This window comes from Eulemur rufifrons, chromosome 21 (assembly GCF_041146395.1).
Source record: "Eulemur rufifrons isolate Redbay chromosome 21, OSU_ERuf_1, whole genome shotgun sequence".
Classification (NCBI taxonomy): domain Eukaryota; kingdom Metazoa; phylum Chordata; class Mammalia; order Primates; family Lemuridae; genus Eulemur; species Eulemur rufifrons.
In genome coordinates this window covers 173,394-245,129 of record NC_091003.1, presented here as the reverse complement: position 1 = coordinate 245,129, position 71,736 = coordinate 173,394, and the positions used below count along the sequence as shown (strand labels likewise).

Sequence of the window (71,736 nt, the reverse complement as noted above, 5' to 3'; positions counted from 1 at the left end):
TGGCCCCGCGGCTCGCAGCCACTCTGCCTTCTTCAGTGTTCCTCTCCCACACACAGCTTGGCGCTTCCTAATCCCTGATGAAAATGCTCCGCCCTCCGGAGCTTTGTGGCTGACACCCTTAAACCCTTGCCTGTGTTTCCCTCACTGATGCCTTCCCTGAACACCTTATTTAAATTAACATCTCCATTTCTCCCACATTCTCTATCTTCCTTGTTTTTATTTCATTTCAGAATACTACAGGGGTACAGACGTTTTGGTTACATGGATGCTTTTGTCATTCTCTATCTTCTTTTTCCACAGAGCAGTTATCATCCCCTGATATCATATACACATTTGTACAGTAAACATCTTCTCCACTAGAGTGAGAGCCACGAGGGGAGAAATGATGTCTGTTTTATTATTTCATCAGTACCTGGCTCATTATAGAAATACCAGAGTGTTACTAATTGTACAGATGCCTGGTAACTGCATATGTGTCTAAAATGATACATTTCAGAGACAAGCAGTATCACAAAATATCAGTGCCATGTGGGAAAACATTAGATGGGAAGGCAGATAATATAAACAGAAAAGTGGCATTTTTTCCCCTGTAAATCAGTGTTCATTGTTTTTAAGCTCACCTTAGAAGTTCACCAGCACTGTGATGCACAACAGTAAGTGGGTAAAGAATCCACTACAGTTCTGTAAACAGCTAACAGATCTTTCTCTTTTGTTTTAAACTAAATTGCAAGGCAGCAACCACCCAATTTAAAATCCATAACCTTTGCTGTATCTAGCAACAGCAACTCCAGCACTTACAGTCAGTTAAAAAGTTTCAGATTACCATGGCTCGAAACATTGGGACCTTATTATACTCTGTATTGTACTGTATTAAAATGAAGGAGTAGGAAGAGAAAAATGATTCTTATGCTACTACTGAGAAAAATGCATTCTATTTTCTTCCCAATATCGGGTTGCTCCTTTTTCACACATGGAATGTGCAAGAGCAGGGTGATAAAAGAACAAGTGGGAGAACTGGCACGCAGCACTTTATTTCAGTAAATACTTTAGAAAAGATAATTTCAGAGATGACCAAGCAGCTTTCAGATAAGGCAGTCTTGCTACAGTCCAGTAGAACATTAAGGATATTTTTGCAGAATGTAAAGAGACATAAAATTATTAACGCTTTCTTTAAATCTGTTTCCTGATGCCAACAAGCAAGCTATTATTCCACTATGATGACCACAGGCCCTGCAGGCCAAAAGGTTAAGAAATCAGATGACCATGGAGTTTATGTGGAATATTTCACATAAACATGTATTTATTAAACAATAACACAATGCTGACATGTTAAATATTATATGCAAAAAAAAAAAAACAAGTTGCAAATCCTCAGCAGAAAATGTATTTTGGATGTTTCATTCTTGCAACTCTAAGGCTTTATGTTCCTGCTACTTAAATTTCTAATCTGTGCCTTTCTACTTTGGCTATTGATAAGTATACCTTTATAACATGCCTGAATAGAAGTCACTTTATTACAATGTGAATACTGGCAATCAATCAATCAATCTTGAAAAACTATGGCAATTTGACTTCTGGTTTCCGATCTGTAAGGAGCTTAGAAGTCATCATTCCCATCCACAGAACAAGAAAAAGGCTGAACAAATGGAAAACCCAACATCTCAGATCCACTGGAGAAATGAGGGTACACAGAAAACTGCTGCTCCCCAAACGAGAGAGACAGGCAGGCAGACACAGAGAACCACAACTCAGCCAGAACAGAAACCCACATGCAGAAACTGTGCAGGACCCAGTACCAGGGCAGGAAAATCTAAACTGTAATTTGTGACTAGCTGGAGGCTCAGCGTAGACAAGTTTAAGAGTTAGGGACTCCAGGGGTGCCTGGTCTTAGGCAGGCCCCCACACGTCTGTGGGTTTCACCTCCAGGAACCGTCCTACCAGGTTCCCACAGTGAAGGTCAGAGAAAGTCTCCTGTGCCCCAGCAAAGGGAGGGGAAGGCAGCCATGGTGCAACACACCAGCGCATTCTGTTCTCCTAGTAAGGCTGGCCCTCGAGAGAAACTTTCACCGGAGCCTAACCAACCGGGTTTCACCAAAAACTAACCTAGTTGGGGGAGGGGAAATAAATATCCCACTCCAGTCTGCTCCAGCCTTTTTGTCTCACTTGGGGGTAGAAACAAAACAAAACTGAGAAGCACTTTTGTGTAGGTCACAGCCAGGGGCACAGACTCACTGAAAACCTGAGAACTAACCACAGCACTGTCTAATGTCTCCCCTCCCCCCACACCTTGTCACACACCTACAGGGCTCCCACATAACAGGATGACAAAAGAAACAAGCGCCTTCTTAGTCTCAAACTCAAAGACAAGAGAGGACAGACATAAGGGCACAAGAGGAAACTTTATCCTCCAACACCTAAAGCTAGTAAATAGTAAATAGTGAAAGTAAATAGTAAAACGGCCTAAACCCAACCAGATAAACATAAAACCTCACAACAAATGCCTATCGACCATGGCGCCTTTTACCCAGTATATCATCATGTTCAACAAAAAATTACAAGGCATACTTAATATGGCAATAGGACGCAAGTGTTCCACAATCTTTTAAAACACTGTTGAAAATGTAATCTTTGATAACATCGTCGATTATAAAAAGTCAGGATAAGCAGGGATATTCAGCCAACACTAGCACTATTCAACATTATACTAGAGGTCTTAGTTAATTCACTTAAGATTCCAAAAGGATAAACAGTATAAATATCAGAAAACAACTAAAAAATGCCACTATTTGGAGATATTTGGAAGACAATAAGCATTTCAACTATGAAACTAATTGAAAACCAGGCCCAGCAGTGCATGCCTGTAGTCCCAGCTACTAGGGAGGCTGAGGACGGAGGATCACCTGCATCCAGGTGTTTGAAGACCAGCCTGGGCAACATAGCAAAATCCCATCAGAAAAAAGAAAATGATAATAATAACAAAAATAAAATTTAAAAAACTAATTCAAGTGTTCAGTATGGTGTTTGGATTAAAAATTAGCATATAAAAATTACTAGGTTCCTATATACTAATCAGTTAGGAAAATATAAAAATAGGACTTCAAATAGAAAAAAAAAATCCATAAAATACCTACAACATATCTAACAAGAAATATGCAAACTTACAAAATAAAATTTTACAACTTTACGAAAAGAATATGAGACTGGGCGTTGTGGCTCATGCCTATAAACCTAGCACTTTGGAAGGCTAAGGCAAGAGGATTGCTTGCGCTCAGAAGTTCAAGACCAGCCTGAGCATGAGTGGGACCCTGTCTCTAGAAAATAATAGAAAAATTAGCTGGGCATGGTGGTGCATGCCTGTAGTCTCAGCTACTCGGGAGGCTGAGGCAGGAGGATCACTTGAGCCCAAGAGTTTGAGGTTGCTGTGAGCTAGGCTGATGCCACGACACTCTAGCCCAGGCAACACAGTGAGACTCTATCTCAAAAAAAATAAATAAATAAAAGAAGAAGTGCCAATACCTGCCCAAATTCCTGACCTTCAAAAATGAGAGGTAAATTATTAATAAAAGAATTGCTCGTTAAAACCACTAAGTTCTAAGATAGTTTGTTATATGGCAATAGATAACAGGAACCCGTACATCATTATTTTCATTTAGTTTGTATATATTTTGTTTGCATACACTTTTTAACTAAAGATTTTCATGTTTTTGAGGAAATCTTGGTGTAACTAACCTTATTGGCCCAAATGAGGTCATCCAATTCCTATCAAGATTGCAAACTGTCACAGGCTTCTGGTCCCAACAGAATCAACCCTGGGAAGGAAAAAACATGGAAGTAAATCCAGATTCCAGGAACAGTAACAGCAGCAGCAACAAAAACAAACAGAAACTGCTGGAGATACCAGAAGCTGTACTGAACTTATCTGAGAGGAAACTGGTGACCAGAAGCAAAGGGCAGCAGAGGTCAGAGTTAAAAGACAGATTAGCTAAAAGCTTTTTTGAATTCTGCCCTTGCCCCTCCTTGATTGTCCCTTCACCACAGAAATTAGCAGCAACAGCCTAGGTGTCTTTGGCAGCAAGATAAAATGCAGACAACACGAAAGCCCTGTGGGGAAAGCTGTGGAAACAGGTACAGCCGCTTGGCGCTCACCCTTCCTGCCCCCACTCGGGCTCCCACAGCAAGGGCCAGGGGTACGGAGCCGAGAGGGAGTTATGATCTAAGGACACTGCCTCTTCCCGATATTACTCATTCTGAGAGTGCAAGAAGCAAACCCTCATCAGAAGTTGCCTGATGCAGCATCAGCCAAGAGGAGACTCAACAGCACTTCAGCGGCTGGCTGACCTGAGACTCAGGCCCTTCCTCTCCTTAAACTCACCTGGACTGACACAAATTCCAATAAACATTAGAGTAAGTAACTAATACCCACCCCCAAGGGACATAGACAAACAGATACATCTGGAGCATAAAACTACTGTAAAAGAAACACAACACACTAAACAATTTATGCCATCTGAAGTAGAATTATTGGAATGGAGGATCCAAGAATACAGCCCTAAGAAGTCAATGAGAGATGTAAGCACTATGAAATGAAAACAAGAAACAATGAAAAAGAATCAGGTAGAAATATTGAGCATGAAAAAGAGACAATATCCAGATAATCGGAGTTTCAGAAGGACGGAAGAAATAAAGCATTTCAAGAAATAATGAGGGTAACTTTCCCAGAATTAAAGATAAAAGAAGTCAATATTATAAGGGCTCAAAGAGCCAAATAACAGAGGAAACTATTCCTAGAAAATTTAAGTTCACCACAGAAAAAATTCGAAAACACTGAAAGAAAAGAATAGACCAACGCCAAAGCAAAAGAATAAGATTAATATATATCGCAGTAGGTAACACTGGATACAAGATGGAGTAACCCAAATTCACAATCCATACTTCTTGAGGCAAGGGTTTTTTCAGAATTTAAAATTGCTATAGCTTGAATGTATCCTCCAAAAAGCATGTGTTGGAAACTCAATATCCAATGCAACAGTATTGGGACTAAGGATCAGCCCTCACGGACGGATTCATGCTGGCCCTGCACTGAGAGTGCGTCCATCAGGAGGGGTTCATTATAAAGGGGCGAGTTCCCCCGCTGCCTCGCTTTCTCTGCCCAGCGAGATACCAGCCTCTCGCTCTTGGACTTCCTATCCTCCAGAACTGTGAGCCAATAAACTTCTGATTCATTATAAATTGCCCAGTCTGTGGTGTTCTGTTACAGACAGACAAAACAGACTAAAACAAGAATTTTTCAGGTTTTACAAAAGTAATATGGTATATATCATATATTATAGAACATCCAGAGCAGTGTCTAAGGCACTAACCCATAATTGAACTCATTAATATTTTGAAGCAAAATCTGTAAATACTCACTAAATGAGCTGAATAAAAGCCATAAATACCCTCATGTCAGTTCAGGTTGGGTTCTTCTGCCAAATAAGCCATAAATAGCCTCATGTCAGCTTGTTGGGTTTTGTTGCCAAATGAGTTACAAAAAGTCCTTTGGTTTTCAGATCTTTTTTTGATTTTGGAATTCCAGGTAAGGGATTGTTACTTCTATTTTAAAAGTCTTGAATTAAAAGAACTTTACATTTAGAATTTTACATCCAGACGAAATATCATTCCAATATGTTAGGCAAAAATATTCCCAAGAACACAAAGCCTCGGAATGTCATATAAAGCCCACTAAGCACAATCTTGGAGGAATATTGAAAAGAAAAAGAAAAAGGGAGAGACAAAGTAAAAGTAGTCAAATGCCTTGATATCGAACAAAACTCTGACCTAAAATACTAGCAATACATTCATTGGGGACGGGGAGTCACGACACACACCCAGAGAACATATGGGTGCGCCAGAGTATTTGTCATTTGTGGGGGAAGAAAAAGCTACTTTAAGTGTAACCAATATGCAGAAACAAACAGGAATGGGTCTAAAGGACAACCAGCATAAGAACAATAATAGGAAAAGAAAACTCAACCTATCCAATGAAAGGCAGGAAAGGGGGAAAGGACCAAAAGTAAGCCCAATTAGAGTAATTACAACAGGGGCCGAGGCAGGAGGATCATTTCAGGCCAGGAGTTCATGACCAGATTGAGCTAGAACGAGACCCCATCTCTACAAAAAATAGAAAAATTAGCTGTGCATGGTGGCATGAATCTATAGTCCCAGCTACTCCAGAGGCTGAAGCAGGAGGATCCCTTGAGCCCAGGAGTTGGAGGTTGCTGTGAGCTATGATGACGCCACGGCACTCTAGCCTGGGAGACAGAGCAAGACCCTATCTCAAAAAAAAAAAAAAAAAAGAATTACAATAATGTAAATGCGTTGAACTTGCCAATTTAAAAACAAAGTAGGCCAAAGATTTTATGGTGAGGTAAAAAATGATAAAGCAATATAGTCCCTACAAGAGACATATTTAAGAAAGGATACATCAGGCCGGACGCGGTGGCTCATGCCTGTAATCCTAGCACTCTGGGAGGCCGAGGTGGGCGGATCGTTTGAGCTCAGCAGTTCGAGACCAGCCTGAGCAAGAGCGAGACCCCATCTCTACTAAAAATAGAAAGAAATTATATGGACGGCTAAAAATATATATAGAAAAAATTAGCCGGGCATGGTGGTGCATGCCTGTAGTCCCAGCTACTCGGGAGGCTGAGACAGGAGGATCACTTGAGCTCAGGAGTTTGAGGTTGCTGTGAGCTAGGCTAACGCCACGGCACTCACTCTAGCCTGGGCAACAGAGTGAGACTCTGTCTCAAAAAAAAAAAAAAAAAGAAAGGATACATCAGATGAGTATGAACCAAAATAAAGCTACGGTAGCAATCATAATAAAATTTAAGGCAAAAAATATCATAAAGGACAAATTCAGATATTATATACTGATATAACAAAAATGTATCATCATCATGAACACATCCACAGCAAACAAGAAAGCTTCAATATACGTCAGGAATAAATACCACAAATACAGGTGTAAAACTTCAAGTGTAGTTGAGAATTTTAACATCAATTCATCAAGAAGAGAACAATATAAGTAGAGATATTAAAGATCCAAGCAAAAAAAACTACAGAATACCTATTATTTTCATGAGCATACAGCATGTACACACACTGGTCGTATAATAGAAAAAGTGTGCCTCAAAACACTTGAGAGGATCAATACCAGACAGACTGTATTCTCTTACAAAAATGGGATAAAATTAGAAATTAACGACAAAAAGATGGTTTTTAAAATCTCATGTTTGGGCCGGGCGCGGTGGCTCACGCCTGTAATCCTAGCACTCTGGGAGGCCGAGGCGGGTGGATTGCTCAAGGTCAGGAGTTCGAGACCAGCCTGAGCGAGACCCCGTCTCTACTAAAAATAGAAACACATTATATGGACACCTAAAAATCTATATAGAAAAAATTAGCCGGGCATAGTGGCGCATGCCTGTAGTCCCAGCTACTCGGGAGGCTGAGGCAGTAGGATCGCTTGAGCCCAGGAGTTTGAGGTTGCTGTGAGCTAAGCTGACGCCACGGCACTCACTCTAGCCTGGGCAACAAAGTGAGACTCTGTCTCAACAAAAAAAAAAAAAAAAAATCTCATGTTTGGAAACTATATAACTAGATAATTCAAATTAAAAGGTAAAAACAGGCCGGGCACGGTGGCTCACGCCTGTAATCCTAGCACTCTGGGAGGCCGAGGTGGGCGGATCGTTTGAGCTCAGGAGTTCGAGACCAGCCTGAGCAAGAGCGAGACCCCGTCTCTACTAAAAATAGAAAGAAATTATATGGACAGCTAAAAATATATATAGAAAAAATTAGCCGGGCATGGTGGTGCATGCCTGTAGTCCCAGCTACTCGGGAGGCTGAGACAGGAGGATCGCTTGAGCTCAGGAGTTTGAGGTTGCTGTGAGCTAGACTGACGCCACGGCACTCACTCTAGCCTGGGCAACAGAGTGAGACTCTGTCTCAAAAAAAAAAAAAAAAGGTAAAAACATGTAAACATTTTTAAAAATACTTATTAGCACTTAATGGTCATGAAAATTCAAGGCTACCCTCTAACTGGATCAACTTGGCTGACTTCTCATTCCCAAACCAATCACTGCGGCCAAAGGAATGGTAAAAACCAGTGGGTTCTTTAAACCAGGAGACTAGGATTAGGCTGATTTGCTTAGGCCACAGGAATCCACAGTATAGCAGAAGCAGCAGGGGCAGTGGGAAGAAATCTGGTATCGTATCTGGAAGAGCAAAGAGGAGATACATGGAAGAGTATGGAGGCAACGATGCCTACAGAGCTTTAATTCCAGTTTGGCCACAATTCCCTAAGGTTAATTACTGATCATGTAATTTGGGATGGGATCTCAATTTTCTTAGGTGAAAAATGAAAACACTATCTAGGAGTCCTTTTAGCTCAAGGAGTTTGTAATTACATCATGATGTTTTGTTCAAGCTATAACAGGGTCTGGTACATATTGGTATGTATGTACAGAATGAATGAGAAGTTTACCACATTCAATTTGAGAGATTCTTAGGGCTAGTACCTAAAACAACTAATGGATTTCCAATAGATAAATGGGAAAAGGACGTAAAATTTACAATCCACAGAGGAAAAGCTGGCAGGCTTCTTCTAAAATGTTCAAAGTTCCTAATTAAAGAAATTAAAATTAAAAACAAACAATGCAACTACCATTTCACATCTATTCAATGCATTTTAAAATGTGGTAATCAATAAAGGGAAAGAAGTAGAGAAACTACTAATTGCATACACACTGTCAGAAATTATTGAAAATGTTCACATTTAATGCATTAGTAACACTTCTGCAAATACAGAAATAATCCTGAGTGATCCAAAAGAAAGCAAAATATCTATATGGACAAAAATGTTTTATTGTAGTATTTCCTATTATAATAGGAGGGAAAACCCAGATGCAACATAATTGTATAAAAACCAGGTAATAATGAAATTATGGTTTAATGATAGATTAGTCACTGTCACAGTATTAGGAGAATATATTTAATAAATTGTATTATTTAAGGGAATCTATTGCGTCCAATAACCATGTGACATTCACATTAAAACTGCTATGACCACTTAATTTTTAAAATTATTAAAACCTCAAAGCTTGTGTTTAAAAATCTGACAAATTTGGTACCCTGTGTTTTGAAAACATCTAGACTTCACCAAGAATGGGCCAGTAATCACATTTTAGATATAATTCACAGAAATATTAACTTCCAAGAGTATTTTATTTTTATACTAAAAGAGAATATGATATAGCTACTCTTATTGAATGTGCAACTTATGACAGCTTTAGACTTTTTAAATAATAAAATGTGTGGAAAATTTTCAACATCCACTGTGCCAAAGAAAGTATTGGTCTTATTTCTACCAAATGCTTTATATTTTATCTGTTTCATTGGCTCAGCTCCACATGAGACCAGGGCCTGCCTTGATTTCTGGAATGCTGCCCCCATGCTTTTCTCCTAGGCTTTGTTGCCAGGGTTGCAGCTGCACAACCAATTCTCATTAAAATGTGAGTCTTTGAAATGCAGGTCTATGGAAATGGATATAAAGGATTTCATCATCTTCTCAAAATTCACAATGAGGACTGAACTCCCACTCTTTCCAAGCCATACAACTACTTGAGCCCTCCTCTACCAACTCACACACCAGAAATAATAAATGCAGCAGTTCAGTCTTAAATAATCCAAATAAAAATAGTCATAAAGGAGAAAATGGCACAGTAATGAAACTTAAAGTCTGGTAAAAGTTATTTCAAAAATGACTTCTAATACTCATGATGTAGTCATAGGTTATAATAGCTGGATACTCATACAGTGATGTGATTTTAGAAATAATACTTTTCAAGAATAAATACCTGCCAGAAAGAATGGGCACTCTGCAATAACAGTTCCAGAATAATAATTTCAGAAACTTCAAGTCAGGAAAACAAAAACCGCAAGGAATTTACTCAAAATGCAAAATACTCCATAAGCTATTGATTTTGTTGCAGAACACTCACACCCTAAAATTTTCTTGGAAATGGAGGGAAAAAATTTAAGGACAATTTATACTTCTTTTCCCTTTTTTACTAGGATCTTAGTATTTTCAATTAAAACTAAGCAGCTCAAATTCTCTCATGCCAAGTAAAAAGGACAGTCAGTTTTTTATTAAAACATAATATTTTGAATGTTGGTATACCACTGGAATTCTTATAACATGTAGAACCTTAGAATTTTAACTATATTGGAGAAAAGAATTAAGGTGAGCAAAACATCTTGGGGTTAAGTACACACAGCTGAGTCTGTTCCCCGGGCAATTCCTTTACAGCTAACTAAATAAAAGAAAAAAATGGGGGGGAGTGAAGGGTATTATCCCTAGACAATCTGATTATACAACATGTACTTTAAATTACAGAAACAAAGCACACAGATAACAGTTCTAAAAAGTGACTAACAGTTGCATTTTTTAGGTAATCAAACTATAAAATCTTTAAGTGTATGTCATAACTTCATAAAGCTTTTTAAAGTATATGAGAAATACATGATTTTTCTTTTAAGAGACGTGGTCTTCCTCTGGCACCCAGGCTGGAGTGCAACGGTGCCATCATAGCTCACTGAGAAATACATCAAAATGCTTGTTAAAAATATAGATCAGGATCCCCTCATACCCCTTACGATGACTATTATCAAAAAAAAACAAAAAATAAGTGTTGGTGAGGATGTGAAGAAATCGGAAACCCTGTGCACTGTTGGTGAGACCGTAAAATGGTGCAGGTGCTACGGAAAACATGATTACAGGTCCTCAAAAAATTAAAAATAGAAATACCACATGATCCAGCAATCCCATTTCTGGGATACAGTCAAAAGAATTGAAGGCAGGGTCTTGAAGAGATGTCCGTACGCCCATGATAATACCAGCACTATTCACAATAGCCAACCCAAACGTCCATCAAGGGATAAAGAGATAAACCAAATATGGTACATACACAATGGAGTATAATTCAGCCTTAAAAAGGAATGGAATTCTGTCATATGCTATAACATGAATGAGCCTTGTGGACATCATGTCCAGTGAAATAAGCCAGTCACAAATACTGCATGATTCCACTTAAATGAGGTCTCTAAAGTAGTCAAGTTCATAGAAACATAAAGTAGGTGGGTACCAGGGGATGGTGGTAGGGGGAAAAGGAAAGTTACTGTTTAATGAGTATAGAGTTTTAGTTTTACAAGATCTGTTTCACAGCAATGTAAATATGCTTAACGCTACTAAACCATACACTTAGAAATGATTACCATGATAAATTTCATGCTATGTGGAGTTTTTAAAAATTTATTCTTCAACTACACCAATGTTATGTGGTTTTTACCAGTACTATGGAAAAAATTTTTCCAATGGAGATTCGGGGTAATTTCACCCTTGGAGATTCTCATAAGTTGATAAAGATGAAAATTTCGTGGAATTTTTTTTTGCTTTAACCAACTATCACTTTTTTTCCCCCAGATAGGTCTTATATCACCATGGCACAAAACCCAAGATTCAAGATATTAATTATGAAAACTAAATCTCCTTCCCACCTTACCCCTAGCCACCCAGTTCTCCTCTAACACAGCCACTAATATTAGCTTCTTCTGTAGCCTTTCACAGGTATTCAGTATATGTAAAAATATTTTTACATAGTATCATATATCATTGGCACCCTACCTTTTCACTTCATACTACATCTTGAAAATCAGGCAAAAGCAATAACTTTTTAAAAACTACCTCCCTCGATTTTTTTTTTTTTTTTTTTTTTTTTTGAGACAAAGACTCTCTCTGCTGCCCAGGCTAGAGTGGCATGGTGTCAGCCTCGCTCACAGCAACCTCAAACTCCTGGGCTCAAGCGATCCTCCTGCCTCAGCCTCCCGAGTAGCTAGGACTACAGGCATGCGCCATGATGCCCAGCTAATTTTTTCTATATATATTTTTAGTTGTGTGGCTAATTTCTTTCTATTTTTTAGTAGAGACAGGGTCTCGTTCTTGCTCAGGCTGGTCTCGAACTCCTCAAACGATCCGCCACCTTGGCCTCCCAGAGCGCTAGGATTACAGGCATGAGCCACCGCGCCTGGCCCTCCCTCAGTTTTTAAAGGATGCATTTTTAGATCAGTATAAATAGTCTCTGACAGATGGAAAAGTAAGTTGTTTCTAATATTTTACTATTTAAGAAATGCTGCGAACAATAACCTGTATATTCACACATGTGGAAATATGAAGTAAATCCAAACCTAAAGGATTTATCTGCAGGATAAATATCAAGAAGTAAAAATGATTAATCAGAGGACACATACATTTAACCTTTGGTAGGCATTTTTAAACTTTGGCAGATATTTCCCAAATCTCCTAAGAGAATGTACCAACCTCTACTTCCTCTAACAATGCATCAGAGTACCTGTATTTTCTATCTTTCAAAAAATATTTTCTTAAAAGGCTTCCCTAATTTCAAATATAAAAAAGGAAAAAAATCTGTATTCTTTCTCTCAAGGATCTGATTTTTTTCCTGATGACTACCCAGCTATATATACTGCCAAAAAAAAAAAAAAAAAAATCCTTATCTCCTTTTCACACTGAAATGTGTCTTCATTATATTCTAAATTTCCATATGAATTTGGGACTGCTTTTATTCTGTACTACTAATCTATCTAATCATATACCTGAATCATGATGTTTTGACTACAGTAACTTTAAAATATACTTTTAATGTCTGGAAGAACTAGTTCCTTTTTAAAGGTTCCTTTTTTTAAGAATTTTTCTGGAGAATCTTATTTTTTCCTTACAAAATTTTAGATTCAGCTGGTCTAATCCTTAATAATCCTGCTGGTATTTTTATTGGCATCATGCTATATTATTGATTAAAGAAGAATAACATTTTTCACATGCTGAATCATGATGGTGACTCTCTATATCATCTTTTAGGTTTTAGATGATTCTGCTATAGGGGACCTGCATTTTGAGAAACAGCCCTGCCCGTCCAACTGTAGAACAGTGGTGCCTGACACAGGGCGAGGGAAGCTACTGCACACAGTGCAGGCCGCGTCTAGCAGCGGGCTGCAGCCTACCAGTGCTATGTATCAGTGCAAAGTTATCCTTGTTAGGGAGATCAATAGTTCTTCCCAGCGGCAGAAACTGCACTCCAAACCACTTTCTATGGCCCTAGGGTAGAGAACAACTGCAGCTGAAGTAAGTGGTTCAGAATTCCATCCTATATAGGAACTTAAAAATCAGTGGTTTATTATACGTTTAAGAGAACCAGAATGACATGAGACCCTGGGTGTGGGGAGGAAAAATTAACACTGTGACTTGAAAAGATCATTCTCCCACCTTCCACTCCTAATTCACTTAAAAGATCAGCATTTCAGGTAAATATACTAAGTTGCATAAAATTAAAACCTATGTGACTAAGTCCCAGCTGAAAGGAATGGGCTCAAAAAGGCTTTTCTAGGCCAGGCGCAGTGGCTCATGCCTGTAATCCTAGCACTCTGGGAGGCCAAGGTGGGTGGATCACTCGAGGTGAGGAGTTCAAGACCAGCCTGAGCAAGAGCGAGACCCCCATCTCTACTAAAAATAGAGAGAAATTATCTGGCCAACTAAAAACATATAGAAAAATATTAGCTGGGCATGGTGGTGCATGCCTGTAGTCCCAGCTACTTGGGAGGCTGAGGCAGGAGGATCACTTGAGCCCAGGAGTCTGAGGTTGCTGTGAGTGAGGCTGATGCCATGGCACCCTAGCCCGGGCAACAGAATGAGACTCTGTCTCACAAAGGAAAAAAAAAAAAAAAAAAGGCTTTTCTTTTTTTAAGAGACAGGGTCTTGCTTTGTTGCCCAGGCTGGATTGCAGTGGCACAATCATAGCTCACTGCACTCTCAAACTCCTGGGTTCAAGCAATCCTCTTAGCTCAGCTGGGACTATAGGCATGCGCCATGATCCCAGCCAATTTTTTTTTTTTTTTAAAGAAACAGGGTCTTGCTGTTGTCCAGGCTGTTGTTCTCAAACTCCTGGGCTCAAGCAATCTTCCCACCTCCACCTCCCAAAGTGCTAAGATTACAGGTGTGAGCTACCATGTGTTGCCCCAAAAAGGCTTGTTGAAGTGACAGGCAGAGCTTTAGTGTACGAAAAGCACTCACCCTAACAATGGCCAGGTAATTAATTAAGGTCACCCACTCTATTTACATAAGCATATCCCCTTAGATGGCAATTATTTCCAGATACTTCTAACCTGGACCATTAACTAAAAAACTGGAAATTTAATATCAGTTTCCATTCCCTGCACTTTAAACTAGTATCAGACTTTAAAATATTTTCTATCTATAGGCCAGATATAGTGGCTCATGCCTATAATCCCAGCACTTTGGGAATCCAAGGCAGGAAGATTGCTTCGAGACCAGCCTGGGCTAAATAGTGAGACCTCATGTCCACAAAAAAATTTAAAAATTAGTTGGGAATGGTGGTGCATGCCTGTAGTCCTAGCTACTTGGAAGGCTGAGGTTGGGGGATAGCTTGAACCCAGGAGTTCAAAGTTACAGTGCGTTATGATTGTACCACTATACTCCAGCCTGGATGACAGAGCAAGACCTTGTCTCTTAAAAATATATATATTTATATACATTTTTTTCTAGCTATAGGTGAAGATTTTCACATTGGATCAAATTCCCAAATCTGAAGAGCTAATACCAATTATTCTATTCCCTGAAAGTTTCCCAAACTCCTTCTTTATAGATATTAACATTTAGAAAGGGAGAAACTCAGAGCCATTAAGGCTGATGTGTGAAAAAATATCCCATTGTATTTCTGGGTTTCAAAAAATTTCAATTTCTACAATGTGTACATTCTCTCACATTTGGTGAACAGATTATTCCTTTTGCCTCTGTGGGGGGTGGAGGACTCAATACCTAAACCCAACAGATTGCTTCTAGTAGACTGGTACGCATAGCAAGATGCTATCAAGTCAGAATGCAAAATCAGGATCAGATGTCAGCCAAATGACCATGAAACCAGGATACTAAAGCTGTTAATACTGCATAAATATTTTCTGAGTTTTTTCCATCTCTAAAATTGCTATAATCTTTTCCTATCACCAGTGAAAACATAAGCTATCAAGATAACTCACTCATCAGATAATTACAAAAATTAACTTATTCAACAAATATTCACTGAGCTCCTACATATTAGGACCACATAGATATTTTAATAAGACATATATAAATTAAATATAAGTCAATATATTATAAAACTATAGTTTTAAAAGCACAAAAATAAAATAAGCACTATATTCTTTTTTTTTTTTTTTTTTTTTTTTTGTTGAGACAGAGTCTCACTTTGTTGCCCAGGCTAGAGTGAGTGCCGTGGCGTCAGCTTAGCTCACAGCAACCTCAGACTCCTGGGCTTAAGCGATCCTACTGCCTCAGCCTCCCAAGTAGCTGGGACTACAGGCATGCGCCACTATGCCCGGCTAATTTTTTCTATATAGATTTTTAGTTGTCCATATAATGTCTTTCTATTTTTAGTAGAGACGGGGTCTCGCTCAGGCTGGTCTCGAACTCCTGACCTTGAGCAATCCACCCGCCTCGGCCTCCCAGAGTGCTAGGATTACAGGCAGCACTATATTCTTGAAACCATCATAGAAGCAAAATATTTGTAGACTACCAGAGATTAACTACAGTGCAGTTTAACTAGATAAAAATAACTTTATTTTTAGTTTGTAGCAACTGCAACACGGTGACAATTAAACACTTTTTAAGATCATTTTAAACACATTTTAAAATCTGGCCTATACAGATGTCAAAACTGAATTGACAACATTCAACATATACTTCTGATTTTAAACAGTCTTAACCAGCAAAGTGATCTCTTTCACATGTATAAAGCACACTCAAAGGCAGACATAATGCTTAATCGTTCCTAGGACATAGGTGCATCTGAAAAAAGAAAAAAATGCTCTATGTCAAAATATTATAAACATTCCAAAAATGTAAGCATTTAATGGAACATCAGAAGCATTAATTATTGAACAAGACAAGATGCTCCTTATAATCACAATGTTCTAGAAGTTCTAGCCAATGCAATAAACAATCTGGCTCCAGAGTCCATTCCTTTTCATTTTCTACATCTCTCTTCCAAAAGAATAATAGATTTGTGAAGACCACTTAAAATCTTTTAAAATCCTGAAGGAAAAATGAAAACAGGTAAAAAAAAAAAAAAAATACATCAAAAATGTTAAATCTCAATACCAATTAAAGAAATAAAAATGAAGAAAATAACAAATATTTTCTGCTCAAATGGGCAGACTTAAAAAATATTATAATTCTAAAGATTTCATGAGTTCAGTGAATAGTCCTAGGATTACAGACCAGAACTTCATAATTAAAGTTTAAAAGACTAACTAATGTGCCGTTATCCTTACCCCTAGAATCCCAATCCCAGGAATCAAGTTTCAGAAAATACTCACGGATGTGCCCAGAATGAACCTGGGAGTGGACACTGGGCTGCGATTACCCTTCCCGTGTTTCTGACAGACAACACTGATAGAATTTTATTTTAGAAAATGTGGCATCAGAGATATGTTTCAATTTTTTTAGCCCATCATGTAGCTGTGATATGTGATGGGTTAAAAGTGCATTTTAAAAATTTTCTTTCCTTTTCCCTGTACAGTAAGATTTCAAGGCAGTCCCTTCTGCCCCCTTCCCTTCCTCTCTCACCATGTCCTCAAGAAAGTCCCTGCTGAAAAGAACAGTAACCCAGTGGGCAAGACATGACGCCTTCCGCACTGGCCCTGAGCAGCACAGCACAATCCACAGTCTCAACAGCGGTTAAGGGCACAGACCTCAGAGCCAAAAGCTCTAGGTTACAAACTCAATTCTCCTATCTCCTAGCTGAATGAACCTTGATAAAGTCACTTAATCTCTCTGAATATTCTCAAGTATATAAATGAATACAATTTATTAAACAGGTAAGTTAAGATAATACAGAAAAGTACTTTACACAGAGCCTGGCATTTATTTAGTAGTTCAAGTAATGTTAAGATATTATCTGTAGGCCCGGCGCGGTGGCTCACACCTGTAATCCTAGCACTCTGGGAGGCCAAGGCGGGTGGATCGCTCGAGGTCAGGAGTTCGAGACCAGCCTGAACAAGAGCAAGACCCCGTCTCTACTAAAAATAGAAAGAAATTATCTGGCCAACTAAAATATATACAGAAAAAATTAGCCAGGCATGGTGGCGCATGCCTGTAGTCCCAGCTACTAGGGAGGCTGAGACAGGAGGATCGCTTGAGTCCAGGAGTCTGAGGTTGCTGTGAGCTAGGCTGACGCCACGGCACTCACTCTAGCCAGGGCAACAAGGAGACACTCTGTCTCAAAAAAAAAAAAAAGATATTATCTGTATCATTAGTAAAAAAAAAAAAAAAAAAGCCACCTGTCCATTCCTTAAAAAAAAAAAGATTGTCTTACCTGTTTGTGCTGTTATAACAGAATATTTGAGGCTGGGTAATTTATAAATAAAAGAAGTTTATTTGGCTCATAATTCTGGTGGCTATAAAGACCAAAAGCATGGCACCAGCATCAGCTCGGCTGCCGGTAAAGGCCTCAGCTGCACTAGCACATGGAGAAACGGAAAGGCAAGCAGGCCTGTGTGAAGGGGGACCACACAGGAGAGGACCCTCACTTTACAGCACCCACTCTCGGGGAACTGACCCATTCCTTCCCACAAGGGAGAGAACATGCTCCCTGGGGAGGGCATTAGTCCCCTCAGGAGGGATCCACCCCCCTGACCAAACACCTGCCACCAGGCGTTTGGTGCCTCACTAATTGTTTCGGCAGGGACAAATCACATCCAAACCACAGCAGAGAAGTCACATTAAATACACAGTATGTACAGTCCACCCTCAGGATCCAGGGGTTCTGCATCCAGGGATTCAACCAAGCATGGATAGAAAACATCTCGGGGAAGAAAATTCCACAAAGTTCCAAAAAGCAAAACTTGAATTTGTCACATGAATAAAGTGATATACAGGCATCATAATGGGTATCAGAAGTAAGGATTTAAAGTATATGGGAGGATGTGTGTAAGTTATATGTAATTACAATGCCATTTTATATAAGGAACTTAGCATCTGGGGTCCTGGAACCAATTTCTCACAGATAATGAGGGATGTCTACCAAATTAAACTTTCTAAAATACAAAAAGTTCTGAAATTTAAAAACACATGTGGCTCCCAATATTTTGAATAAGTGATTATGGTCCTGCACCTTTATAAACTCTTCTTATAAAAAAATAATTAATAATGACTTATTGTATTTATTTTTTTAAGTCAGCCAGATTCGAAGTTGCCCATAATTGTTTATTTTACAGTTCTAGAGGTGCCAAGGGTTCAGCAGGAGTCCCTGCCAAAGGGCCAATCACTGTAGATGAACACATGCTCCTTTTTTCTAGAACCCTAACTTCCGTTGATAAGAATACATTCATAGTAAGACTGTTCACATAACGTCAGTCTTGTTTTAACAACAAACTCCATTTGCAATGGCATGGACTACATATTTGTTTACCACCTTAGTCCTTGCATTTGGCACTGAAAAAAAATCAGTGAGTAGATTGCATTATCTGCTACCCGGCATAACTGTATTACAGGTTTACCTGCCTAATTCACAATTCAAGATTTAGTGAGTTGCTTGAGCTCTTATTATAAAGGTATGGAATGAGAGATGAGAAGGATGTATCAGGACATTTTCACATACATGTAAAAGAAACAAATCCAAAACAAATTGGATTAAACAAGGTGTTTACTGACTCGTATAACTGACAGTGTAAAGGCATAGCACCTTCACGGAAGGCTTGAGCTAGCAGCTCAACTGAGGTGACCAGGGCATGGTTTTTCTCCACTCTGTTCCTTCAGTGTTGACTTCCTATTCAACTAGCTTTCTTTTGATGGTCAGAAGATAACTGCCAGGAGTACAGTGACTACGTTTTCAGGTTGAAATTCAGAAAAAAAAGTGCCTTCATCCCAGCATTCCTAGCAAATGTCCTAAGATTCATTCTGACTGATCAGGCTTAAGTCACATGCCTGCCGTGATTGGCTTAGGTAAGACACATGATCCATTCCTACAAATCCATCAAAACTTATATGAAACAAAGCACATTAAAGTTGACCTTAGTGATTTAAATTTCTTATATTACTAAACAATGATATTACTGCATTTAAACTGATGGGTAAAGCACATCATATAACTTTCCCTATCTTCTTAAAAAGTTACTCTCCCAGATTTTCATCACAACCTATCAAGAAAAAAAAATTAAAATTTTCCCTTAATGTAAATCACTTTTTGAAGGATTCAAAATGTACTACTAGATTACCTGGTAAAATCAAAACCACAAGTTCATGATTGTTCTTGTTAACATAACTGAAAGCAACACCATAGATTTTCAAGAAGAAAAAGAGCTCCTTACCCCATACTTTTTTGAGATAATAATAACAACTTAAAAGATAAAAGAGTACAGGAATATCTTGACTGTGGCAAAAAAGAAAGAAAGAAAAAAAAAAAGAAGAAGAAGTGGTTTGCTTCATACAGCCTTAAAATATAAGCAACTAGATAATCCATCCTGTGGCTCAAGACCCCTCTTACCATACTCACCACCACACCTCTTCTCTTGCCCCGCCCAAAACACAGGTCCTAGGAACACAGTGGGGGATGCACACTTTAGGGAATCTTACTGTGAATGCGCACTCCAAAGCCAAATACAAATCATTCCTGAACTATGTTTCCTACTGTTCACGTCCCTCATTCTTACAATTAGCACAGAAAACACAAAGTTTATTCTCAGGTTTTATAATGGAGAAGAAAGCAAAATTCCATTTATTAGACTGCAAGCCAATACTCAAACATGTACGCGTATTCTGGTTCTGATGGTAAAGTTGCACAAAAACAAAAGGCAAAATCCAAGCAATATGTTTTAGACTAGAACTAACCACCTGAACATATATTACACACTAGTCATCTTAAATAAAAAGTCAAACGTCATTAGTAATCCTAGAGGGAAGTAGTGTGGTTAAAGAAAAGGACGTGAATTAGAAGAAAATCTCTATTCAATTCCATGGACTGGTTTTTCAAATACTCCACCATTCAAATAATTCAGTTCAACAACTATGTACTTAGGAATTCACTAAGAAGAGCGCACTAATGTCAGACACGATACGGATATAAACATAGCCTTTGACTTCAAACATTCCTGAACAGCATAAAACATAATCAAGTAGAAATGCCTGAGACACTAAAAGATAGGGCTTTGGGTAATCAGAAAAGGAAGAAATCAAACGAATGTGGATGATTTCTATAGCAAATAACAGAAAATCTCAAGGCAAAACTACTTAAACAATAAAGCAATTCAGGTAGGGTGGCTGTAGGCACAGTAAACGGGGCTCCAGTTCTACTTTTCTGCAATCCTGTTGGTGCTGCCCTCCGTCATGGAGGCATCGCCTTCGAGCTACTAGAAAAATGGCTACAGCAGTCCCAGATGTCACATCCAGATAAAACCAGCCCCGGAGAGAAGAGGGACCATCTTTTTTCTTCCTTTTCTCAAATGCAAGGAAACCTTCCCCAGAAGCCTCTTGCAGAGTTCTCTTTTATCTCCCATCAGCCAGAACTGTCTCTCGTATCCATTACTAGAACAGTCACTTCCAGAGGGAATGAGATCCACTACAACTAAGATTACCATGGATACCGGTAACCATCATGACCATCACTTCAGTGTTGGCTGCATATTTCAAGAATATTTCCGGCCTTGGAATGAAGAAGAAATAAAAAAGAAAAATACATAAGCAAAGGAAGAGATGTGCCTAACTGGAAGAAGAAAGCCAAATTCTGAAATCATACATTAAATACATTGTAGGGATAAAGAATTCTCTTAAACTGCACTGTTGTCTTTCCCAGTGACAAAAATTAACTTACTGTTCATCAGTAAATGCTAAGAATGCAGAAGTCGTCCTATTTTTATGGAAAGGATTGAGGTTATTTAATTATCAGTGGGGACAATCAGACTTACCACTCCTCATCAGTGGAGCCACCCATTCAGCTCCATCTGGGCTTAGAACATTCCACATTACGCATCCAGATGACTCTGCAGACTCACTGCCAGTAGCTCTTCCTTGAAGGCTTCTTCTCATCTGGGGAAGAGGTTTCACTCAAAAATCCACACATTCCAAACCGGCCCTATCTGCAAATGAAAGCATGCAATTAGGAGGCAAAAAGCTGCAGGGAGCAATTCCCCCTCCCCCATCTATAATTAACTGATCCATATGAAAACTGAACTCAAACATCAGACTAAGCACCATGTTTAAACTAAGCAACCTACACTTCAACACTAGTAATGAGCTTATTATATGCGGTTACCACCCTTTTCCCATCATGCAAATCTGTTGTTGCTTCCACAGTATACGGGTACAACCCTACCAAACATTGCCAGTAAGCAGAATTCAGCAGACAGATATTTTTGTTGGACCCACGCAAGGTTGGTCTCCACAGTGTGTTAAAGGATAGCTACCTACATTTATAAATCAGAAGACTTCATGTGAAAAATCAACACTTCTAGCTCTCTTGAAAAATCAGAAAATCTGGCAATACTGCACCCTTTTCCCACATGGTAATAATCTGCTGGAGCTGATTAACAGTGAACCCTCTAGGTGGGCATGGACTTCGCAGTTCTCCAAAGACAACGCCGCTCTTCCATGTTACAACCTGGCTCACGGTTACCTGCCTGGACTCCACAGGCAGCTGAGCTTCCAAACTCTGCTACGTATTTCTAGTAGCTCCCAGGGAACATTTTATTATTGCCAAAGCCAGGCATGTTTTTCTGCCTTGGGGATATAATATAGCATAAGGGAATAACAACATGGGCTTAGTCAGAGCACCCAAGACCTGAGTTCTAATTCTGTAAATGACTAGCTATGGGATCTCGAGCCTGTTTTTAACCTAAAATATATTTCTTCATTTACAAGCACCCAAATAAACCTACAAGCATTTAACACAGTAGGCAAACAGGCCTAAAATCTAACCCATCCAAGCTGAATTGATAATCTTAAATCCACTGCTTCCTCATTCTTCCTCATCTCAATAAGTCATACCATGATCCACACAGTTCTGCTCAAGCCACAAACATGAAAGTCCTTACCATACACTCTCCTTGTCCCCCAAAATCATCAGCAAGGCAATTGATTCGCCCCCCAAAATATATAATTTGAACAGATGGTTAGAATTCCAACCATGAAAACAAACAGCAATTCCTCCCTCAGAATCAAATACTTTGCTGAAATTGCCTATAAATTCAACTACTTAAATAATAGTAGCTTGAAATGTCCAGGTTCCATATTATGAGGAATATTATATTTCATTAAAAGGAAAATGAAGACAAATAATGGGGTTGCTGCACATCACTCCTTGCCAGGTATTGACATTACAATTCATAAGCTTACGCAATTCTTCAACTCTAAGCTGACAAGGAACTCAGAGGCTATGCTAAATCTTATAATGAAATTGGGAAAACCAAAAGACTACTGTTAGCAGAACTAACAGTAGGAACATTTAGGAACATTGCAGGATACATGATCAATACTCAAAAACAAACTCTATTTCTATAAAACAACTGTTCAAAGAACAATCAGAAACTGACACTGTAAAAAAAGTTCATTTATAATATAAAAAATATGAATTATTAATCAATTATCAAATGATGTGCAAAGACAAATAGAGAGAGATACTATGTTCATAGATCAGTGCAGTCAATGGTGTTAACATGGCAATTCTCCCCAATTTAAGCAATAGAGTCAGCGCAATTCTAGTTAAAATCCCAGCAGACTTTTTGTAGAAATTGACACGTTGATTCTAAAATCACATAGAAATGCAAAAAAGATAGAATAGTGAAAATAACTTTGAAAAAGAATACCATTAGAAACCTTATACTATGTGAATTCAAGGTTTATTATAAAGCTATAAAAAGAAAGTACTGATACATACAACATGGATAAACCTTGAACATACTAAGTGAAAGAAGACAGTTACAAAAGGCCACATATTACCTACTGTGCTGACAGAAATGTAAAATTGTACAGCTACTCCGGAAAACAGTCTAGTAGCTCCTCAAAATGTTAAACGTAGAATTACCATATGATCCAGCAATTCCACTCCTAGGTATATATCCAAGATAAATTAAAACATATCCACACAAAAAAACCTGTACGTGAATTTTCATAGCAGCGTTGTTCATCATAGTTGTTTGGGTTCACTCACTCACTATCTATTCATTAGTGAATAGATAAGTCAAATGTTGTACATCCTACAATGGAATAATATTTAGCCATAAAAGAGAATGATGTACTGATATACACTGTCCAGATCAAACTTGAAACATTATGCTAAATGAAGAAAGCCAGTTGGCCACACAGCATATAATTCCATTTACATTACATGTCCAAAGAGGCAAATCTAGAAAGACAAAATATGTCAGTGGTTGCCAGGGGCTGAGGAGAGGGAAGAACGGGGAATGACTGCTAATTTCTTTTTTTGGGGGGGGGGGGATGAAAATATTGTAAAATTAGACAGTGGCAAGGGCTGTATAACACTGACGTATGTACTTTAAAAAGGTGTTTATGTTATATGAATAATCTCAATAAGGCTGTTACAATAAAAAAATAATTTCTCCCCTCACTCCTGCAAAACAGAAAAATGGGTTATTTCCTTGGGATGTACTCTCGGAAGTACTAAGTTCCGCTCTGTGACATGTGCCAAAGTGCCTCTGAAACAGGTTCCACAGATTGTACTCCCTCCAGCACTGCATTCAGCACCTGTGTCACTGTGCGCATGTCCGAATCAGCATCTCTTAAATCTGATAAAAATTTTATTTTCAGTTGAACACTTTCCCCTCCTATTTTCGTCATATATTTCTTTCCAAAGGGTCAGTTCTTAGCCTTTAAAATTTACCATCTTTATGCATACAGCACAAATGCTTCAATTTCTCAGGAAATGTAGAAATAGTTACTTTCTTGCCATTTTGGTCAGCAATAATTAACTCATCCCAATGGGTTCCATTTCGGCTTTTAACAATAAAACCTGCCTTGAAGTCAAATATTTTGAACAGTTATAAGAACCACTCTGCTTCTCAGACAGGGAAATTAAGAAGGTCACTACAGTACGAGTCCACCTGGGTTACGTCTATTTCCAGTTTCCTGACTGCAATTCACTTTCAAGTGAAATGTCCAAGTGGCTCCCAAGATATTTTAAAACCATAAGTTGTAGCAGAAAGGAAATGAAACATTTATTAGCATCTTCTATAAGCCAAGTGCTTTATGTGTATTACTTCATTTAATCTTTTTTTTTTTTTTTTTTTTTTGAGACAGAGTCTCACTCTGTTGCCCAGGCTAGAGTGAGTGCCGTGGCGTCAGCCTAGCTCACAGCAACCTCAAACTCCTGAGCTCAAGTGATCCTCCTGTCTCAGCCTCCCGAGTAGCTGGGACTACAGGCATGCGCCACCATGCCCGGCTAATTTTTTTCTATATATATTTTTTAGCTGTCCATATAATTTCTTTCTATTTTTAGTAGAGGTGGGGTCTCGCTCTTGCTCAGGCTGGTCTCGAACTCCTGAGCTCAAACGATCCGCCCACCTCGGCCTCCCAGAGTGCTAGGATTACAGGCGTGAGCCACCGCACCCGGCCTACTTCATTTAATCTTAATAAGCCTATTACCCTCACTTAAATGAAAAGGAAAATAAAAAATCACCAAGGGTAAGAACTTGCCATGCAGCAAATATGTGCCAGAGTTAGGGATCAAACTGAGGTGTGTCTACCTCCAAAGTCCATATTCTTTCTGCCACTTTACAGCGCTTCCCAAGCTTACTGACTCTGAAAAATCAGAAAGGACTTCAAACGTGAGTTCTGCCACTTACTGTGTGACTAGTTTCTAAGCTTCTTTAAAACAGTTTACAAAAACAAAATACATGTAAAAAGAGGAGGCTAAAAACTCACTGTGGAATGAAACATTTTAAAAAATAACATTTTTTTAAAACGGCAAAATGTATGGAATAATTCTAAACACTTTTCTCGAATTTATCTCAAGATTCACTTTACCTTCCAACAAACAGAGACACCTTCATGTCCTTCACAAACATATAATGTGGATGAAAAACATTTTTTAGTGACTACACTGCCAGTCTCTAAACAAGAAATACATCATTTCTCAGTAAAAAAGTCCACATTGACTACACTGCTTTTTGTTTTTCTTTACCCTGTGAGAAGCGCTTTCCGCAACACACGCACCGTCCAGGATGTGGCATTGCGGGGTAAGAGAAATGGCCACTGAACAGAAAAAGACTGCAAGAGCTTGCGAGCAAGCAGTAATACAACACAGAAAAGGACATAGCTAAAAACGAGGCAAAACAGCAACAGCCTACTCTACCCTAGGTAACAGGTACCTTTCCTGTGGCAAAGGAAAAAACAGTTAAATTATAAAACCCTTAAAGGATCTTTGATTGGCTTTAAAAATTGCTACTTTAAGGCCCAGCACAGTGGCTGGCGCCTGTAATCCTAGCACTCTGGGAGGCTGAAGGAGGAGGATCCCTTCAGCTCAGGAGTTCAAGACCAGCTTGAGCAAGGGTGAGACCCTGTCTCTACCACAAACAGAAAAAATTACCAGGCATGGCGGCGCATGCCTGTCGTCCCAGCTACTCGGGAGGCTGAGGCAGGAGGATCGCTTGAGCCGAGCAGTAGGAGGTTGCAGTGAGATATGACGACTCCACTGGCACTCTAGCCCCAGCAACTGAGTAAGACCTGTCTCAAAAAAAAATTGCTACCGTAAGACCCAAACAATTACTTGACAAGATTGGGACCGGTAATTTCCAAGGATGCAATACACCAATGCATCTCAGCAATTCTTCCACAAGGATTTTCACAGTCATAAAACAAAAGTCAAATCAAACATTAACATAAGAATTCTTACATGCTAAATTTTCTTTTTCTAAGAACTCCCTCACTCTGACACATAACAAGGGCAGCAATATCTAATAAAACTCTCATACTACACATAGATGAAGGCTGTCAAAAAAACACATTTTTCTTCTAGAAGTATTTTAATATTAAGACATCAGTAGGACTTGGGCAGTCTAAAAAATATGAACGTATTTACAGGCCCATATTTCACCATAGGGCTACTTAAAATAATTCTACTTTACATAGATAAAGTCAGGAACGGTTTTTGTTAGCTAGTATAAAACAATCAGGCTATTGTACAATGGTGAGAGAGCTCCTGAGAAAAAAATTACTGCTTAAGTAATTCTTGTCTCCAGTTGACTCTGCCACATTCTGCTCTCCATAAACACCATTGTTTTTAATCACAACTTTATTGACAGCTTTGCCCTTGTCAAAATTTTCACTTTCCAATAAGACCCTTTCAAACTGAAGTAATAAAAAGCAATGCTTATATGATCATTAATATTTGCTAAGGAAAAATGTTATAGAATAGTATGTATAGTAAGATCTTACTTTTGTGAAAAAGCATATATTCACTGATTTATCTGGAAGGACATTCATCAAAATATTACCAGTGGTTGGTTATCCTGCGGTGGTAGGAGTAAAGGTTTCTTCTTTACCTTATATGTACTTTTTGATGCTCTACATTAAACACTTTTTTTTATATGTACATAAGAGAGAGAACAATTTGAGTTAGAGGATAGGAAATGTAGCTGTCATATTTTATAATAATTCAATACCACCAATTCAAATCCACTTATTCAGAATTAACATAAAGCAAATGTTGCTCAAGATATACCAATAAATTCCCCTGAGCCAACAAAGTTCAATTTTTAAACAATAAACTTCCTCAGATAAGAAAATGATGCCTGTAATTTCATGTCTCTTTACTGGAGAGTAGGGGGAGGGTTGGAAATGGGCTGGAATGTCCAGGTACCATAGGAAAGATAACAGGAAAAAACTCGAGAAACAAGACAAAATCATTTCATTGATTTAGTGACATTTATTTGGAGAAGAAATCACGGAGTAGCAGAAGTAAATGATCAGAAAATGTAAGAAAGCACTTCAAGAGTAATAATGGGGCCGGGTGAGGTGGCTCACGCCTGTAATCCTAGCACTCTGGGAGGCCGAGGCGGGTGGATCGCTCGAGGTCAGGAGTTCGAGACCAGCCTGAGCAAGAGTGAGACCCCGTCTCTACTAAAAATAGAAAGAAATTATATGGACAACTAAAATATATATAGAAAAAATTAGCCGGGCATGGTGGCGCATGCCTGTAGTCCCAGCTACTCGGGAGGCTGAGGCAGTAGGATCGCTTAAGCCCAGGAGTTTGAGGTTGCTGTGAGCTAGGCTGACGCCACGGCACTCACTCTAGCCCGGGCAACAGAGTGAGACTCTGTCTCAAAAAAAAAAAAAAAAAAAAAAAAAAAGAGTAATAATGGGCAAAAGAAGAAAAAAGCCAGAAAAGAAAAACCCAAAGAACTGAACTCAGACATATTTATGTAAATCATTCTGGGGGAAAAAAGGGTAGATAATGCTATATCACTAACTGAATCAGATCTGTTTTCTTGACGAGAAAAGGGACACCTTCCAAAAGGCTTATTTACTGCTCAGTAGCGAAACCAAGAACACTCTCAGAGGAATCTGAAGATCTTTTGTGCCTGCTTTGGAATAAGCTAAACTATTAGATACACAGTTAAATAATTAACATAAAAACATATAAATAGCTAATTTTATGCATTAAATGAATCTCAAAGTAATCATCAGATGTGAAGGGAACATAATTTTGAAAAAGAAAGAAGGTAAAGCACTGTGGTAATTTCAGTAACTCCTATGAAGAAATTATCTTTAAACCAAAACAGGTAACTCTACTAGGTTAAAACATAAGAAATTGCCAATATTCAAGCAAAAACCAGCAATTTCACATGGGCCCACCCAGTGGTCTCCTGATGAATATTGAACCACCATCTCTTTTGAAAAAGAGCCCTGATTTGTAGCTTTTGCCCATTCCCATGTTGGAACTGTCCCACCACGGCCAGTTTCAAGCTGCCAGACGATGGCACCGAGCGCGGAGTCGGAGCGAGAGGCACAGGCACCTCCCCAACTCCAGCACACCATGGCTCCACGGAACACGCTGAGGATCAGAGCAGACCCCAAACTGTCCCACCCTGTTCTAAAACCAGGCTTTTGTCTGACTGATCCTGTTTCTGTCTTCCCTAGGTTAGAAGAAATATGTTGTTGACAGTTTAAAATACTAGTACACTAAAATCATTCATAACAAAGAACAGATGAGACTGGTACCTGGTTTCATCCATTCAACACTTTACTGCACACCTGTTTGGTGCCAGGTAGCGTTCTGGGCATTGTGGACAGCAGGGAACAAGACAAAGGAGCTCCCTGCTCTCATAAGAAATATATATAAAAATACATAATTTCAAGAACTGAGAAATGCCATGAAGAAATTAAAACAGTAATGGGGAAGCTATTTTAAACTGAGTGGTGAGTTAGGTGGTATTTAAGCTGAGACCTTAAAGTTAAGGGGCCAGGCTCAAGATCTGGGAAAGACCATTCAGACAAAGGAAACGACTAGTGTAAAAGTCCTAAGGCAAGACCAAGCATGGCATGTTTGAAAAAGTGAACAGACTAACTTGGATAGAGTCTAATGAGCAAAGGTGAGATTGTCTGAGAGGTCGTCAGAGGCAAGAAGATCTCCTGAGCCCAGGAATTTGAGACCAGCCTGGGCAACACAGCAAGACCCCATCTCTAAAAAAAATTCTGCTCAGCTGGGCACGGTGGTACACGCCTGTAGTCCCAGCTACTCAAGAAGCAATGGTAGGAGATTGCCAATGTACAAACCTCCAAGAGAAGTCTCCTAGATTTAGGGAGGGATTTGCAGTGTACAAAAAGGTATTGGTATGCCTGTCCTCTTGGTACTATGCCGCCTATTTAGTCCCCCCTTAAAAAAGGAGAGGAGTATAAGTACATTTATTGTTTTGCATGGTCAACTAGCAGCTAGCCACAGCAACCCCAGGAGTTATGATCACACCACTACACTCCAGCCTGGGCAACAGAGCAAAACCGTGTCTCTTTAAAAAAAAGAAAAAACAGAAAACTGTGACTATAGCTGAAATAAACTTAGTGGTAGGACTACACACCAGCTCAGAAATAAGGATCTTATTAACCCAAGATGGTTACTTCATACGTGAAATGCTAACATATGAATCCAGTACGTCAATGTTGAATTCTAATGAAGATGACCTAATTAGTCTATAAAATTGATTCACTATGTTGTTCAGGCTAGGACCATTTCAAAACCATAGGAAAACACTTCTTGTGTGTCATCCAAAATCATTTTATTTGGTATGTAAATAGACTTTTTAAGAATTATAAAAATGATGTTTATGTTAACGTGAAAGAAAAATATAATACCAAATCTGATTTTTGTTCAAATTAGTGCTTAGGAGTTAAAGTAAAATATCAGCATATCAGTCTAAATTACATGTTCATATTACAAAAACTGTAAAGAAATATACACACACATACACACCCACACTCCCTATAGCCGTGAAAACCAAGTCCATATTATGGCCACATAAAAGTCCCACAAGTCAACAAAGACAAATTTTTGCATATTACACAAAAAAAGGAAACTGTGTAGACAGGTTTGAGGAGAATTTATACTTGCACATAAAATTATTTATTCATTCAGGAACTACTAACCTCATTTCAACAATTTATCTAAAAGATTTTTTTTTTTTAATCAACCAACAGGAAATGAGACCTACAGCTCAGGGAAAAAAGGTTAAAAGAAAAAAAAAAAATCTTGTCTCAGCAGAATGAAATACTAAAAATCTGCATATCATTAATTCCCCTTGCACTCTCATTTCCCAACTAAATATCAGTTTAACTCCATTTTTAGACTATTCATTTAAGTCTGTACAAGCATTTTTCTTTTTTTTTTTTTCATTTAAGAGCACAAAAAAGTATATGCATTTAATACTACGCAATAAACTTGTGATTATTGTAGCTAGCTGCTAGTTTACCATGCAAAACAATAAATGTACTTATATTCTTCTCCTTTTTTAAGGGGGGACTAAATAGGCGGCACGGTACCAAGAGGACAGGCATTCCAATACATTTTTGTACACTGAAAATCCCTCCCTAAAACTATGAGACTTCTATTGGAGGCTTCTACAAAAAAAATAAAAACTGCTAAGAATACCATTAGGCTTTCTCAGTAATTTCTCCTTTTCTTTAACAAAAAGAGTTGAGCAAAACACAGAAGAACAATGAAGTTTTGGCTCCTGATCTCACCTGAGCCTACATCCCTGATAAAAACAAGGGTATAATATAGTCCAGCTTGAAGTGTCTAGTCCATGAAAATCACCAACACTCAGAACTCAAGAAACGTAACTGAAAAGAAATATGGGACAAGCCCAGAATAAATTTTGTACATGTTGTCACCCTATTTCCAAACCAGGTTTTTCTCTATTTCATTTGCCTTAGCTCTCTTCATTCCTTTCCTACCTCCTCTGTCCCTTACCATTTCACTGTGTATTTTCACTTCCCATACACAAAAATTGACTTGAAACTTACTTTATATTCTTGTATCTAAATTTGTTTCTACTTAATTCTTACAGGACTATACGGTTTTAGGTGAAGTTCAAATACTTTTGTTATAGAAACATGCACATAGGCTGTAACCAGAATCAGGAGAAACAAGACAAGCAGCCATTCATTCAGGAACTGTGAGTGCCCATCATGATCCAGCCTCGGTCCTGGGGATTCTGCAGTGAATAAAACAATGCTCCATCCCTGAGGGCAGGAAAGCAAGACCGCACCTGGAGGATGCCTGGGGGCCAGAGTAGAGGAAGCCAAGGAGAAACCTGATTGTGTAGGACACAAAACCAGAGAGGCAGGAGGTACAGATCAACGGAGGCTCTTATTCACACAGTAAATATTCTGGCTTTTACTCTCAAGGACATAGAAAGCCACTGAACGGTTTGAACACAGGAGTGAAATAACCAGACTTTCATGTTAAAAGGATCACCCTGGTTGCTGGGTTGAGAATAGAAAAGTGCAGAAACAGCGGGGAGACTAGTGACTATGAAAATAACACAAGCAAGAGGTTACGGTTGCTTACAGGGGTGGCAGCAAATTGTGGTTCCATTTATAGTTAAGGCAGCATTTAAAGTATATAAAGAAGGTACTTTCGTGATAATTATTTGAATTAGACGTGGGAGTATGAGAAGGAAAGGAATCAAGACGTCTATGTGGTTTGGGGCCAGAGAAACTGAAAGAGGGAGTGGACATTTAAAAGATGAGGAAGAATGGAATGGAAACAATTATTGGAGGGGGTGGGAGAGAAGAAGGAGGTGACGAGTTGTTCAGTTGTGACATGTTAAATTTGGGATCTAGATGTCTAGTTAAATTAGACATCTAGCTGAAAATGTTGAGTGCGCAGATGAACATACAAGTCTGGAGATTAGGAAAGAAATTCAGACCAAAGGTAAAATTTTTAGTTAGAAATATATAATTCTGGCTAGATGAGATGAGATCACAAGGGACTAAATATAAATACAGAAGAGGTCTAAACATATATCCCTGGAACACTGCCTCATTTTTTAGAAGTTGGAGTGATGAAAAGGAACCAGCAAAAGAAACTGAAAATAAGCAGTAATATCCCAGAAGCAAAGGGAAGAAGGTTTCAAACAAGAGAACATTATCAACCACATCAAATGCTGTGACTGCTGCTATATTCACTGACATTAGAATTCACCAAAGAGGTCACTAGTAACCTCAAGAAAGAGCTGCTATGGTAGAATGGAAGAGAAAAAAACCTCACTGTAGTGGATCCGAGAGAGAGAGGGAGTACTGAAGACCACAAATATCAACTTTTCTGGAGAGTAGTAACGAAAGAAAGATGTGGTGTGGAACAAGGTTTTTTAAAGATGGGAGATATCAGTATCTATATGCTGCATATGTATCTATATGCTGACAGGAATGATCCGGTAAAAACAGGCCACTGACGCATCTTGTTGGCATGCCCGAGGGGATGGACATGGAAGCCAGGCAGTGTCCTTGACAGGAGGAAGGGAGAGAACCCAGGGCAGCTATGGAGACCGGGGGGGGGGGGGGGGGGGGGGGGGGGGGAAGACCAGCAGGAAATGCAAAGAGCATGGGCAGAGACCTGAGGGACATGGAAACACTTTCTGATCGCTTTCATTTTTCACACACGGGAAACACATTATCAGATGAAAATGGAGAAAAGGGTAGAGGTTTGAGGAGAGAGATGTAAAATAGTCATTTAGGGGAATGCTAAAGTGATTCAACCAGGGAAATGTCCTGGGATTACACCACTGTCAGCAACACAAAGGGCCTTCCTGAGGTCGGCGGTCAGGCACTGAACGGGAGACCCGGGTCAGCACGGCTGTGTTTTCCTCAGGGCACGGTCTACTGCCCAGGTGCAGGCTGAACTGGACGGAGAACGGCATGTAAACGGTGTGGGGTGGAGGGCTGGCCAGGGGAGTGCAACGGAGGAGCGCCCTACATGGAACTGAGGGCGCATGAAAGGGAGACATTATAATAGTGGACCATGGATTCAAGGCAGGGAAAATATTCAAGTAAGGATGTGCAGGAAGGGGGACAGTACAGAGGTGGCAGAAGCAATGGACTGCAGGTCCCAAACAGACAGAAGTGCTGTCAAGGGGGGGTTACAGTTGTCCCACGGGGGTTTGGTTCACGGAACCCCACCATACCAAAATCCCCAGATGCTCAAGTACCAGATATAAAATGGGTAGGTATTTGCATATAACCTATACATATCCATAGACTTTAAAGCATCTCTAGATTACTTATATGTAAATGCCATTAAGTAGCTGTTATACTGTAGTTTTTAAATTTGTATTTTTTTTTAGAGACAGGGTTTAGTATTTTTGATCCACAGTTGGTTGAATCCTCACATGTGGAACCCACAGACACAGAGGGTCTACTGTATTTGACAGAAGTTGGAAATAGAGGATGCGGAAGCCCCAGTGGAATTATGCCAAATGAAACATCCTTAGTAAAGTATGGGCAGTTCTGGTTAAAATGTTATAGAACTACCTTAAACACTAAAGCAAAACGTCACCCTGGGCAAAGTGGGCCTGCAGATGAGGAAAGCTGGGAAGCGAAATTAAAGATAGAGAATTATATCACAGGAATTGTAGCTGGGGGTCCCAGACATAGAATTCTCAAGAAAACTATTTCCAGCAGTCCTAGGGCGTCAGCTTTGAACAACCTGTCCAACCCAGAAGGCAAAAATGCCAGATCACAATCAGATGAGCTAAAATAAACCATACCTTTCCCCTCGATCCCTTTTCCGCACGGAGCTGGACCCTGAGCAGGTGAGGATGTCATACTGAAGAGAATCTGGCAAAGTAACAAGAGAAATCAAGTAGGAATCTTCCTCCAAAGCAGGCTTCTAGGTCTGAAACAGTGGGAACCAAAGAAGAGTTCAGAATTGTGTGAGAGTCTCAACACTGATTATACTGAACTGCACCTTCTAATGACTAAAATAAGATTATGAATGACAAGTAACCACAAGAGTTTTTATTACCTGAAAGTTACTGAAAAAGTTATCTGATCTTACTAAGAGCTCATCCAGAGGTAGAGGCGGAATCTATAGAGGGTCTGAAGGCACAGTGAAAACTGTTTTCTGCTTAACCTTACCAAGTCCCATCCACTGACCATACTAGTTCCACAGATACCCATAAATTCCCACTACATGTAAGGTATAAAATATACACAATGCTAGATGCAGTAAAAATTCATTTTTGCTTTACTAAGCAAAAAGTGAAAGCAAATTATTAAGTCAAATAAAACAAAAGTCATTTTATATTTGAGTACAAGTACAAAATTTGATCATGGAAGATGTCATAAGACATCTTAGCATGAGTTTCTAAGCGGGCAAGCAACAAAACAGAAATATCAGGGCTCACCATTTAGTCATTTTCAAAGTCACCTCTATTTAACGAAGACTTATCTAATGCATTCTAGGAAAAAGAGTATGTGTTACTATAATTTTGACTGAAATACATTTGCAGGTATTTTATAGTGTCAAGATAAAGACAATAAAGACAATTTATTACCAAGTCTTTTTGGCATTTCAATTCAGAAACCACATTTGGATGCAGTCACAGAGCAGTTTTAACTAAATTCTAGTCCATTCATAATTTGGTAGTATTACAGAAAGATTCAAGCATACTTAAACTTTGAACTGAGGCAGCAAGTCAATATTTAATATGCTAAATTCCAAGTTTTTCCAGGAAGTATGAAAAAAAATCAGAAAAAATGCTATCACCTAACTAGCAAGCAAGCATTAGGGATAAGCACGTTTTACTCAGTTCCTCTCAAGAATACACAGGGAACCTACCGTGTCCCATTCTGACACAGACCTAAAACATTACTAACATTTAACATTGAATAAAATGTTAAAATACTTGTTTCATAATAACTGAGCCAAAAATAAACACTAAAACAGGCCAGGTGGGGTGGCTAGTACCTGTAATCCCAGCAGTTTGGGACGCAGAGGCCAGGAGTTCCAGACCAGCCTGGGCAACATAGCAACACCTTGTCTCTACAAAAAAATTTGAAAATTACCCGGGCATGGCAGTGCAAGCTTATTATCCCAGCTACTCGGGAGACTGAGGTAGGAGGATCGCTTGAGCCCAGGTGTCTGAGGTTGCAGTGAGTGATAGTCATGCCACTGCACTCCAGCATGGGTGACACAGACCCTGTCTCTAAAATTAAACAAACAAACAAACAAACAAAAACACTACAATAAATCAAAACCAATAAGCATGTTTCATTGTGAGTGAAAAATCTCATAAAACCTTAAAAAAATCCCAGATTCATCCTAAAACAGATGAGAAACCTAAACATTTTCATGTTTTTTAAAAAGACAACTGGGAATTAAAAACATAATAGCAACCTATACTGGACAATAAACATCAGAGATTTGTTATATAGCATTTAAATAAAAATTTTAAAATTCAAAAATGTTTTCTACAAATGCTAATTAATAAACTCTCACAATCTACACAGGCAAACATGGGCACAGCTGCAAATGCCTTGTTAGCATCATTCTTAATCACTTGATTAATTACATCTGAGAGAAAAATTCCTTGTAGATCACTCTGAAGGGCCTTACAAAAAAAATGAACCCTCCCCCCCAGCAGACACATCTACCTCGATGAAGAAAACACCAACATTTCAAATATTCCAACAATTACAAAATAGGATAATCCTGGAATTTACTCAGCCTCAAAACATTATGAACTACTCCAACACAGGAATAATACTTTAAAAACATTTACAGTGTTTTCTAAAGTACAAAAAATATTCATTATAAATCCTGATTTCTTGAAAAAATTATTTTAACATGTCTCAGTGCTGTTGATTGTCAAGAATTGTGATGATGTGCTTATCCAAAAAAAATGCCAGGCACTTTTTATTTAACATATCACAGCCCGCTTACATTGTTTTTTATCATCACTATTAGATTTCTTATCAACACCAGACTGATGGTGGTAAATTGTCAAGAAATACACATTTCTTCCTCCAAGAAATACACATTTAAAGAAAAACTATCACAACTCTCTACCACTAAAATTTGAGGGATTCCTTCCCTTACTATTCCTAGGAACAACAATCATAAAAAGCTAATGGCCAGTAAGTCTAAAATCTAAAACTTCTCTTTGACTGTATATATTATTTTCAACAATGTATAAACTATTATAAGCATTGACAAGTCAAAAGGGTCCACCAAAATTCAAAAGCTAACTGCAAAAAAGTTAGTAATCTACATTATTTTGTAAAGATCAAGATTGGCTTTGGAGTACATTAACTCAGACTTCTGAAGAGGCCAAATGTTGTTTTTAAACATTTATAAACAAGATAAAAATAGGCAATGCAACCTTAGAATAAATGCAATACTAAAAATTTCATCTTCTTTTTAATAAGCACTTTTATCAGTTGTAAAACTACAGGTAAAGTCCATATATGGAACCACAAATTATTACTAATAAACCTTCCAATTTCAGCACTATCAAGGTAATACTGTATTTGTTTGTAAATAGTAAAGAAAAGGACAAAATAAAATTCCTGAAATGGTGCTTTACTTAAAAACGTTTCTTATGGAAAAGGAATCCAATGTTTATCATCAGTGATTTTTAAAAATAGAAAATATTGTTGTTGCAAAGATTTACAGAACACAGAACCAGAAGTCCATGACTTTTCAATAAATACACTGTACTAAAATCTTCTTGTAAAAGATAATAAAAACACCAGTCTGTTAAATCTCTTTCTCCCTTCTTTTTAAAATGTAGATAGATTTTACTAAACTGACCATATGAACGTGGAACCCAATAATCTTAGCCCTCTTAAGTTGCTTATTAACTTTTAAATAGACTGTTACGAATTTACAGTTCCCGCAGTTCATCTGCCACCTTTCCCAACTTAAAGCAGACACTAGGGGTTTAAGACAGTCTCCACTGGCAACATCGATTATAAGAAAGAACTTTATGCTTGTTTTAAAAAAGGATTATTGTGAGTTTTGTTCGTCCCCAGAAACATCACTCAACACAGATCTCAGCACATAACAGATGTTTAATAAATATCTGTTGAGTAAATGGTAACGTTTAATTGTATTAGTGCAACATTAGTTTTTTTTCCTGCTTCAATTTACAGTTCTCCCTTGTTGGAAAAGACACTCAAGACCATAGCAGTCCCTCAAAAACACATAAACAACTTTATTCACAATGAAAAATAAAGCTGGGTCTCAAAATACAATCCCAGCGCCATCTTTATGTTCTCCATTATTTTTAAAGAAAATGAGAAATAAAGCCTGTTTTTGAGAAATAGATCATGTATACCAACTTTTCTCAAAATAAAAAATTCACATTTCAAACTTATTTTCTATGTTAGTAGTACTGAGAGTAACAACTGATGGTTCCAAAGTATGCATATATTGGGTAAAAATCAAAAACAAGCATATAAACAAAACTACATGTTTTTTGCCAACGTTTTTTCCTTAATCTTAGTCAAAAGGGTACGTGCCTAAATTTTACTAGATGTGAGACCAGCTTTGTCTGATGCTTCCAGATTCATTCAACAAATATTTTAATGAGCACCTACTGTATTCCAAGCCCTTTAACGTTGGCGTTTGCAAACTGCACACCACCACCGAATTCCTCTACGAAGCCTTATCATTTAAAAGAATGGCAAGGTAATAAGGAATCTCAACACCGTTTCTTGCACGCATGAAGTCAGTGGATTGGGGCGCTTTTTCAGCCGTTAAAGCGGCAGCAGCGAGCCGCTACCGACCACACCTGGGACCAAAATCCCAACCAGCAGCCACAGCCGGTGAAACCACCTGTGAGAGTCGCCCGCGCTCCTCCTCCGAGGAGGCGGCCGGGACTTCCGCTCCGAGCCCAGCGAGCTCCGCTGCGGGACCGCGGGCGGGACGCGCCGGACTCCTCCGCCCCGGAGCCGGGTCCCCGCCCCGCCCATTCTCACCTGGAGACCCCGGCCGTCCCCGCCCGCCCCTCGCGCCACCCTCGCGACCGCCTGACCCGCCGAGTTGGGGGGAGGGGTCTGCGTTTCCGCTTTACCGCGGCGGGCGGTGGGCGCCTCGGTCGCCCGCCTGCCTGAATTCCGAGCTGAGCTCGGGTCCCTTCCTCAGAGGGAAGGGACGAAGCCCAAAGGGCGGGTCCTCGGGGAAGGGACCTCGCCCGAAGCTGGAAACGGAGCCACCGGCTCAGCCCGCAGCCCGCAGCCCGCAGCGCGCGGCTGACAGGGCCCGGCCGCGCTCACCGCGGAGCCCTCGGGGACCGGGCTTCGGAGCCTCAGGCCGCCACGCAAGGGCCAGAGAGGGCGAGGCGCGGGGCCGGCGCTGCACTCACCGTCGCCTTTGTCTGGGCCGCCCGCTCCGGCAGCACCGCTCTAAGGCCAGCTCCACGGCTCCTGCCGCCCCGACGCCCGCAGCTGCGCTCCCGGCGCGCTCGCCGCTTTCTGGCTCCCTCCGCCCCGCCCAGACTCGTACGCAGGCGCAGCCAGAGGCATCGCGCGCTCCGAGAGCGGCGGGGGGCGGGGCTTCATCAGGCAACCGCCGCGGCCGCCACGCTGGCCCCGCCCCCGGGCCCGCCCCAGACAGGCCCCGCCCCCGGGCCCGCCCCAGACAGGCCCCGCCCCGGGATGGGCGGGCGGCGCCACCCCCACCTTGGAGCCGCGCAGGTTGGGCGGCCGCTGCTGTGGGGAACCGACCGCCCACAGCAGGGGGTGGAGCCTGCGCGGGAGCGCGCGCGGAAGATGGCGACCGAGCCTGCGCGGGAGCGCGCGGGAGCCTCTTCCCAGCCCGGCCCGCAGGCGGCTGCGGCTCGCGCCCGCCCGGCCGCGGAGGGGCGGTTTCTGCGCGCGGTGTGGGCCGCGGCCGCGCCCTGAGGAGGAAGCGGGGTGCCGAGCTGGCGGGGGACGAGGTGTCTGTGGGTCGCAGTTGCGACCTCGAGGTCCTGAAACCCTCGGACCATTGTTGTTTTCTATGTCACCGTCAGAATCGTTTGTCATTCACTGGCTTCAGGCCCGGCACATCCAGCTGGCGTTTGCAATGCGAAAACTGTTCGTGCCCCAGACCCCTGTGACTCCTCCCCGGGATCGCATACGTCCCAGAAGTCGGGACACGTGACAGTGTCCCAGTCTAGCGGCCAGTACTCCACCAAAGGACCCGCCAAACTCTGCCTGTGGTCAGAGGGACAGAGAGAGCCAGGTGCTGGTGTCAGGGCATCCTTCCAGCTGCTCAGGCCACAGACTTTGGCGTCATCCTTGGTGCCTCTCACACTCTCATTTTCACTTCCAATCTGCCAAGAAAGCTCGTTGGTTCCACTTCCAAAATAAATCAGACTAGTTCTCACCTGCGTCACTTCCAGCATCTCAATTATACCTCAGTGACCTACTAAACCACAGGGCCTCCCTGCCCATCATCTACTCCGTTTACTGTCAAAACAGCCAGAATATCCTCTCACAAGGAAATGTCACTTAGCGTTGATACTTAGCCTGAGCCAGGTATTTAAAATTGCAACCGCCAGACACCAATTCTCGATCCTTCCTACTTCATTCTTTTTCTTTTCTTCCCATGACACTTCACACCTGGTAGCGATCTCTATGGTCAGCTTTCCGGATCTATGGTTAGGCATTCACAGATTCAACTAACCGCAGATCAAAAATATTCAGGAAAAAAAATTAAATAACACAAAAAATACAGTATAACAACTATTTATATAGCATTTACATTGTATTTGGTATTGGAAGTAATCTAGAGATCATTTAAAGTATACAGGAGGATATATATAAGTTATGCGCAAATATTATGCCATTTTATATTAGGGACTTGAGCATCCACGGATTTTGGTATTGGTGGGGATCCTGGAACCAATCCCCTAAAGATACTGAGATATGACAGTATTTATTTTACATGTTTATCTTTTAGTGTCTCTCTGGTCTTCACCGGTAGAAGCTAGGATTTTTGTCTGTTTTGTTCAACTGATGTACCCAAGTGCCTAGAATAAATGAAAAATTTTTAAATTCCCTGAGATAATAAGTGTAAAGCAACAAAAAAAATGACCCGTTTTGTATTTTAAATTTCCTCTTGGTTTCAATTTCTATTAGTTAATTTGGTCAATATTATATTCATAACACTCTCTTTACATATTTAATTTAGCCTTTAAGATTTAAAACAAAAACAATTTAAAGCCACAGATTATACAGTACAGTTTGGATTTTTTTTGTTTGTTTGTTTGTTTCTTTCTTTGAGACAGGGCCTTGCTCTGTCACCTGGGCTAGAGTGCAGTGGCGTCATAATAGCTCTCTATAACTCCTGGGCTCCGGGGATCCTCCTGCCTCAGCCTCCTGAGTAGCTGGGACTACAGGCACACGCCACCACACCTGGATAGGTTGGTCTCCAACTCCTGACCTCAAGCGATCCTCCTGCCTCAGCCTCCTAGACCGCTAAGATTACAGGCATGAGCCACCATACCATGCCCCGCCCCTCCCCCTCCCCGTCCGCCCCCCGCCAGCCCCGCGCTGCGGCTCCGCTCGTCCCCCCGCGGCCACACGGGGGCGCAGCCGGACAGCGGGCGAGGGCGGGGCGGGAGGACCGGGATGGGGAGAGGACGGAGAGGGGCGGGAAGGGGGCGCCGGGGAGGCGGGGGTCTGGCGTGGAGGGGCAGGTGGGGGATGGGAGGGGTGGGGGGTGGGCGGTCAGGTGGAGGACTGGGCGGGAGGACCGGGATGGGGAGAGGACGAGGAGGGGCGGGGAAGGGGGCGCCGGGGAGGCGGGGGTCTGGCGTGGAGGGACAGGTGGGGGATGGGAGGGGTGGGGGGTGGGCGGGCAGGTGGAGGACTGGGCGGGAGGCGGGCCCAGGAGGTCGGGCCTCGCGCGAAACTTGGGGGGAAGCCCTGACGGGTCCCCGGGAGCGGAGCCTTCAGCCCGCGGCCTTACCCTCCCAGGGCTGGGGGTGCGCTGGGCCCCACGGCCCCCTGGAAGGGGTGCGGGTCTCGGGAGCTCCTGCCAAGGCTGCTCCGCCCCGGGCCGGGGGCAGAGGGTCCCAGAGCCGGGCGTGCAGCTGGGGGCGCCGGGCCCACCTGGGAAAGCCCAGGCAGCGCTGGGAAGCGGGAGGCGGGGCCTTTCCCTCCTCCGTGTTTAAGGCTTCAGGTGGCCCTGTGGCCTGGCGGGCCGCGGAAGGCGGAGGCGGCGGGTGTTGTGGCCCCTGCCGGGCACCAGGAGCTCCTCCCAGGCCCAGTGCACGCCAGGTCCCCACCCCAGCGCCTGGCCAGGTGCAGATGGTGCGCTGCTGTCTGCCCAGCCGCATCCCGCTGGGTCCGTGGCTCAGGGCAGATTCCCGAACCTACCCCAGGATGAGGGCAGCTGCTGCCACACTGCACTGGCTGGTGAGAGGGCGGGGACGTAGGCTCCTTCCTGGGGACCGTCTCCAGCCCGTCTGCCCAGTGCACGCCCGGTGAGGGATGCAACCCGGTGTCTCCCTCAGTGCTCCCGTAAGCAGGGCCGGCCCCGTTGGGCTGGCACGGCGTCTCCGTCTGAGCCACCCCCTCCGCGCTACGACTCAGCACACACACCTGTGCGGTTCAGGCCAGCCCAACAGGGAGAATCTTCTCTGCTCTTGACAAAGGATGAAGGTTTCCCTCTGCAGAGCGAGGCTTCCCAAGTCCCTCAGCAGACCTCAAGGTCACCCACATCTCGGACCCAAGGTCTGAGCCTTGGGGCCGGCCCTGCCCCGGGAGAGAAGGGACAGGGTGGCAGGCCACGGCTGTGGCTCCGGTCAGGTCCCTGCCTGGCTGAGACAGTATGTTTCCCCACAGCTCCCTGCTCCTTGGAGATGGAAACTGGGCTCTTATAAATGTGTCCTCTGCACTGTGTGGCATTTCTGAAACCCAGATGTCTCTGGGCCCTCCTGCGGCTCCTTCCCCGAAAGCTGGAGGGAGCAGGGAAAGGCTTCCCAACCACATCTCGGCTCGGGACGTTAATCATTCCCAGAGCGGGGCAGGTGGCCTGTCTCGGATAACCGCATGGGTCAACACAGAAAGGATGTTAACTTGCACCTGCCAGCCAGAGCGTCGTGTCCCGTCCCAGGACGTACACGTGACCAGGAATTCAGAACTCCCCAAGGGGAAGCGCTCTTGGGGGGAAGCAGTGCTGGGCACGAGGGGCTCCCTGCAAGGACTGAGGGAAGATGCACCAGAGACGGGGAGGATGAGCCCATGACGCTCCTCCCAGCTCAGGCGGCGGCCGCAGTCCCCTTGGATGGAGAGCTACGCACTTGGTTCTGTTTTGTTTTATTGGGGTTACACACACAGAAAAGCTCTCCGAACACACACGTGCAGCTCAAAGAACAATCACAACAGACACTCACAAAACCACCATAAGGCAAGAGGTGGGAGGAGGGGGCTGGGGCCCGGGCTTGCTGGCGGGGTGGGGGCGCTCAGAGGTGGCTTTGCTCAGCAGCACCTGCTGGGGGGCAGAGGGCAGGCACAGCTGGAGGTGTCACACCTGCCGGGAGAAGATGCCGGGATTCAGTCTGCACATGCGCAGCAGCCAGAGGATACAGAGGGTCATGGAAACCCAGATCCACACGTCTTCGTAGGGCTCAGCACGTGGCCTTCGGCAGGCGCGGCCAGAGCGGAGGTCTGCCTCTCTGCGGCTGCCAAGGCTGGACTTGCCGAGCCTGGACCTCAGCCATCCCTTCCAGTAATAGCCGTAGGTGACCAAGCCATTGTTTGGGGGGCCGTGGCCCTTGCGAATTACGTCCAGGACTGAGAAGGGGATGGTGATGGAGCCCTCACTGACGCGGACGGGGCCGTGGGCACTGGCTGGCGGGCGGGACTCGTGGCCCACAGGGCTCTGGCTGCCATCTTCCTTCTCTCTGCCTTCGGGGACATCAGTGAAAGAGTCTCTGGCTCTGATGTCATCAGGAAAGGACCAGGCGGCCAGGGAGCCATTATCCTTGGAAGTGAGGCCACTGGCGTTGGTCTCTGTACAGGGGTCATGACCAGCAGTGACGAGGCCCTGGTGGCCACCCTCCTTCCCGTTGCTTTGGGCAACACCAGCAACGGCATCTGCGTCCTCAGTAAAGGTGGAGGGGAGTGTGACCGAGTGCTCCCCGCTGGCCGTGGGGCTGTCCACAGCAGTCTCCGGGAGGGGGGTTGTTTCCTCCGCTGGCAGGGCCCTGGCAGCCACCCTCCTGCCCTTCGCCCTTCACAGCAGGTGAAGGCATCCTTGTCCCCAGTGGCCCTGGCAAAGGACAGGGGGAGGGTGAGGGAGCTCTCCCCATCCGGCCCAAGGCTGACAACGTAGGACCCTGTCGGCAGGGCTGTCGGCAGGACCCCGAGGCCGTGGCTGCAGGAGACGGGGCCATGGCCTCTGGCCACACCAACAGGACGGGAGGAGGTGCCCCCGGCTTTGAAGAGGAAGCCCCGGAGCTCGAAGGTCGTCTTGACTTCACTGAGGCGGCCTCTGCCCCGGAAGATGGGGTCTCTGACATCCACCGCGATGCCTTTGCCCTCGGGGGCGGCTGTGGAACCCCCAGACAGACAGACGGAACCCTTGCCAAGGACGCGCCCCCCCCCCCCCCCCCCGCTGCCAGCTGCAGGGAGGGAGCTGCCCCCAGGGGAGGCACAGCCGTGGGCGACCGGCCCCTGGCCCATGTCCGTGTCCACCAGGGAGAAGGGGACAGCCACGATGCCGTCGCCCTCGCTGAGGAAGTCGTGGGTCTCAGGGAGGGGGCTCTGGAACTCGCACACAGAGAGCAAGATGGTGACGAGGCCCCTGGCGCACTCGCTGCTGGGCGTGGGCGGGCTGTGGCCGTGGCGGTGGTGACGCAGCTGCTGCTGCCCAGGGCGGCAACCGGGAGGCCACTGTCGTTCCGGCACGCCTGCCCTCAGCAGTGGTGGGGCTCCTGGCCGCCGGCCCACAGGCGGGGTCTGGGTCCCCCTGGAGGAAGCAGACCCCCAGGTCGCAGGCCTCACAGCGGTCCCCAAAGCACATCTCGGGGCACTGGTCTGGGCTGAGGCTGTGCAGGACCAGCCTGCTGAGGAAGATGTGGACGCTGAGAGGGCTCCCGTGGCAATCGCCGCAGGGCGGGGCACACAGCCAGCACCGCTGGCCCCAGACGCGCATCGTCACCACCCCCGGCTGTCCCCGTCCCAGCACAGGGGGAAGAGGATGTGCACATGGGCCGAGGACCAGGCCCAGCGGCAGCGGCTGCACTGCAGTCTGCTTGGGGGGGGGGAGACGCCGGTGAGGGGCACACGCTGAGGCCCTCTTACCCACCCCGCAGCCCACACTCAAACCCCAAACCTCAAACCTCAGCCTCCAGCCGGCTGGCCAGGACTGCGGCCGCCGCAGCCTCCTCCTGCCTGAGCACGCGGCCCACCCCAAGCCCCTCGCGCACACAGGGACGGAGAGTAGGTCCACTCCGCCTGCAGCCCCGTGATCTGAAAGGTGAAGAGCAAACACCGTCCCACCAGTTTGGCACCAAAACTCACTCCAACCAGACCTCTGCAAGGTATCAGCTGCCTCCTGCTTCCTGTGGCTTTCCTGCTGATTTGTCATCGGGGCTTGACGAGTGTCACAGCCACCCTGTGCACAGCGCTCCCGACGAGGAGGGCAAGCGTCTGCGAGGGCTCAGCCAGTGGGGTGCGGCAGGATGAGCCCTGGCGGGTCCCCATCCCGAAGGAGGAAGAGGTGACACCGCCATCACCTGTCAGCTGAAGCGGAAACAGAGACGGGAGCGTCGCAGGCGGTGAGACCTGGGGAGACCCCTGGGGACGGGGTGGCCCGTCAACACGGGTCACCAGAGGGGCGACCACTTGCTGGGCAGACGCACAGCTACAAGCTCAGTGAGACTTTGCTGGAAGCATTTTCAATCAGCTATAGTCCAAAATTGTTAATCAAGATTGAGAAAAACAATCTTGATTACATGAAACTAAGTAATTGATAAGAATACTGCTTTTATCTTTATTTAAAATGTTGGTTCTTTACCTAAATGTTTTCCAGAGTCAAGGAAATTTTCTTTCATAAGCTCTGTATAGTTGGCAACAATTTCGTAAAGTATCCTTTTGTGAACAAAGATGAAAGCATTTGCTTTTTCTCCCTACTCGATTCCTTCAAAATTCCGGAAGTATTTGTGAATATCCTTATTTATATAAGTTCAATAAAAATATGCTGTCTCTTTACAAGCAGGATACAGTTGGAAACACTGGCCATATTGCCAAGGATTTGACTGAAGTGTCATATTTAAGAATATGCATAAAATGCCAGTGTTCCCAGCCTTACAGTGAATGAGTAAAAATTGTCACTTCCTGGCAGGTCTGAGAACCTTAAGACTATAAGTAACACCTAAAGCCTGCCTTGGTTTGGCTTCCTCCTCTCCAGAAGTTCTAAAATCTGAGATTCCTATATGATCACGTGGACAGAGAAAATCATGCTTCTAAGGAAAACTGAAGCACACCTGCTCGTAGATTGAAGCCCTGTGCACTGTGTTCAAGTCCTTGTTATCTGTCTGTAGCCTGGAATGGATCCTAAATCCCCCGATTTCCTCCAATATTTGGCTACAACTAAATCCTGCTAAAGTCCCCAGGATCTCGCCCACCAGCAAAGCAGGGATACTCCAGGGACCTTCATGGAACACGACCCCTATCCAGATTAACCAACTAAGAGAATTAAATATTCAGATTGGAGAGGAGTTAGATATGAAGATTGGAGGTGTGGGTGACACTGGGGCTACGCTGTCTATCCTTAGCCCCGGCACAGTGTCTCTGTGCCCTCCCTGGGGTTCTGAATTCATCTAGATGGTTGCAGTGGCCAACGAATCTATGACAGTTCCTAAATCTCTACCTATCCTCCAACTAGGACCCCTCGTGACAGCTGTGGCCTTTTGCTTGTCCCGTCAGCCCCCATACATCTCCTGGACAGGGACTTCTTAAAAACCTACCAGGCCCATACGTCCTTCTCCCAACTAGGGGAAATAACGCTTGAGTTATTTTCACCAGGAGACTTTGCCACACAACGGCTTTTACGCAAATTCCCATCCAGTCAGTTAGCCTCGCCACCACTACCCACCCTGCTCCGTAAGAGCCAGGTGGGAGTCTGGGCACAATCCAACACCGAGGAAAACCCTGGTTGTGAAGATGACAGTTGTACACTCCCGAGGACGCGATTCACCCCAGGAGTCGACCCCAGTGAAGGAGCGAGACGGGGAAGGTTTCTGCGGTCCCGCGTTGGACGCGGTTCTGCTTGGGATGACCCTGTGGTCAGAAACCTTTCCCATGCCGTGAACAGAGCTGCCGCAGCCACCAGGGGGCAGCCGCGGTCCCCAGACGCCCTCGCGGGTCGTCGCAGCCCGGCCCCTGCGTGCGTTAGACCAGCCCCGCCGCCAGGTGGCGTCGCTGCCGCTGCCCACACTCCCGCCGCACCTGGGTCGCGTGAGAAACCTAAGATCTTGCGGCGGCGACGCTCTGACAGACGCGTCTTCAGAAAGCCCCCGGCCCAGCCCGACGCACTGGACTCAATTTCCCGCTCTCAGCTGTTTCCAGGTCCCATCGACGCCCACCCCTCGGGCCCTAATGAGCCGCCTCGCATCCGGGCTGTGCTCGGCGTCCTCCCCACCCTGCCTCAGCGGTTCTCACAGGCGTCCGCGGGAGGCTCCGGACCGCGCCGGCAGACTCTCCGCAGCCGACCCGAGCCAATGCGACCTGGAACCGATCCGTATTTCACAGGCGCTTGGGTGTTTCCCAGGCACATGGCTCGTGGCGCTGCCCGGCCCCTCCGCTGCCGCTGGGGTCCCGCGTGGACTAGGGGGACCAGGCCGGCTGCAGCCGCTGCCCCGGACGGGTCCAGCTCAGAGTCAGAATGCGGACAAATGTGTACCTGAAAGCCCATCCTTCAAGACGGACCCGAGCAGCCGCAGGGTCTGATTTTAACATGGAGCCCAGAGGCCATTTGCTGACTGGAGGCCGCACCCGCCCACGCCCACACCGCACTGGAGTACCCCAGAAACCTGAGCCTGGGATCAGCTTTAGCACGTCTGGAGCTCAGCTGCATTAAGCAATTAGAACTCAGCTGCACTTGACCAATCAGACTCAGCCGCACTGCCAATCAGGACTCAGCTTCACTGACCAATCAGACTCAGCCACATTGACCAATCAGATTCAGCCTCACTGACCGATAGGGACTCAGCTTCACTGACCAATCAGACTCAGCCACATTGACCAATCAGACTCAGTCACGTTGACCAAGCAGGACTCAGCCGCACTGACCAATCAGATTCAGCCACATTGACCAATCAGACTCAGCTGCACTGACCAATCAGGACGCAGCCACACTCACCAATCAGGACGCAGCCGCACTGACCAGTAAGCTTCAGCCACACTGACTAGTCAGGACTCAGCCACACTGACCAATCAGATTCAGCCACACTGACTAGTCAGGACTCAGCCGCACTGACCAGTCAGCTTCAGCTACATTGACCAATCACGATTCTGTCGCACTGACCAACCAATCATACTCAGCTGTGTTGACCAATCAGGACTCAGCTGCACTTCCCAAACAGATTCAGCCACACTGACCAATCAGACTGAGCCTCACTGTCCAATCAGACTCAGCCATGTTGACCAATCAGGACTCAGCCGCACTGACCAATCAGATTCAGCCACACTGACTAATCAGGATTCAGCCACACTGACCAATCAGGATTCAGCAGCACTGACCATCAACACAGCCACAATGACGAATCAGACTCAGTCAAATTGACCAATCAGGACGCAGCCAAATTGTCCAATGAGACTCAGACAGACTGACCAATCAGACGCAGCCACGCTGTCGAAGCTGACTCAGCCGCACTGACCAATGAGGACTCAGCTGCACTAACCAATCACATTAAGCCACACTGACTAGTCAGGACTCAACCGCAGTGACCAATCACATTCAGCCACACTGACCAATCAGGACTCAGCCAAATTCTCCAATGAGATTCACCCACACTGACCAATCAGGTCTCAGCCACAGTGACCAATCACTTTTAGCCACACTGACTAATCAGGACTCAGTCAAATTGTCCAATCAGACTCAGTCACCCTGACCAATGAGGACTCAGCTGCACGGACCAATCACATTCAGCCACATTGACCAATCAGCACTCAGCCGCACTGACCTATCACATTCAGCCACACTGACCAATCAGGACTCAGCCTCACTGACCAATCAGACTCAGCCGCACAGACCAATGAGGCCTCAGCTGCACTGACCAATCACATTCAGCCTCAATGACCAAACAGATTCAGCCGCACTGACCAATCACATTCTGACACACTGACCAATCAGGACTTAGCCTCACTTACCAATCAGACTCAGCCACATTGACCAATCAGGTCTCAGCTGCTCTGACCAATCAGATTCAGCCACACTGACTAGTCAGGACTCAGCCACACTGACCAATCAGATTCAGCCACACTGACTAGTCAGGACTCAGCCACACTGACTAATCAGATTCAGCCACACTGACTAGTCAGGACTCAGCCACACTGACCAATCAGATTCAGCCACACTGACTAGTCAGGACTCAGCCACACTGACTAATCAGATTCAGCCACACTCACTAGTCTGGACACAGCCACGCTGACCAATCAGATTCAGCGACACTGACTAATCAGACTCAGCCACATTGAGCAATCAGACGCAGCCACGTTGACCAATCAAGACTCAACCACACTGACCAATCAGATTCAGCCGCACTGACTAATCAGGACTCAGCCAAACTGACCAATCAGATTCAGCCACACTCACTAGTCTGGACACAGCCACACTGACTAATCAGGACTCTGCCACACTTAATAATCAGATTCAGCCACATTGACCAATCAGACGCAGCCACACTGACGAAGCAGACTCATCCAAATTGACTAATCAGGACTAAGCAAAATTGTCCAATCAGACTCAGCCACACTGACCAATCAGGACACAGCTGCACTGACCAATCAGGTTCAGCCACACTGACCAATCAGACTCTGCCTCCCTGACCAATCAGGACTCAGCCCCTCTGACCAGTCAAACTCAGCTGCACTGGCCAATCAGGACTCAACCTCACTTTCCTATCCAACTCAGCTCATTGACCGATCAGGACTCAGGCACACTAACCAATCAGACTCAGCTGCGTTGAGCAATTAGAAGTAAGCCACAGTGACCAATCAGACTCGTCTGATTTTCCAATCAGGACTGGCCCAGTGTGACCGCACCCGCGCGCTCTCCTGCTCTGTGCCTTGCCTGCACTCTGGAGGGGACTTCTCAGAGCAGCAAGAGTTAGGGTCAGTCTGGGCGGCGGCTGCAGAAGCGACCCCAGAGGGGCTGAGAGGAAGCTGAGGCCCAGCCGCTGTGGGGGCCACGCTGCCCCCAGGTTCCCGAAGTGTCAGTGCTGGTCCTCGCAGGCGGCACAGCCTGTTGGACGCCAGCACCCCTCACCCCTTCTCCGGTTCAGCGTCCGATCGTCCTCTGCTGCCTTTGTGGGTCTCGAGCGCGGGGCCTGGGGCCGCGGTGCCACCTGCAGACAGGTCGTCGCGCTCTCTCGCTGCTCCGTCCCATCTCTGTGGCCGCCTAGTGATGTTAACTGGTGCTCCTGGGCGTGTAGGGTGCCCGGGCATCTGTGGGCTGGATAACAGGCCAGTGAGGACAACCTTGGCGGGTGACTCCAGTGCTGGAATGTTCCACCTTCCCATCCTGATGCTCCCACACAGGGACAGGGCATTGCCATGTGATCTGTCAGGGTCTCCTCTCGGCCCCCACAATCTGAGAAGGAGCGGCTGTCCTCGCTTCTCACCTTAGGTCTGGGCGCAGTGACTCCAGCGGTCACCCCTGCCGTGAGCCTGTTCTCAGCCCCAAGTGCGGTTCCTGGAGACTGAGGGCGCCAGGCGGCTGGGTGGGGGGAGGCCCCTGTGGGCCAGGGAAGCCCTGCGCATCCATATCTCCTTCCGAGGGGCTGGGGGTGGAGGATGCCCACCAGCCGCCCCTGCCGCAGGCCCTGCCTTCCGGCCTTCCTCAGTTTCCCTTCCTGGAAGGCTCCTTGCCCAGATTCCCCTCTCCCGCCTGTCCTGTCCCGTCCACTGCCCACCCCTGGTCTCCAAGTGGGTCCGAGGCCACACCTGGTTCTGGCGAGCAGTGGGGTACCGGGGTGTGCTCCCTGGCGAGGGCTGTCCTTGGGCGTGTGCAGATGTCCTGGGGACACCTGCTCGGGACACCAGCTCCGCCCTTTCCCTCTCACTTCCTCGGGAACAGTGAAGGAGACCTGGGGGTCTTCGTCCCTTCCAGCCTCCAGGTTGCCTGGAAGAAGGGCAGGCACACCCGGCACCCTCGCGGGGCTGGGGCCTCAGTGGGGTCCGAGACCCCGTCTCAGCTACCGTCTGGGCCAGCGAGCAGCCTGAGGCTGGGCCCCTGGGCTGGGCTAGAGCTCAGCAGCCCTGCCGTGCCTGGCCCCTGGGTGGCCTGTGCCCACAGGGTGCGGGGACAGCGCTGTGGCTCCTGCTGGGTGTGCGGGGGAGGCACAGACAGCCAGTGCCGCTTGGTGCCGCCCTGGGAAGCTCTCCCTGTCTGGGGCAGCGGCCGTAGCCATGACAAGTGGCCACTCACATGGAGTGTCCCGAGGAGAGGCGGAGGAGTGCCCTGCTGTGACTGGAAACAGGAACAATGGCCCCAGGGCCACTGCGCTCAGCTGGCCTGGACAGAAGAGCTGAGAACGCCGGTGTGGGGAGCTTGGTGCCGCCCGGGGCGCCCACAGCCTCTGAACGGTCTTTGTCCACTGGGCCTGTTCACTGGGGCCCTGGGGACCCGGGAAGCGCTGGGCTCGGGGACGCAGCATGGGGAGGTGAGTTCTTCAGGGAGGCCGGCCACTGCCTCCCACCAAGGGCAGTAGGGAGCCTCCCTTCCCCGACTCCAGACTGCTGTGGTCTTTCCATTTCACTGTCCCCAGGCCTCACTGTGACCACCAGGGGTCTCGAGAGCCCCAAGCAGCCGGGTCCCAGGCGCAGGTGCCTCGGTGAGCACAAGGCCCTCCCCTTGCCCCGGGGCCCGGCCTCCCTCTCCGGGCGCTGCAGCTGGCATTGGACGTAGCTGGGGGCTGTTCCCCTCCTGTCCCCGTCTCCTCTTCGCGGCCCCCTGTCAGCTTCCAGGCCCCGCCTTAAGCCGCCACCGCCCCGCAGGGGAAGTCCTGCCAGACCATCACCTTCAAGCAGTTCCAGGAGGCGCTGGAGGAGCTCCGCAAGAGGCAGTTCAAAGACAGGAGCGCCCAGGGGGTGGTCCGCGAGGTGCACCCGCTGGTCGAGGGCAAGGCGCCCGTCATCGCAGGCGGCAGTGCAGTGGCACGAACACAGATCACTGCCACCTGGAACTTCCAGGCTGGAGCGATCCTCAGCCTCCCAAGTAGCTGGGACTACAGGCATGAGCCACAACTGCCAAATAATCTTTTTGTCTTTTGAAAAATCACATCATCCACTTTTTATACTGTTAGATATTACGAACTGCTGTGACTTTAAGGGTCTAGCTGGGCAGAGCCTTAGAAAATTTGCTAAGGGTGTCCACTGTGGGGACAGGTTGATGGAACCTGGATAAAAGCCCCGAGACACCAACAGCCTGCTGTGCACCTGACAATGACAGCAGAGTAGACCGCAGGCAGCTGGGGTGGGCCCCACGGGAGAGGGCGGCAGGCAGGACCGCGGGGTCTGCAGGCAGCTGGGGGGACCCCACGGGAGAGGGCGACAGGCAGGACCGCGGGGTCCGCGGGCAGCTGGGGGGACCCCACGGGAGAGGGCGGCAGGCAGGACGCGGGGTCCGCGGGCAGCTGGGGGGACCCCACGGGAGAGGGCGGCAGGCAGGACCGCGGGGTCCGCGGGCAGCTGGGGGGACCCCACGGGAGAGGGCGGCAGGCAGGACCGCGGGGTCCGCGGGCAGTTGGGGGGACCCCACGGGAGAGGGCGGCAGGCAGGACCGCGGGGTCCGCGGGCAGCTGGGGGGACCCCACGGGAGAGGGCGGCAGGCAGGACGCGGGGTCCGCGGGCAGCTGGGGGGACCCCACGGGAGAGGGCGGCAGGCAGGACGCGGGGTCCGCGGGCAGCTGGGGGGGACCCCACGGGAGAGGGCGGCAGGCAGGACCGCGGGGTCCGCGGGCAGCTGGGGGGGACCCCACGGGAGAGGGCGGCAGGCAGGACGCGGGGTCCGCGGGCAGCTGGGGGGGACCCCACGGGAGAGGGCGGCAGGCAGAGCGTGCGGGGTCCGCGGGCAGCCGGGGGGGACCCCACGGGAGAGGGCGGCAGGCAGGACCGCGGGGTCTGCAGGCCTGGCCAGGCCTGTGCGCTCAGGAGGAGGCGCCGCCCACACCCGCCGTGGAGTCATCTCTGCCCTTTAGATCTGCCAAGGCGGGAAACTGAGGGACAGTCTCGAAAACGGTTCCGGAAAAAGAAAACTGGAACCGGAGGGAAAGACACATTTTCCCCCAGTTGGGGAAGGCGGAGAAGCGGGCCTGGGGGGTGGGACGGTCGGAGACGAAGGTGTGTTTCCTGATTTGGGGTCAACGGTGACGACCTGGGAGCGCGTGGCTGCTGCGAAACACACGGTGACACACACGGGAGGACTCACCGTGACGTCGCAGACCTCACGCAGCAGGGACGCCGGGGACTCTGACGGCGGGACACAGAGGACGGTGCGCGGCGACGCCGCGTCCCGGGAAGGACGGAATTGCTGTAAGGAAACTGCGTTTGTGAACAACCTGAACACCCTGCCGGTGACGCAGAGAGGACAGCGACCTCCCTGACCGAGGCTGAGCCAGACCCACGTCCAGCTCAGAGGCTGCTACCCCATTGGGGCGGAGAGGCCACCGCGTGGACGTCACACCCGTGGCCACCACGTCCTGGGCGTGGGGGACCTCGGTGGGGTGGAGAGTGCGGGGGCCCCGTTTCCACATGTCCCCACGGAGCCCCTCCCGGGTCTCTGAGGACCGGCCGCCCCTCAGCAGGCGGCCGCGGACGGGAAGGCGGTGCCCGCGGGGCTCGGACGGGAAGGTCGCACTCACCCTCGGGGCCTCGCGTCTCAGGGCGGACGAGGAGGTCGCGGTCGCTTCGGGTCTGAGGCCAGGCCGGCGGGCGGCATGGAGGCGGCGCCTGCGGGGCGACGCTAACGTGGGGGCACCGCGTCCTCTCACGCCGCGGGCAAAGCCGCCGCGGGACATGAAGGGCGCTGCGCCCTCTGGTGGCCCGCGCCGGCACTGCAGCCCTCGCTGCTCATCGGGGCGGGGACGGCGGCGAACTCGCCCTCCTGGCCTTGCCCGAGAGCCAGTGACACTCCCAGTTCAGCGTCTCCGGAGCCAGGATCTGGAAATGGAAAGTCAGATGGGCTCACTGTCCTGTGTCTTTCAGAAAGACGGGGAGGGAGGGAACAATTAAGGGGAAAACATATGGAAGGAAATAAGCGTAGCTATAAACTTTACAACTGACATCAAAATTCACTCAAAACCATCCTCACACTTCAACTGCCATGCAAAACTTTAAAGATTCGGGGAAGAAACAAAAAAGAAAATTGACGTGGCCTTGGGTTTGGTGATGGGTTTTAACACACAGCAACAACAACAAAAAAATCTGATCCACAACAGAAAAACAATACCATGGCTGTTATAACGTTCAATAGCCATCCTCTGTGAAAGACCCAATTCAGAGAATAAAAAGACAAGCCACAGAATGATAAGAAATATGTGCAAAATACATACCGGAGGAACAATTCACATTCTACATATAAAAAGAAGTCTTAAAACTCAACAGTAAGAAGACAAACATCCCAATTAAAAAGGGGTACAGATCTCAACACACACCTCACACCAAAGATGATACACAGATGGCAAATAATCATACAAAAAGATGCTCAGCATCATATATCGTTGGGAATAGCAAATAACAGCAGCAATGAGATACCACAGCACGCCTGCTAGAATGACTGAAAAAAAAAAAGACAAACCACTGCTGGAAAGGCAGGAATTCTCATTCATTGCTGGGAGAATGCATCATGGTACACAGTCACTCTGGAAGACAGCGTAGAAGACTAGAATATGCCACCCCAAGATATAGCTCTTTTTCTTGTTGTTATTGTTTTGGACAGGGTCTCTGTGACCCAGGCGGGAGTGCAGTGGCACGAACACAGATCACTGCCACCTTGAACTTCCACGCTGGAGCGATCCTCAGCCTCCCAAGTAGCGGGTACTACAGGCATGAGCCACCACTGCCAAATAATTTTTTATGTGTGTGTCCAGATGGGTCCTTGCTATACTTCCCTGCCTAGTCTTGAACTCCTGGGCTCCAGGGAGCCTCCTGCCTTGGCCTCCCAAAGTATTGGGATCATAGGCATGAGCCAACATGCCCAGCCCAGCATAAGGATTATTTTGAGCTGATTATTTTGAGACACTGCAGACACAGGAGAAGCTCTGAAAACAGGCTAGAAGTTACCTTTTTGTCAGGGAAATTTACATCTGTGAAGGAGACCTACTTCCATTTGTAAACGTGTCTCCCTCTCATAGCAAGAAGAGAAGGATGACTAAATCATGAGGGATTCTTAGCAATGCGGAAGGCACCACTTAAGTCTGAACAACAATGCTTGCTCTTGCTTACCTTGCTTTTCCTGGTTACCTCCCCACTACTGACCCCCACCACACCCATTCTTTCTTTGTTTCACTTGAAGATAGTATGTAAGCCTGAACTCAGAGCCGCCTCTTGGAGATTTACTCATTTTTCCTGGCTGTTTCCTCCCATGCATACATAAAGAAAGCATTACTAAATTATACTAGTGAAAGCATGGTAATGTAAAATAAAATAAAACCCTAAGCCAGATGCCAACTGAATGGACCCCTCTTGGCCAAGCAAACCTCAGAGAAACCTTACAACTGAGTTCCAGGAGTTTAGATACAATTGACAAGTATCTCTGTTTAAAAAACAAACAAACAAACAAACAAACAACAACAAAAAAAAACCCAGAGATCATAAGACTAACAAAACAGAATCCTTGTGACCATAAGATACTAAATTATTAACAGGACCCAACCCCAACTCTAACACTAACCCTAACTCTAAAAACGCTAACCCCTAGCCACAGCTTTTGCCACTAAGATCAGGGACAAAGCAGAGATGCTCACTTTCACCTCTGATGCAACATTATACTGAACAACAAATCTGGAGGTAGGACATTACCTGACGTCAAATTATACTATAAGGCTACAGGAACCCAAACACCATGGTCCTGGTGTAAAAAACTGAGACTAATCCAAGGGAATGAAATAGAGAACCCAGACATAAAACCGTCTACCTAGCACCAACTAACTGATTTTTGACAAAGCAGAAAATATGCACTGAGGAAAGGTAGCCCTATTCAATAAACAGCACTGGGAAAATTGGATAGCCATATGAAGAAAAAGGAAACAGGGTACCTCTCTCACTATACACAAAAATCAATTCAAGGTGCATTAAAGAGTTAAATGAAAAGCATGAAACCATAAAAATTCTAGAAAAAAAGTAGGAAAACCTTTTTACACATCAGCCAAGTCAAAGAATTTATGACTAAGACCCCAAAGCCAAATATAGCAACAACAAAAATAAATCGATGGGACTTAATTAAATTAGAAAACTTCTGCACAGCAAAGGAAATAATCAACACAGTGAATACACAACCTACAAAATAGGACAAAATATTTGCAACTATGTATCTGACAAAAGACTGATATCCAGAATATGCAAAGACCCAAACAAATCAGCAAGAAAGAAATAAACATCCTCATCAAAAAGTGGGCAAAAGACCAGAACAGAAGTTTCTGAAAAGAAGATAGACAAATTGCCAAAAAACATGAAAAACTGCTAAACATCGTTAATCACCAGAGAAATGCAAATTAAAACTACCATAAGGTAGCTCCTTACCCCAATCGGAATAGCCGTTATTAAAACGGCAAAAAAACAACAGATGCTGCCACACACGTGTAGAGAAAGGAACGCTGGTGCACTGGCCGGTCTGCAAAATAGTAGAACCTCTATGGAAATCATTATGGAGACTCCTTAAAGAAAGAAATGTAGACCTACCCTTCAATCCAGCAATCCCACTCCTGGGTATCTAGCCAAAGGAAATGAAGCCATTTTATCCAAAAGACACCAGCACTCGAATGTTTAGCACAGCACACTTCACAATTGCAAAGATGTGGAATCAACCTAAGTGCCATTCAATTCATTAGGGGACAGAACTGTGTGTGTGTGTGTGTGTGTGTGTGTGTGTACTCAGTACACTTGAGCAGTGAGGACTGCCTCCCCCAACCCTGCTGTCCTGTTTTCTCTTTCCACTCCTTGAACACAAATTTAAAAATAGAAAACCGGAAACATATTTTATAAAAATTACAAAATGTGGATAAACAAAAAGATGAAAATTAAAGTGTCTAATAAAAATACTCAAACCAAATAATGATTCCATCACCCACAGGGGCAACCAATTTCTACTTCCGAATGGACTGATATCACTCAAACTGTCCTGTAACGCAGCAGTCCCCAATCTTTTTGGCACCAGGAACGGGTTTCATGGAAGACAACTTTTCCGGACAGGGGGTCGGAAGTGGAGGGGGGCAGCGGAGCTCTGAGGCCGGGTCCCTACAGGCTGCCGGCCAGCACCAGTCCACAGCCCGGGCCTTGGGGACCGCAGTCGAAACCGACCGTTTTTGCTGTACAATGTATCATTACCACACATCGGTCAGGAAGTGTTCCTCCTCGGCCTAATTGCAAATCACCTCCCAAGAGCCCGTCCTCGGTCCGAATCATGATTTAGTAAATATTGCACCAGACACTTGGATTGTGTCCAGATTTCTACTAGCGCAAACACTGAAACGTTTACCTTTCGGCCCAAGTCCTCTGCGTAACCTCAGCGTAAGGTGCAAGGTCAGAGAATTTTTTTCTTTCCAATTAGACCTCGGCCGCCCTTTAAGAGCCAACTCCAGTCCTCTTGCCCTTGCGGTCCCCGAGCGCCGTAGGCGCAGTCTGGAACCGAGGGCCCGCGCGCAGCGATGCCGGACCGCGGTGGAGCCAGGGAGCCGGCGCTCCGGTGCCCCCAGCCCGCTCCGGACCAGGCGAGCAGACGCCCCGACGTACAGGCCCGGGCGGGCGGGCTGTCGCGCTGTCCCGGCGCCGCCTGCAGGCCCGGCGGCCCTGCCCGCCCCAACGTCTGGGCTGTGCTGGCCCGGCGCGTCGCCTGGGCCCGCGCTGCACAAGCCCCCGGGGCAGGGATGAAGGTGTCCGCCCCAGGCAGCTGCGACCCCGCCCGACTGTCTCCGCGGGGCACGGGGCGAGCGGGACCGGGTCAGTCTGGGGTCACAGTTCCCGCCCGCTCGCGCGGCGGCGCTGGGTGCGTGGCGCCCCCCACTCGCCACACGGCCCCGCCCCGCCCCGCTCCTCCCCGGGCGCCTCTGACCCGGGACCGCGGAGCCCGCGGAACGCTCGGCCCCCCCCGGGGCCCCCCAGGTCCTCAGAGACTCCCCGGACCCCACGGAGCCTGCCGGGTTCCCCCGCGGACCCCTTCCGACCTCCCCGCGTTGGGAGGCGCCCTGGGGCGACGGGGCGCAGGCCCCGAGGCCGCGTCTTCAGGCGGGGCCTCGCGGGGATTGGACCAGCCCGGATACTTTGTAGCATCCTCGCCTTCCGCGCCGGCCCGTGGCGCCGCCCGGCCGAGCACGTGCGCCGAGCGCGGAAGTGGCTGTGCCACCGCGGGCCGCGGGCGCCCAGGGCTGAGCCTGGCGGAGCCACGCGCCGAAAGGTAGGGCTGCGGGGCCGCCCCCCCGACCCGTCCCCTCCGTCCCCTCCGTCCCCGCTCGCGGGATCCCCGCAGTGCACGGGCGGGGGCAGACCGGGTCCCCGTGGGATCTCTGAGCCGGCATGGGCGCAGCCCCTGGCCTGCTCCCGCCCCTCCCGGAGCAGGGGAAGGGGGTCGGCGCTGGAGGAAACCCAGTCCTGAGGGGAGCCCACCCCGTCCCTCTCCCGCGGAAGCCCCAGGGCTCCAACCGTGGCGGTTAGAAATGCGGAGCCCCAGGTCGAGTCAGGACCCCGTGAGGACGCGCTGGAACCCCAGAAGCGGCGCTGTAGACAAAATAGCGTCCCCCTGGTGGGCGCCTGAGGCCAAGGGAGACCTGAGAGGCGATAGGGACCAGAAAGAGCCAGAACGGAGGCCACTGCTGCCGCCAGGGACCGTGCAAACTGGCCAGTTCCCGCGGCCCTGCGGGTTCTCGTACGGCCCTTTTGGAAAGCAGTTTGGAAACATCTTTTGCAAACGTAGATGTCCCTGTCGCACGACCCTTAACCCTCACTTCTAGAAGTGTATTCTACAGAAATGAGTTCAGTTGGGAACGAAGGTATCTTGTTGGAAAAAGCAGTCACTAGCAAGCTGCGCAGACACCCTCAGGTGGGGGCCCGTTCAAACAACTCTGGGTCCCTTGTTTCCGGGGATGCTTTGCAGGACCGAGCACGCGGCCTCCAGCTACGCCCGTGCGGCCGGTCAGACTGAGCACTGGCCTAAGCAGTGTCTCTGCTGTGAACCGTGAGTGTGCGTACGTGGCTGGAGGGGAGGCCTTGGTGGCCACCTCGTAGACGCCGGGGACGCTGGCGAGCCCACACGCAAGCTCCCTGCGCCACGGAGCCCACGGGGCAGTGAGGGGAAACATAATAGCAACTCGGTCAGAGGGTGGAGGAAAGGGAGCCTGAGGAGGGAGGGGAGGGCCGGGGCGCCAGGGGCCGGCAGAAGGCCCAGAGCAGGGGATGCTCCGTTGCCCACGGCGCCCAGCTCAGAGCTTGGTGCCCCGTGGCGTTCGTTCAGGAGTGAACGCTCTCTGGAAATCAGAAGGAAGGTCTGTGGGCTGTGCGATACCACCCTGCCTTTTATTATCCCTACCTCCCAAGCGTCGTTGGCATGAGGGTCATGGTGTCACCTGCTTTGTGGAGCCGGTCCGAGGACTGAGCACCTGACAGGGCGTGATGGGTGTTGGCCGTTGTCACAGCCCTTCTCTGTGTCGGCAGAGGGGATCCCGCCTGGCGCAGGATGCAGAGGTTCCTGACTCTGCTGAGGAATCACGAGGGCGCCTGCCCACCGCCTGCGGAGCTGGTGACCCTGCTAGGCACACTGTGCCGGGACCTCCGGGATGACCTTGCCCGGGCGCAGCCTTTGGTGGCGGCCGTTCTGGACAGCCAGCTCCGCCTGCACCTCCTGGACAATGCAGACGTGGTCCTGGTGTGCGCCCGTGTCCTGGAGCAGCAGGAGCAGCCGCAGGCAGCCTGCCGGCTCCTGGAGGTAGGACTGGGTGGCAGGGGTAGGTGCAGAGGGGTGGCTGTGCCTCCCAGCAGCCTCCAGCATGCCCAGCACCGCACAGGTGCCTGGGGGTCCGCAAGAACCTGCTGCCTGAGCCCCCACAGCGCCTGGGCAAAGCCTGCAGAGGGTTTTTCTATGTAAGCTTAGCCAGGATGGTCCACTCTCACTGTACCAAGTTCTCACTAGCTTGGTAGTCTGAGTTGAAATTACCTGTTTATCAAATCCGTGTTGAGTGGTGATTCCGTGCCAGGCATTATGCCAATGAGTGAACACCGTGACTGTAAAACGCTGTCCTGGCTTTGCCGAGCTGACGCCTTAGACAGCAGGATGTTCCAGCTGAGCCCCAATCTCAGTTCTTAGCAGCAGGTTCGAAACGAGGAACTCTGAAAACCAAAAGCATCTTTGTTACTTACTCATCTGGTGGCGCTTTGAACGCCAACGTATTGGCATCAAAATATGACCTACGTGAACGTAAAGCTGTTTGTGGTCTGTGTTTATCCACCTGATGTGAGCGTTGTACATTTGCTGCCTTAACAACGGTATCTCTGATCACAGGGTGCTGCGCCAAGTCACGCTGGGGTGGCGCGTATCGTAAAATGTAAGCCTACGTTACTTGCTGAAACCTAAAAAATTCTGAATTCCAAAATACATGTGGCTCAAAGGGTTTCCAATAAGGGATTTGGAGGCCTGGTTTTTCCTCTCTTTTACCCTAAAGTAGAGTCCGTGCATCCTCTGTCGTCTACAGAGTCCGGTCAAGGGGACGGAGGAGCTGTCCCCTAGCACAGGGAGTGACCCTTCGTCCCACTCGGCTCAGAAGATGCTGAGCGGTGAGGGCCAGCCTTGCTGTCAGGAAACAAAGATCATTCACTGAAGGCGTCAAACATCAGACCCTCACATCACACCGTGCGGCTCTGCTAATTGTTGCTGCACCTCTTGTTTTGTTTGCTGTCAGCCAACAGCGGATCTAGACTCCCCCTTACCGTGTGCTCCATCCCCGCAGGCGCAGCCCAGAGCTGTGCTCGCCTCGTGCGTTCCCTGGGAGGGTCGAAGGGTTTAAAGGCAGAGCCCGTTCACAGCTGGCATGAGTGTGTCTGCCCGTGGCCTGTGAGGTGACCCATCTGGCCCAGGGTCACGCTGCTGAGCTCGGTGGGATTGCGGCGCTGGCCATCAGACTCACCTCTGTGCTGCTTGGCCACGCTGGCACTTGGCAAGTTAGTGGATTGGAACCCGGAGCCCTGCTCTTCCCACCGACATCACTGCCTTTCCAGAGGTTGGGTTGCTCTGGGGTGGCAGACACAGGTCCCCACGGCATGCCAGGGTGGGCACAGCCAGCCGGAGCTCAGCAAGCTCTTCTTGGCAGGGGTGCCGGGTGCCAGGAGGCAGCCAGGAGCTGGTGCGGCTCTGGAATGACATCCACTACCGTCTGGCCATGAAGAGGCTGGGCGTGGCCGCGCTGACCGCCGTGCAGAAGTTCCGCTGCAGGAAGAGGTACCTGCCGGCATCCGTTTGTGTTCACCTGTGGGGTGCCTGAGGGAGGGGGTGTGCTCTCCAGACCCCAAAGGTAGAGGAGAGGCAAGGAGAGTCAGGCAAATGAAGCAGTACTAGGCACAGCGTAATCAGCTTAAGGTGACTTCAGGGTTTGTCACGCCTGTGCTGTGTTCCCTCCTGAGCCGCACTCTCCAGCCACATCGCTCAGGTGGTGGCTGGAAATGGACGGCCGTGTTCTGGGTGACTGATGCTGAGGCCCGAGGGTGGCCTTCCTGGCCCTGGCCCCTCCCAGTTCCCCCAGGGCCTGGCTGGACAAGGGGGCCCTGGTCGGGGACAGTGGCTGCGGAGGGCAGCTGGGAGCTGCTCACACCTGTGCCTCCGTCATCTGGTCCCCGCCTGGGCTCCGATGGCCACTCAGGGGCTTCAGGACCTTTTAGACAGATGAGGATGAGAGTGTTGTAAGTGTTAGAATGAGTTATGTGCAAAGTGCTCAGAGGACTGCCTGGCACGTGATCGGCACTAAGTAAGTGTTAATAATTATCAGCACTAAATAAATGTTACTACTGGCAATTATTATTGTCATCACCACTTATGGATGAGGAAACTGAGGCACAGAGAGGCTTCACACAAGAGAGATGGAAAGCCACACTCCAGCCCAGACCTCAGAGCCTTTATTCTTCCTCTCGAGCGCTCTCATGCTGGCTCAGGTGGAGGCTGCGGATCTTAGGCTGAGCTCCTGGCAGCCCAAGCCCTGAAGAACTCCTGAGCCCAGGGCCTGGGGTCAGAGGAGCCTGGGGTCCTGGGCCTGGGGTCAGAGGAGTCTGGGGTCCTGGGCCTGGGGTCAGAGGAGCCTGGGGTCCTGGGCCTGGGGTCAGAGGAGCCTGGGGTCCTGGACCTGGGGTCAGAGGAGCCTGGGGTCCTGGGCCTGGGGTCAGAGGAGCCTGGGGTCCTGGGCCTGGGGTCAGAGGAGCCTGGGGTCCTGGGCCTGGGGTCAGAGGAGCCTGGGGTCCTGGGCCTGGGGTCAGAGGAGTCTCCGCGGACTCACACCAGCGTGGGGCTGGCGGCCGGGGCGCCAGTGACTGACAGGAAGACGCCACTTGGAGAAGCAGACCCGGGGTGGGGAACCAGGTCCCGGGAGGCCTGTGCGGGAGCGTGTCCAGCAGGGCGTCCAGGGCCGGGTGGACTGAGATGCACCCAGGAACGCCGCGAGGGCCCACAGAGAGGGCTCCTCAGCACGGCCTGCAGCTGCGCCAGGCGCCCCTGCAGTCGTGTGAACAGTATGTGCTGGGCCTGCGTTTCTATGGGAAGAGACTAGTTTGCACAAAACGGAGGCAGAGGCCCAGGGGACAGAGGGGACACCAGTGTCACATTCCTCAGAGGGCCCCGAGCAGGGAACATATTTGGGAGGGGTCCTGTTCTGTTACTGGCTCCTCACTTTCCTCATCCAGGAACCCCCCACCCGCCTCGCTCTGCCCAGAGGGGCCAAAGAGCCGGAACTTCCCCAGAGAGGTTCGCCAGAAGCTGCACGACTTTGCTTCGGGGGTTAGCACCAACCCCACCAAGGCTGAGAGGGTAAGAATGGACAGGAGCCAAGGGCGCAGGGGACATGCCCCCAGGGCACTGTGGTCTCGGCCCACCCTTAAACTCCAGACAGGGAGCTCACTGCCAGGCAGCCCTCCCGGCTTGCTGCATGCTCCGTGAGGGCTCAGGCCTCTCACGCGAGATCACAACAGCGTCCATGCGAGGCCTCGCAGGTGCTCACTCCATACCCGCTGGGTGCCGGGCCCAGCACGACGGGCTTGGGCATCTGCAGGCTGACACACTTCCCCGCTGCACCGTGGTTCTGTGCCCGGCACGGGGGTGTCGTCTCACAGGCCCTGCCCTCCGAGTGCTCAGGGTTAGGCCGGTGGTCCCGGAGGGCTCAGGTGTGCCCCCGGCTGTGCAGACAGCCTGGCCGGGGCCCGAGCTGGCCTGGGGATGCCTCATCCCAGGGAGTCAGGGCTGCATGTCCGGCTCACGCCGGCCACGCTTGGCCTCCTGAGCTTGGGAGATGTTCTGTCCAATGCCGCAAGCACCATCACTGCTGTGAGCTAGGCTGGGCTCCTGACCCCTTTCTCGGTGGCAGTGAGCTGTCTGAGCCACCTCTGCACACGCCTGTGCTCCGTGAATGGAAACACGGCTAGAAGTTTTGGTGTTTTGGGGCAGGAGAACTTGGCTTTGGAGACGAGCTTGACCACTGAGCAGGTGTACAACTGGTTCGCCAATTACCGGCGGCGCCAAAGGGCCCTTACTCAGCACACGGAGCCAGCTCAGAAGGCCACAGCAGAAGACCCCAGTGTAGGAGAGAGGCGTCCTGACCCCCATGTTGACTCTGGGTTTGTGGACAGGCCTCAGTGGTCAGGTGAGTGGCCTGAGGGCCCCAGCCTGCTTGTGGTTGCAGGACTGAGTTCTGACAAGGGCCAGGCCAAAGTAGGGTCACTCTTGTTACAGGGACAGCTGCCCCCCACCCCCCAGTCAGAGGGGAGTGAGATCACTGAGGCTGAGTGGCAGGCAGGGCTGTGGCCGCCCTCGCGCGCTGGCAGGCTCCGCGCGGCCAGGGTCAGGCGCTGGGCTGGACACCAGGCCATCATGCGGCTACAGGAAGGGGGCGGTGAGCAGGTTGGAGACGTAAGCCGAGCACAAGGATGTGGGGAGTCGGGGTTGGTAATTATGCATTATTTGTTCAGACCAGAGACAAGCCAAGGGACAAACAAAGAATACTGGGATGACCCAGTGGTGACAGTTTTCCAGCCAGCAGGGCTGCTCTTACCTGCTGGGAAGGAGGCTGGGACTCAGAGCCTCACTGTCTCCCCTCCCTTCAGAGGGACACGAGGAAAACGGGCCCCCACAGTGTCCGGAGACCACCCAAGGGCCATGGCAGCCGCTGGCCTTGGCCCCGGACTTTTCTGGAGATGAGACAATCTCGAAGCCACTGGTTCCCAGGTACTGTCATCCCCATGGGCCGTGGGACCGTCTTACCTGTTCCGTTGCCGTCCCTCCTCAGGTGGAGACCAGGTGTAGAGTGGGCGTGGGGATGCCAGGGCCCAGACCCTGGGACCGGGTCAGCCCCCAGGGCAGGGGAAGCCACCAGCAAGGAGCCCACACTGAGGACAGGAGACGGGGTAGGGAGCAGGGAGCAGCTTCCTCTGACCCCACTGGCTCCCTGCAGCCTGATCAGCAGCTGAATTCAGGTCTGCTTTGGAGAACGTGGGCAACAGACTCAGCAGGAAACACCTGCAGACCTACCGCACAGAGACCCAGCTGTCACTGTGGTTTGTTTCTAGCATTCTGCCTGTCTTGCCTTTCCCTGAGTTCCTACCGCGTACCGTGCTGTGGGAGCACTCTCCCTGCACTCTGCTCCTCCTACGAGGAGGCACGAGCTGATGTCAGGGTGAGGACAGTGCGCGCTGGGTGCCCATGGCGCTGGGCCAGGCGGGGCCGGCCCGCAGCATGTCTGACCGACCGTCACACCACGAGCACTTCCCCTCCCATTTCCTTGGACCGTCAGGACATCAGCATCTGTCTTGACAACCCCCGTGCCTGGCTCGTAGCCAGCTCGGCACGACCCAGGTGTGTGACCCTAGGCAGGTACACGTGACCTCCGACCTGTGACATGGAGATGGTGACAGGGCCCGACACAGGTGTTGCTGAGAAGGTTAAGGGAGCATTTGTGGAATATTAACTCTTTAAATCATTATCCACTGCTACCTAATACTCCTTTAGGATCAACTGTGAATTGTTCATTCCACTATTAGGCTCTCGCTGATCCTTTTTAGGTTTTGGCACTGAAGAACAATACATCACTGAAGGTCACTGTAAAGAAGCTGCTAACGTATTTTAGGTTTCCAGTAAGAGTCTCTGTTATGTGTCACCAGGAGCCAGGCCTGTCAGAGCTCAGCCCTGGTCGTTGCGGCCCCAGGGAGAACCGTGGAGCCAGTGTGATTAGTGGCTGAGTTGAGACAAGAGCCACATTCTCGAACTTGACGAGAGTCTCCTCCCAGGCGCCGAAGCCGCAGCCTGAGGGAGCCTCTTCCCACCAAGGCCTGGTGTTCACTGTGTCCCCCAGGTCTCTGCAGGGTGGTGAGATGTACCAGGAGGGGCTCGGCCACAGTCCTGCGACCCTCCCCTCTATCTGCCGTGGCCCTGGCCTCTGCCCTCTGGCTGCTGGCAGCAACATGCTGGACCCCTCTCTGGCTGCCCCCGAATCATGGCTGATGTCCCTTGCGCTGGCATCCTCCAAGGAAGTTTCCTTCCAGACTGAGCAGCTGGTCCACGGTCACGGGCTGGACGTCATGATGTGCCCTGCACACACCGCCGGGGCTGTGTCCGTTGCCGCCCTCGGCAATCCCAGCCCTCCAGGTGGGTCCGCTCTGGATAGTCCACGAGTTTCTGCGCCACATGCTTTGACTACCTGGGTCTTGTTTGAGGGCGTGGAAGCGTGAGGAGGGCTGGGACTTTCTGCTTGAATCCACGGTGTTTGATTAGACCTGGAGCCAGTGCAGCCAGAAACGAGACTCTTCCTAAAAACATCCCAGATTATCTCTCATTTATTTTATTTCAAAAATATATATATATATGTGCACATGACTGGAACTATGACGGAGAGGAAAGCGTTAAATAGAAAGGAAGCCGCTGGCCTCCTGCAGCCCCACACCGGACCCTCACTGGCTTGTCAGCACCGGGCAGCAGGCAGGGGCTGGGCTGCTCAGACTCCCCGTGTTCCCCACCCTTAGCCCGTGGCGGAAATACCATTATTTTAGTTTCTTAGTTATCACTGTAGCTATAAGTACCTTTAGAGAGTATATATTTGGATATATATTTTGTCCATGTAATACAACAGCATCTTGTGACTTCTGACCTTGTAAGGAGGACACTGGCACCATGCGTGCACCTGTGTTTCTTACTATTCTGTGGAGATACATATATACGGAGAGATATATATAATCTTTTCTCCTTTTTGTTTTCTTGGAGTTGCTAATTGCCTTTCTTTTTTTAACATTGATTTTACCGCATCCTTTCCATCTGCGGTACCCAAGCCCCCAGGGCTGCGGCCTGGTGCTCTCCCTGGCTCCCTGACCTGTTAGGAACCCGGCCACGGCAGGAGGTGAGCGGTGGGCAGGCGAGTGAAGCTTCGTCCGTGTTGACATATTTCCATCCGCTGCCCCTCACTGGCATAACCGCCTGAGCGCCACCTCCACCCCCAACCCGTGGGAAATTATGGTCCCGAAACTGCTCCCTGCTGCCAAAAAGGTTGGGGACGGCTCCGTTACATCTTCCAGCATCTCCAGTCTTCCTTCTCAAAACTCGCAGCCAGGGCCCCTCTTTTTCCCGTCCCATCCAAGTGACATCTCTCTAGGCCTGGGGTGCAGCTGTCATCCCCAGAGCTCCCGTAACTGCTTCCCCACCTTTGCCGTAGAGCTTCCTGAAATGCAAGTTTTGTTTGCTTTCTTTGATTCCTTTGTTTTGTTAGCGGAGTTCTTCAATTAACTTTGCGAGAAAGGGTGCCTGCAAGACAAATTTTCTAAGCCCTTGCATGTCCTAAAAATGTCTTTGATCTGCCCTCACATTTGATGAACAATTTGGCAGGGACAAAATTCTGAGTTGAAAATACTTTTTACCTCAGAAATTTGAAGACATTGTATCTTTTTTTTTTTTTTTTGCAGCATTCAGTAGTATTGTCAGATGTCATTCTGATACTTCTGTGCAGATAACCTATTTTTACTCTTGGAGGGCTTTTAGTTGTTTTTCCTTATCTTGGTGTTCTGAAATTTCACACTTATGGTCCTAGGTATGGGTCTTTTAATTCATCTTGGTGTTAAGCCTTCCCCTTTAAAAAACAATATTTCCTTTAAGCTCTGGGCATTTCTTGTAATATCCTTTGATAATGTCTTTAATACTGTCTTTGGTGACTTCCTCCCTCACTTTTTTCAGTTCTCTCCATAGAGCACAAATGTTATTTGGAAGTTGGAACCCGGGGCCCGATCTTCTAAAGAACTTGCCTTTTATCTTATATTTTCCTTTTTACTGTATGTACTTTTGGTATATTTCTTAAATTCTGCCTTCCAGTTTTTTATTTTGACAGCTGTACATTGTAACAGAATTTCAAGCCTTCTTTAATGATCTCTGAATTTTCCTTTCTTGATAGATCGTTACTTTCTATGGATGCGATATCTTATACTTCTCTGATGATCCTAATTAGAACTTTTTAAAAATATGCTTCATTTTCTGAAGGGTGGGCTATGGGGACCGTGGATTCTGGACCTTCCTGGAATTGACAAGGACGTGGGGCCAGAAAGAGGACAGGACCTGGTGCCTTTCTCTGGAGGTGACTTGCCAATTTGATCATGTTGCTCTTTTATTTATTGCTGTCCATTTTTTTTTTTTTTCTGTTGGAGGCTCACATTTGCCTGTCTGTCATTACCAGTGAGACTAGAGTGGGGACAGTCGCGGGCTGCCTTCAGACTGGGACCAGGGGAGCTGGTCGTCAAGCCTGGGGGCCAGCGCGGTGAGGGGCGATATGCTCTGGGACTCGGCAGGCTCCCTTCCTTGTTCTGCTGCAGAAAGCCCGGCCTTCGGGTTCCCTGCTGCTGCCTGGGCCCCGGGGGGTCTCCCTCTGTGAGTCCCTTGGGGACCTCGGGCCCTGCCCCGCACCCAGGTCCCCGTCAGAGGCCCCGTTGCCATGGAGCTGCACGTGCATCCCGGCTCCGCACACTGTGCACGTCTTGCTTGTGGCTCTCACGTCTTTCTCTCGTAGAGAAGCTGTAACCCATCGCTGTCTTACGTTTGGACCAGAATGTCCAAATTAGCACTCAGACTTTATTTCCTCTGCCTCAGAGTGTCCTTAGGGTTCTGCACAAAGGAGGAAATAGGAAGCAGAGATGGAGTCGTACACCAAGTGGTCAAGAAGGTCCCTGTCACCCAGGAAGCTCCTGGGCAGCTGGCCGCCGGGTCAGGTGGTCCTGGGGTGGTGGGGAGGGAGGGTGTCATGAGCCTTGGCCCCGGGCCCGTGGTTTCCTGTCTGAGATCGGGGCCCGCTTAGTAACAGTGGGACAGCCCTGCAGACCCAAGGCAGGAAAGAGCTGGCCGTCTCGGGCCAGTTCCCTCCTAAGTGTGCATCAGCCCAGAACTGACCAATCCACAGCAACTCGTCTCTGAGTGTGAAGGTCATTCTGAGATACTCCGTGGAACACTTTGAGCAGAGAGCAAGTCAAAGGGTGAGGGAAGGTAGTGACAGCTGACACTTCAGTGACATCTTGGTGGAGCCCGAGGTTAGAGGTAGGAAGGGCAGCTGCCGAGGGCTGGTGGCCGAACCTGCCGTGAACCAGCCCCGGGAGAAGACGAGGCCGTGTGGCACGTCCCCACCTGCAGACGGGGCTCCCGCAGACTCCCTCCCAGGCTCTGGTGCTGGGGGCACGAGGGGTCCAGAAGGACAAAGCAGACTTTGAAGTCAGTCTCTGGAAGCCTGGACTGGCCGTGGAGACTGAGGTGTGCGATGGTGTCTTGCTCAGGCAGCGAGGCCGAGGCCCAGGGTCACCGTTTGGCTCTCAGGGCTCAGGCTGCTGGGGTGGATGCTGCGCCCGCCTCCCTGCTCCGAGGCTGTGGTCGCGCCACACGTGGGCTGTGCTGCCTCCTGCCAGCGGCCGTGTGATTTCACTGCACGCAGGACTTGCTGACGGGCCCAGCGGCGCTCCCCAGAGCACGCACCTGGAGGAGAGTCCAGGCACAAGCGGTGGACAGGCAGAGCCTCCGGCCGGCAGCTTCCTGGTGACACAGCCCCCACTGCAGGCTCCGGGATTCATCCTCACCCCGAGGTAAGCACCAGAGGGCCACGGGCCAGACAGGGCCTTCTGCGAGCTGTGAGACAGGGTGACACCGTTCGTAGACTTGCCGACTCGGACCTTGCAGGCTGAGTTCTCTCCCTGCGGGTTTCTGAAAACTGTGACAGCCCCCACCTCTGCCAGCCTGCATCTAACAAAAAGAGGATGGTTTTTCCCTCAAACGAAAGAGGGCCCCAAAACATCAGAGCAGATGTAGCCATACTGTCCTCTGGGTGTGATCAGGACTCACCCCTTCCTCCCCGAGGTGGCCCCGGGCCCCAGCAGCCTCTTTCTGGCATTTTATTTTCCCCAAACGCTTTCAGTTTCTGAGCAGCATCAAGATCCTGGTTTTCTATTCCAAACTGATGTTTTAAAGGCACTTGGGAGGGTCTTGAGCAGCCTAGACGAGCCTGTGCTGTTGACGGCGTTGATGCTGAGAGATGACACAGCAGGCAGGAGCCTGCAGACAGAGGGACGAGGACGGTGGCTGGGTGGCCTGGGGTCCTCTGGTGGAGAGGGGATCACCACCACCAGTCCTGTCCCAGGGGACACCCCGTCCTGTCCACATCACGGGCTGCCGGGGGCAGAGCAGGTCCCCAGAGTACATGGCCTCCGTCATCCGGGAGCTGAGACCAGGTTGCCTCGAGGCAGGTGCCCAAGGAGGGCAAAATTATGGGGAGACACGTGAGAAAAAGGGGAAACAGCCCCCAAATCACATGCTCTAAAACAGCCAGATTGTGAAAAAAAAAAAAAAAAAAATCCACACCACACAGATGGATTTTTTTCATTTGTGGCCTGGAGCTGAGATCAGGCCACAGTGTCCCTGTGGCTCATGTGGCCTTTCCACGTGGCTGTCACAGCCCTTCCTCTCAGTCCTCCAACTCCGGCGCCTCCCGAGGACCTTGACTCCTCCTCCCTGGTTTGGTCCTAGTGGTCTCGTGTCTTCTCACCCCAGGCCTGTTCCTTCTTCACGGTCTCCTCTTCTTTCACATGTCTGCTCACCGGCTCCTTCTCCGTGACCCTGCCTGACGCCCCCCCCCGGGGTTGCCCTCTGTGACCCACCGAGTGACCCCACTCAATGTGTAACAAATCCCCCCAGCACTCCGTGTGTGAGGGCCCCGCAGGGAGAGTCTGTTCGTGGTCGGTTCCAGGCACCAAGAACGGCTTCTGACGGGTGGGAAGACAACCAGGTAGGTCTTGTCACCGGAGTCCCCGACACAGAGCCTGTCCTGACATCATCCCTTTCTAGCCCTGCAGAGATGGCCCCGGCCCCACCCACCTTCTCTGGCCCCGTGTCTGCCGTGCAGCTGAGCCAACCTCTGCCCTCCAGCCAGGTGAGGCCTCTCCTCCAGGCACCGAGTTCCCCTCTGAACCCCTGGATCCACGGCTCCCGGCGTGGGGGAGGGCTCAGCCGGTGCCCTTGACTGAATAAACAGAGCAGAGCTGGACAGGGGCAGGCGTGCCGCGTGGCTTGGCGTTAGTGGACCGGGACCTGGGGTGGGGGTGCTGAGGGGCAGGATTTGCTCCAGGGTCCAGCGTGGGACGGTCTGCCCAGGTCAGGAGAGGCCCAGGCGGGACGGAGCTGGGCAGAGGCTGCCCCTGTGTGTGACACTGTGTTGGTCTTCCAGGTGCAGTGGCCTGATGACCACGACTCCTGCGACACCTTCTGGGGAGCCAGGATGCTCCTCGAGTTTTCAGGGGGCAGCCTGGGCTGAGCTGTCCCTCGGGGGTCAGGCCAGCAGCCAGGAGGAGCAGATGCGGATTATCTGGCCTTCAACACAGAGCTTTATCCTGAACAAAACATGGGGGTCCCCAGAGTCCCCCGAAGGGTTCTGCTGAGCAGCATTGAGAGATTCCTAGCCCCCTGCCGCCTATAGGTTTGTCGGCAGCTCCTTGTAGTGGAAAAGGCATTTGAGAATTGTTCGTGAGGTTGGAAGTCAGAGGCGGGTCTGTCCACCCCGGCAGTATAGGTGAGAGTCCAGCTCCCGGGCGAGTTTCTGCAGGGAAGAGAATGTTCCGTGGGCCTCCCCGCCTGCCCACGCACAGGGCCAGACTTCTCGGCCTGGTTGACTTTGGCAGCGAGTCATGGAGGTGTCCTCACATCTCTGTCTGCCGGGCTTCTCCCTTGAGCACCAGGAGGCAAGCCTGGCTGGGGACGCCCAGGCAGGGGGGACAGGGTGGACTTGTCCTCAGGTTGTAATCCATTGTGTTTGGGAAACAAACGTTGAATTCAATAAAAGTTTAATATTTTGGATTCCTCTCCTTTAGTCACTTAACTGTCTGTCCACGGCAAAGGATAGAGATTAACGACAGCCTTGGATAACGTTTCTTGAAGGGTGACGCGTGAATCCACTCGTCCTACTCTGTCGCTGGACCTTGGGACTGTGTGTTTTATAAGCGGCAGTCAGGTGGGCATCCCTGTCCTCTTCCTTTCGCCCTTTACCTGGCTGTTTCCTCAGGATAAATTCCTGGAAGCCACATTGCTTGACCAGGTGTGGCAGCCCCGGGGGGGACTGGGGATTCTGGGGTGTCTGTGACTGACCCTGTGCCACCTGCCCACCGCAGAGCAGGGCCACGTGTGGGCAGAGGAAGCAGACGCCGGCCCTGCCCTCAGGAGTCCCAGAGCTGGCCCTGGAGACACAGGCACAGAGACCTTCCCTCCTGTGGACTCAGGCCTGTAACAGGATGGGGGCCACGGCTGGGGGACCCAGGGTTGGTGGCAGGGGGAGCAATGGCACAACCTCAGGGACCGACATCTGGAGGCCCTCGCACTGCCCCCCTGTGGCCTGGTGTGTCCCTGAAAACCTGAGGGCCAGGAGGAGGAGGGGGGCACTGGGACCAGCCTCCTGGGGGCTCTGATCTCTGAGGACATCCTGCCAGTAGGGTGTGCGGAGTGTAGGGGACAGCCACCGGACCACCTGGCACACGAGCACCAGGGCCCCCACATCCCCCACCAGGCCAGCTTCCCCAGACTCAGACCAGTGCAAGGGAGGCCACCCCTCGCCCCCCAAGAAACTCACAGAGCCCTGGGCCCATCTAAGCCTTGGCCCGTGGGCCCTTCCTGCGACCAGCAGGACCCAGAGACCCAGCAAGGAGGAGCCTTGGTGACAGCTGGCCACAGTCAGAGGCACAGGCTGCATGAGGACCCCCAGTGCATTGTGCTCCCTCCTGTCCTTGGCAGGAGTGGGCCCAGCCCTGAAATTTCTAGAAGGCCTGACCCGGCCAGCTGCATCCTGTCCATTTTGAAAATGGACTAAAGTCTCTGGAGCTGACCTTGGATTTGGTGATGAATCTTTAGATACAATACCAAAAACCATCCTATGAAAGAAAAAAAATGGATAATGCAGACTATTGAAACGTCTACTCTGAAAGATCCAGTTGAGAAAACAAAAACATAAGCC

The 71,736-nt window shown here is 48.1% G+C and overlaps 1 protein-coding gene and 1 long non-coding RNA gene across 3 annotated transcripts in view; one reads left to right on the top strand and one right to left on the bottom strand.

Annotated features, from left to right (window-relative positions):
- The window catches only part of LOC138401483 (uncharacterized), a 32,226-nt gene extending 11,005 nt beyond the window's left edge, over positions 1–21,221 (bottom strand). The window contains exons 1-2 of the long non-coding RNA XR_011236524.1: positions 21,079–21,221; positions 3,730–3,809 (exon numbers count right to left, since the gene is read on the bottom strand). This is a non-coding gene — a long non-coding RNA (uncharacterized lncRNA). The remainder of the gene's footprint in view (positions 1–3,729; positions 3,810–21,078) is intronic.
- A 37,503-nt stretch (positions 21,222–58,724) lies between these two features.
- Positions 58,725–70,050, top strand: ANHX (anomalous homeobox). Of its 2 annotated transcripts, XM_069497452.1 has the most exons (9): positions 58,725–58,973; positions 60,352–60,479; positions 61,928–62,051; positions 62,685–62,880; positions 63,341–63,461; positions 64,585–64,877; positions 68,182–68,329; positions 69,585–69,669; positions 69,964–70,050. In XM_069497452.1, the coding sequence occupies exons 1-9, from the start codon at positions 58,725–58,727 to the stop codon at positions 70,048–70,050; spliced, it is 1,431 nt and encodes a 476-aa protein (XP_069353553.1). The 2 variants fall into 2 exon arrangements, with proteins under 2 accessions (XP_069353553.1, XP_069353554.1); XM_069497453.1 differs by lacking the exon at positions 64,585–64,877 and having other exon boundaries at positions 68,201–68,329.
- Positions 70,051–71,736: the final 1,686 nt, after the last annotated feature.

What these genes read in the sequence shown, in the direction of transcription:
- ANHX (XM_069497452.1), top strand. Translation starts at nt 58,725, where the DNA reads ATGCAGAGGTTCCTGACTCTGCTGAGGAATCACGAGGGCGCCTGCCCA. An exon ending in AAGTTCCGCTGCAGGAAGAG is followed by an intron (nt 60,480 to 61,927) that starts GTACCTGCCGGC and finishes TTCCTCATCCAG; the next exon opens with GAACCCCCCACCCGCCTCGC. An exon ending in GGATTCATCCTCACCCCGAG is followed by an intron (nt 68,330 to 69,584) that starts GTAAGCACCAGA and finishes ATCCCTTTCTAG; the next exon opens with CCCTGCAGAGATGGCCCCGG.